This window comes from Borostomias antarcticus, assembly GCF_949987555.1.
Source record: "Borostomias antarcticus genome assembly, chromosome: 18".
NCBI classification, from domain to species: Eukaryota; Metazoa; Chordata; class Actinopteri; order Stomiiformes; family Stomiidae; genus Borostomias; species Borostomias antarcticus.
In genome coordinates this window covers 11,985,146-12,046,093 of record NC_140251.1, presented here as the reverse complement: position 1 = coordinate 12,046,093, position 60,948 = coordinate 11,985,146, and the positions used below count along the sequence as shown (strand labels likewise).

Sequence of the window (60,948 nt, the reverse complement as noted above, 5' to 3'; positions counted from 1 at the left end):
AAAACCACATCAACCCAAAGCAAGTCTCAGAGCAATTCCTGCTTAGTTTACAATGGTTAGCTGTGTTTTTTCCACAGTTGATGTCTTCATGTTGACCTGACTGAGTGAATTCGGCAGCAGATGACAGTCCATAATGGCGGCAACGCTATGCGAGCGCCCTCTTCAGTCGAGTACAAAAATTCACATAGGTGAACCCTCTTGGCATTCCATACTCTTTGATCCCAGTAGGTCGTTGCCAAAGAGGGTTGTGGATTTTGAACAGCGCCTCTTCAGACTGCGCACACACGGAAAAGGGGCGCGGTGTATGAACGTTGACAGAGCAGAGCAGAGTAAACAAAGGGACAACCGTTTAGCTGTTCCAGGTCACGCCTACAAACTATCTGGTATTGAATTTAAAAAATGAGGAGAAGGAGTACTAGTAGTATTGGCAACAGGAAAAGCTCAACAAAACGACCCACTGAGAGTTTAGGGTTTGACATATTCGGCTTTGCTTTGAGTAAGAGAAAGGAGCAAAAACTTCTACATCGATGTCACGATTACAGGTGCACGTGATGGTTGATTAACTTCACAACTCGCTCAAAATCCTTTTACTTAGCCTATTAGTACTTATTGTGTTGTGCTGCTCCAAAGTATGTGTAATCTGATTATTGTGATTGCTATGATGTGCTATTTATCCCTCAGCTTCCCCTACCTCGACGCCACCAGGGTAAAGGAGCTATGCGAACTGCTGAGCTACTGGAATGGATCCAGTTTTATATGCAGAAGCCAGGTAGCTGCACTGTCTTTAAAGTGCCAGTCACATGTGTGTGTGTGTGTGTGTGTGTGTGTGTGTGTGTGTGTGTGTGTGTGTGTGTGTGTGTGTGTGTGTGTGTGTGTGTGTGTGTGTGTGTGTGTGTGTGTGTGTGTGTGTGTTGCTCTGTTCTGTCCTATTCTTCATGCAGTGGTAGGATGAGTGACTTAAAGGAGTAGTAAAGGGAAAATGCACGTTTAGCCCTGTTTTAAGGTTACTTATGATCATATACAATGGTTCAGTTCGAAACGTTGACAAAACTAGCATTTTCGAGAAAGTTGATAATTGCTCTACCACCGTTTTGGTCATACAATGGGTGTGGATGGGCATCTTGAAAACTCATTCAAAAACATGTTAAACTCGATTTCAAAGACAAGAAACTCACCTACATGTTTAGCCTAAAACAGGGCTAAACATGCATTTTACCTTTACTACTGCTTTAATTGAATTCAGGTAGCATAGTAGGGTGTTTGCATCTCAGGGATTGTATGTAAACGGATATACTGCATGAGGGGGACTGTCTGAAAGTCTTTCCATCTGTCTCAGATTGAGCGGTACATCAGGATGGGCGTCCCTCCAGCCCTCCGAGGGAGGGTGTGGACATGTCTGCTCAACATCCACAGGCTGAGGGACTCCAGTGCCTTCAACTACCAGGTAGCCTACAGTTCCCCAACCCTGTTAGTGCTAAGACTCTGAAAGAACCGAAGCCACGCCCCTTCTTCAGGAATGTGCCTATCCGAGCAATGCTATTTTCACAGCAAGGTGTATCATGGGATTGGCCTAGGGCCCCCTCCCTCCAACACGGGATTTGAGCGACAATCAAAAGCTGTTTATTCCAGAAGGTTTAACATACAAAAGACAATGGCATCTAGTCTAATGTACAGCTGACCTGTCTGTATGCTGTCTGGACTCAAATCAAAGCATCTGAGCTCGAGCACGGTTCTTATGGTTCGGGGGCGTTCCACCCCCCTTCTTCCCCGATCAGACTGGTCTGGCCTGTCCTGCAGCTCTGGCCTTGTGGGGTCAAGATAAGCTATGCCGCCTCGGCGTCCAGCTCTAACTCGAAACCACAACAATTGCTGTTTGGAACAGAATGTACCAGCCCTAAGAATGTCATCTTTATCTCTTAAGTCTATGGAAGAGAGACACCATTTCTTACAGAAAACTCCAGCCGACAGCCATACTCAGAGGTCAATCATCATCATTTAGAAATAGCTAACAGGATCAGATTAAAAGCCATTTCTCTGAAATTCAGCCCAATTCATCACCTGTCTACTGTTGTGTGTCTGTTGGGACAGACTTGTCTGACTGAGATCCGCGGGCCGCTGGTGGACCTGGGGGTAAGTGAGTACAGCATCCTGTCAGCCATCGCTACGCTCAGCGACATAGAGTACGACCTGGGAGCCAATCAGCAGCTGCCAAAATACCCTTTGGACACCGCCTTCTCCAGCAGTGATGTCACTGTGTTCCGTCAAATCGCTCTGGATCTGAGTGAGTTATTGCATTTTTGGGTGTGCATGTTTTGTGACCTGGCGGTTGCCAGGGTGGGTTTTGATTGATTGATTGAATAATTCATTGACAGTTTAAAAATACAGCAGTACCTTAAAAGGCCAAAATGATATTTAAAAAAAGCCAGAGGCTTGTTTCCATTGTGGTCCATAAGTAAACATATAACATCTTGACAAGAAACATTATAACATACGACACAAGATACAGCAACAATACAAAATAAATACACAACAAAACAATAAAGACATCAAAAACAATCAGCTAAGAGGATGCTAAAAAAGGGATGCAGCCTAGTTGGGGAACAAATTTAGCTAAGACCATGTAGAATTTGAGTAGAGCCATGATTTTAGGGCAGATTCAAAATTGAGTGGGGCAATTAAAAGTTTTAGGGTTGGTGGTAGAGCATTCCACTGTGTAGTGGCAGCATAAAAGAATCAATGTTTCCCTGTGAGTGTTGTAAATGTAGGTGGACAAGGTCAGAGGAACTCCCTCTGGTGGAGTACCTATGAACATCACTCACCTTGGTCAAGTAGTTCAACAGGTACTTGGGGACTGTTCCTTGTCGTATTTTGGATACCAGACACATTGAAAGGTGGCGTACTTTTTCCTCCACCCCGAATCATCCCAGGCTAATAAAGTGGGCTGGGGTTAGGTGGGTCCTGGGGTGAACGTTTTGCAGCAATCTCACAAGCTTCTTTTGGGAAGTCTGTAATTTAGTCTTCTGTAGCTTGGAGATGTTAGTGTACCATGAGGTGCAAGCATAATGAAAATGACACAGGATGAGGGCTCCAACTAGGTTCCTCAGTGCACTCCTGTTGATAAACAAGGAGATCCTGGCCAAAAATTTTGTTTTTTGATGAACCTTCGTGATTACCTTTTAATGCCATTTGTTGCTTGTGACTACATTGTCACCACTCTGATCGTAAAACCTGGGGACTTACTTAGGTTAGAACTGGACCCAAATAGTATGGATTCTGTTTTTCCAAGGCGTAATGACAGTTTGTTGTCAGAAAGCCAAAGACATGTTTCTGAGCTCGGTGCTGAGGACTCTTTCAACCTGCAACTTTTCCCTGTCCGAGACCAGGAGCGCCAAATCGTCCGCAAACAGGAACAAATTGCAGTTACACGCTGATTTCATGTCGTTAACGTATATTAAAAATAGTAACGGCCCCAGGATACTTCCCTGTGGGACTCCAGAGTTCACTTGGAGGGGCGAGGACAGGTCTCCGTTCACATCAACCAGCTGCTCTCCTCCCTCCAGGTAGGATCTCACCCAGTTTGCAGATGTGCTATCAAATCCAATTGCCCTCAGCTTGTTCAACAGGATGGGATGATTCACCGTGTCGAACGCCTTTTGTAGGTCCAGCATGACCATTCCACAGTGCTTGCCCGTGTCTACCTCGCGCCTCATGTAGTCAGTCAGGTACAGTAGACAGGTGTCAGTGGAATGCGAATTTCTGAATCCTGATTGGAAATCAAATGGGAGCTTTCGATTTGACAGATAGTTATCTATTTGCTCATATATCAACCTCTCTATAACCTTGGAGATGGAACAGAGGATGGAAACAGGGGGGTAGTTCCCTGGGTCTAACTTGCTTCCTATCTTTATACAGAGGGGTTACTCTCGCAAGCTTGAATTCTTGTGGGACGTGACACTGACTGATGTACAAGCTGGTAATGTGGGCAACAATGAGAGCAATAGTGACAGCTGTGTCTCTGAGGCCCCTGGTGGGAGTATTATCATGGCCTTGGTCCACTGCAATGAGCTACGTTTTTTTTTTTTAGCACATCTTCAGTTGCTACTTCAGTTAACTTGAACTCATCCTCACGTACCTCAATGTTTTTATAGAAAGTCAGGATAGGATGTTCACCATAGAGGCATGGATGTGAGGGCAATTTGTTCACCAATGTGGTAGGAATGGTGGTAAAAAAAAAAGCTGTTTAAACAATTTGCCACATTCAGTTTATCAGTAATGATGGGCGAGGTGTTTGTTTTGATATTGAGGTCGGTGGTTCTTGTCTTGAAATTATTATGACCCAATTGTTTTAGTGACTTCCACTGTTTTTGCGTGTTGTTTTTGTTTTCTGCAATGTTCTCATTGAAGTAGTTTAATTTGGCCATTTCCTAATGTCTTAGTTTTTTAGACTTTTCAAAGAACTGTTAATTTCTGTTTTTACTGAAGTCAGTATAGCTTTTATTTCTGAGCCCAATGGAGTTTTTCCGTCCTGTGACATGACTGAGCTGTCTCCCTCCAGAGCGGTCCTTCCCCACCCACCGCTCTCTAATGGGGGAGAGCCCTGAGGCCATCGAGGGCCGGGCCAAACTCTTCAGAGTCCTCATCGCCTACGCCAAGTACAACCCCAAGATTGGCTACACCCAAGGTAAGATGTCCTATTATCAGCTAAAGTTGGAAATAGGTGCTGATATACTCTCGGATATTGATTTTCTATCCAATCCACTACATAGCCTAAACCCTAAAGAGCATTGAAGGCATGCGGTGCCCCATGCTGCAGGATTTACTTTCACCACTTGGGGGCAGCAGAGCGCAAAGTATTACAGCGCCACCGACTCAGGGCAGTACTCATTGTAGTCCTCTGTCCTGCCAAATAACACTAGCTATGTATGTGTGAGAATACATATATACATGATATGTGTGTTTTAGAAATGGAACACTTTTGGGACCATGTCTTTGGTACTATTGTACTAGACAATTTCAACACAGATAGAATGTAGGTCTATTTAGCTTCTGTTGTATTGTAAGCAGTGTTGTTTTGTGTGTGTGTGATGCTTAAAGGAGTAGTAAAGGGAAAATGCATGTTTAGCCCTGTTTTAAGGTTACTTATGATCATATACAATGGTTCAGATCAAAACGTTGACAAAACTAGCACTTTTGAGAAAGTCTGATAATTGCTCTACCACCGTTTTGAAAGATTTTTCAAGATGCCCACCCACATCCATTGTGTGACCTAAACGGTGGTAGAGCAATTATCAGACTTTCTCAAAAGTGCTAGTTTTGTCAACGTTTTGATCTGAACCATTGTATATGATCATAAGTAACCCTAAACATTCATTTTCCCTTTACTACTCCTTTAACAGTACCCTGTGTCATTGTGCGTGCGTGTGTGCCTGCGTGTGTGCCTGCGTGTGTGTGTGTGTGTTAGGGATGTCCTATATTGCTGCTGTGCTGCTGATGCACCTGAGTGAGGAAGAGGCCTTCTGGGCCCTAGTGGCCCTGCTGGAGAAGCCCCAGTACCTGATTGAGCTCTTCGACCTCTCGCTCAACAAGTAAGACCATCTCTCTACTAGGAATACCTCTCCTTCAACAAGTAAGACCAGCAGATCAGCAGCTCCCTCAACAAGTAAGACCATGTCTACTAGGAATACCTCTCCCTCAACAAGTAAGCCAACTTCTCTACTAGGAATAAATCTCCCCCAACAAGTAAGACCTACCTTTCAAGTAGTAAGAGCTCTCAATGAGTAGATGAGTAGTAAGAGATCTCTCTTCTGGAAAAACTTCTCTCTCAACAAGTAAGACCAGTCAGTGTCAGATTGACCGTAATGGATCAGCCAATAACCACACATGCATGGCTGTTGTGATAGACCACAGCTTTCATATCTTTTGTCTAACAAGTCAACATCTTTCATATCTTTTGTCTAACAAGTCAACATCTTTCATATCTTTTGTCTAACAAGTCAACATCTTTCATATCTTTTGTCTAACAAGTCAACATCTTTCATATCTTTTGTCTAAGAAGTACCCCATCTATGTTTCTGTGCTCTCTCCCTCCCTCCCCCTGACTAACAGGGTCCAGCACCACGCACAGGTGTTCCACCAGCTACTGAAACACAGGAAGCCTCAACTCGCCCAGCACTTGGTGAGCAGCAGAAACACGTGTCCAGCTGCCTCTCTCAGCACAGCTATAGCCTGGTGATGAGATGTTGATCTGTGACTGAGAGTAATATAGAGTGTCCATCACCGGCCGGGCCTCTTTCATCCCTCTCTCACTCTCTACCTCCCTCCTGTCCTCTCCTTCTGAGTCCACAGCCCCAGCCCCTGCTGCCTGGCCCCCCTTAAATGAGAATCCCCCTGCGCACCATCACTCCCCAGCTACACGCACACACACACACACACACACACACATACACACACCTCCCCTCCACCATCATATAACGGTCATTTGTGCTGCCTGGCTCTCTCTGAAGGGATTGTTGGCTGTTGACTCAGCCAGCCTGAGAGAAAAGCTGCCCATTCAGAGCACAGCAGAGCAGGGCTGACTGGCTGCACACCACGCACACACACTCTGCCTCTCTCTCTCTCCCTCTCTCTCTCTCTCTCTGCCTCTCTCTCCCTCTCTCTCTCTCTCTCTCTCTCCCTCTCCCTCCAAGGCATTAGCTTTAAGCGTTTTGATCGGTGACTCCTAATAGACCTCTTCAGCAGGATAGGTGTTGTGCTGCTGAAAAAGCGTATTTTACTTAAAGCATTTTAATACTGAGGCTGAATCAGCACTGCTTCTCTCTCTTTCTCCCTCATTGTCTCTCTATCAATCTCCCTCTCTCCTCCACTGCTCTCTCCCTAAACCTGCGCTTGTCTCTCCCTCATTTAGGAGGATTTAGGAGTCTCATCTGTCCATTTTGTGACGCCCTGGTTCCTGACCCTCTTCACCACCCTGCCTTGCTGGGACTCTGTCCTGGCTGTGTGGGACCTCATCATGCTGCATGGTAACACTCCCAAACCTCCACCTTCTCCCAAACCTCCACCCAACACCTTAAAGCTTAGATTCCTGCAGCTCTCTGGTTCTGGCCTTCTAACTGTACCAAGGCCCAGGACAAAGACATATGAGAGGCAACTTTTCACTTGTATAGCCTGCCAGAGAGTTTGAGGAGGGTTGACACTGTGGGGAGTTTTAAAAAATCTCTTAAAACACACTTTTTTTTACTGCTGGTCTCACAGATGCTCTTAATGTATTCAATCTCTTTTATACTCTTTTGTTTTTAGTATGCTCACTATTTTATTTATGTAGGATATTTTATTTCTTATGTCTTGTGGTCTTTTACTATCTGTCTTATTTATACCATTTTTATTTTAGTTGTGAAGCGTATTGTGTTGCGTATGAAATGTGCTATATAAATAAGATTTGATTGATTGATAAAGCTCTTTCAGACACACAGGTACAAACTCATAAGACCTTGCTTTGAACTCCTCCGACTCCTAAACCCCAAAACCTCCACCTCCTCTAGACACCTCCACAGTACATACACATACTGTACTAGATCATCATTACTGTACTAGATCATCATTAGTGTACTAGACCATTACTGTACTAGATCATCATTAGTGTACTAGATCATTACTGTACTAGATCATTACTGTACTAGATCATCATTAGTGTACTAGATCATCATTACTGTACTAGATCATTACTGTACTAGATCATTACTGTACTAGATCATTACTGTACTAGATCATCATTAGTGTACTAGATCATTAGTGTACTAGATCATCATTAGTGTACTAGATCATTACTGTACTAGATCATCATTAGTGTACTAGATCATTAGTGTACTAGATCATCATTAGTGTACTAGATCATCATTACTGTACTAGATCATTACTGTACTAGATCATCATTAGTGTACTAGATCATTACTGTACTAGATCATCATTAGTGTACTAGATCATTACTGTACTAGATCATCATTACTGTACTAGATCATTACTGTACTAGATCATCATTAGTGTACTAGATCATAACTGTACTAGATCATCATTAGTGTACTAGATCATTACTGTACTAGATCATCATTAGTGTACTAGATCATCATTAGTGTACTAGATCATCATTACTGTACTAGATCATTACTGTACTAGATCATCATTAGTGTACTAGATCATCATTAGTGTACTAGACCATTACTGTACTAGATCATCATTAGTGTACTAGATCATCATTAGTGTACTAGATCATTACTGTACTAGATCATCATTAGTGTACTAGATCATCATTAGTGTACTAGATCATTACTGTACTAGATCATCATTACTGTACTAGATCATTAGTGTACTAGATCATTACTGTACTAGATCATCATTAGTGTACTAGATCATTAGTGTACTAGATCATTACTGTACTAGATCATCATTAGTGTACTAGATCATCATTAGTGTACTAGATCATTACTGTACTAGATCATCATTACTGTACTAGATCATCTTTGCTGCAGCCGTTGTAACACGTGTATAATAATGAAATAATAATATAATAATTAATTTTAATTATAAAGCACTTTTCATTAAAGTATAGTTAAACAAGAAAAATGGTGTTCCTGTGGGGACATTGGAAAGACCCCACAAGTTTAGGGCTAATTTTGGGGTCAAAGGTTAGGATTTAGAATTTACAATTATGGTTAGGGGTCAAAGGTTATGTTTAGGGGGTTTTGGGGGGTTATGGTTAGGGTTAGGGTTAGGGTGAAGGAAGGGTAAATGGTTAGGGTTTAGGGCTAGGATTAAGTCTAGGTGGTCCCTAAAACATATAGTAAAGTCAATGTGTGTGTGTGTGTGTGTGTGTGTGTGTGTGTGTGTGTGCGTGCACACGTGGGCGCATGTGTGTGTCCAGGTTTATCTGCCATGTTCCGTACAGGCCTGACCATCGTCCAGATGCTGGAGTCTCGTTTGCTGGACCTGAGAGATGAGGGATCTGTGCTTCCCCTCCTGCTCAGAGTACCTGTGGATGTGTGAGTGTCATACTGCAGCTCATCACCTGTGCATGTGTGAGTCATGTACTGTTTAGACTGCCAGGGGATGTGTCCGGATGACATAACTACGGTTACTGTACTATCTGTAATGACTGTACTTAGCGGTTGTTACCTGCCCATGACCATGCGTGAGCATTTACGGTTTAGAACTTTTATTTATCCTAACTCCTACAGTAGGTGACCCTTATGAGCTGTCACAGTGCACTGGTGTTGCAGCTCTCGCTGAAGATCACAGCGCTACTGTTCTGACTGGGTCGTTGTTTTGGGGCAGAGAGTTACTTCGTCCCAATTTCCAATCCAAGCTGCCCCCAGATCCGGCTTCATCTTGAATGCAAATCAGTGGATTGAATGTCAGAAGTTGGACATGTTTTGTTGACATCAAGCCGTCGCTATGGCAATGCGGGGCCAGCGGGTTTGTGTATACACCAGTGGCTGGCTCATGTTATTGAAGCGGTTATCATATTTGTTTTAATATCTAAACCAAATCCTTTAATTGTTCTCTTCTCTGCCTCTGAAAAAATGTTTCACTTTGTACAATCAGTTTACTTTGGCCAGAGAACTGTGGACTGGCCGCTTGTTAATGTAAGGCTGATGGTCAACCTGCATCAGCATTTTGACATCTCGCTTTGAAAGCGTTATCGGCTGATGTTTGCCTGGTTCTAGAGGGCCGGGGAGAGACTGTAGCTACAGTGTAAATCTGGCATGGTCTTTGTAATCTAGGAATAAGGCAAAGGGACTCTACTTGTAATGTGTGAAACACTTGGACATCTATAATGGTATTCCCCCTACCGTGTGACTCAGTACTGAACATCTATAATGGTATTCCCCCTACAGTGTGACTCAGTACTGAACATCTTAACTCTTGGACATCTATAATGGTATTCCCCCTACCGTGTGACTCAGTACTGAACATCTTAACTCGTGGACAGTCCTTTACCATGATACTGTAACGTTATTCTGTTCTGTTCCGTTTCTCTATTATACTCCTCTCCTGATTGGTTCCTATAGACTGAAGAGAACCAAGTTCAACCCAGTTCACCCAGTAGACTGTGGGGCTTTGTGAGGGCTGTGAGTGGGCAGTGGGCCATGTGCCACAGTGAGAGGCTCTTTTCTCTGGGCTGGCATGGGTGTGCCAGTGGGGGGCTGGGGGGGGGGGGGGTTGACCACTAAGTGGTTCTTCTGTCTCCGAGGCCAGGGTCTCAGAGTCCTCTTACCCAGCTCCCCTGGGTTGTGGGGGGGGTGGAGAGGGAAGGAGGTTCATGGGGGGAGAGCAAGACCACGGTCAGGGAGCTAGCTATCTACATTACATTACATTTAGCACACGCTTTTATCCAAAGTGACTTACAATAATTGCATTTAATGTCGGTAGTCAGTGTACTACTACTTGTCAGAACTCCGTGCATCTGCTTTCTAAACAAGTGACTACGAGCATAATCTAGTGCTAAAGCCAAAGTGCAAGCGTAGCAAACTATGAATACAGTAGGTGCTTAGGAGGGAGGATCCCAGGAGTACAGTACTCACTGAAGAGGTGAGTTTTGAGGCTGTGGTGAAAGATGGGCAGCGACTCTGCTGTCCTGACCTCAGTGGGCAGTTCATTCCACCACTGCGGGGCCAGGACAGAATTGCCAGTGATCATTCATGACACCAAGATGTTCTGTTGAGGATAAGCTGTTTACATCATTTTACACTTTCTGCTCTTCCCCCCCCCCTCCCCCTTCTCTCTCTCGCTCCATCCTTCTCATCTGTGTGCATTTAACTGCATGGTAGAAGTGGACAAGTCAAATGCCAATGGACTGATTAATGATGGACTCCATGTATCATCCATCTAATCTATTGGTGTCTGCTCCCAAAGTAGCTGTCCATCAGCTGTCACCGTGGGGCTGACAACAATGACTTTGCCCTGCCACAGTGTGCCCTCTCTCTCTCTCTCTCTCTCTCTCTCTCTCCTTCCCTCTCTTTCACCTCCTCCTCCTCCATCCCCCTATCCCCCCTCTTCTCTCCATTCAGGCCCATTCACACGGCCGCCTGCCTGAGGAGATGACAGGTCATTTGTTTAGCACCTTTCACTGGCAGGCCAACCTCTCCACAGCCCTCTCTCTCTCTCTCACACACTCCTTATATAACCGCTCCCATCTACCCTAGCAGTAAAGGGACATTGCGCTCAACCATCAATCAATCGTATACCCACAAGCTTTGTGACCGCAGTCGAGTTAGTTTGGGTCCACGACGTCTCACACCACCAACTATGCCGACTCAGCTACAGCGTTCTGTATGTCTCCCTCCAGCCCCGTAGGCCACATGAAGGGGAAAGTCGCGCGGCTCGTTTGTTTGGTGTCTCTTCCCTCACAAGGCCGTGTAAATGCTTCCCCCGTCTTTCGCTGGCCTTATGGAAGAGGGACAGGCCTGCTTAAGGACAGGGACAGGCCTGCTCAAGCCATGCCGAGGTGTGTGTGAGCGTGCCGGAATTGATAATACTTCTGTAAGCCGGTATCAAAGGTTTGACTGATGCTGTTTAGTGTTTATTCAGTCTGGCATCTCTTCATACTCCCGTGGGTGGGTGGCCTAGGATGGATCTGAAGTTGGTCTGAGTTGAATGAGATTTGAGATGAAAGTGGATGTTTTTGCTTTCTGATGGAAGCTCAATAGGGAATGGGCTCAAAGTGGCTGTTTGTGTTCTAATCGGACCACGTTGAGCAAATGTTTCCGATGTTTGAAAAATGTGAAAATCCACTGGACAAACGCAGACAAGAAAGTGCAAACTCTGCATGCAAAGGATGTTAAATCAAGCGTACCATATTTCTAGACAGTTTTGTCTTCCTTTTCCACTTCTCTCCCTTTCCACCCACTTCCTGGTCTCTCCTTCTCCTCCCTCCTCTCTCCTGGTCTCTCCCTCTCCTCCCACCTCTCTCCTGGTCTCTCCCTCTCTCCTGGTCTCTCCCTCTCCTCCCTCCTCTCTCCTGGTCTCTCCCTCTCCTCCCTCCTCTCTCCTGGTCTCTCCCTCTCTCCTGGTCTCTCCCTCTCTCCTGGTCTCTCCCTCTCCTCCCTCCTCTCTCCTGGTCTCCCTCTCTCCTGGTCTCTCCCTCTCCTCCCACCTCTCTCCTGGTCTCTCCCTCTCCTCCCACCTCTCTCCTGGTCTCTCCCTCTCCTCCCACCTCTCTCCTGGTCTCTCCCTCTCCTCCCTCCTCTCTCCTGGTCTCTCCCTCTCCTCCCACCTCTCTCCTGGTCTCTCCCTCTCTCCTGGTCTCTCCCTCTCCTCCCTCCTCTCTCCTGGTCTCTCCCTCTCCTCCCACCTCTCTCCTGGTCTGTCCCTCTCCTCCCATTGTCTCTCTCCTGGTCTCTCCCTCTCCTTCCTCAGGTCCCAGTACAGTGTGTTGGTACCAGCCCTGTGTCTCTCCCTCTCCTTCCTCAGGTCCCAGTACAGTGTGTTGGTACCAGCCCTGTGTCTCTCCCTCTCCTTCCTCAGGTCCCAGTACAGTGTGTTGGTACCAGCCCTGTGGAGCACTGAGGTCCAGGACTGGGAGATCAAGTGCATGAACAGCCTGGTGCTGGAAGAGACCCACCACGGACTACACACTGGTAATACACACACACACACACACACACACACACACACACACACACACACACACGCACACGCGCGCACACACACACACACACACACACACACAGTAGGAGTCGCAGTGAGACAAAGATAACAGTTGTAACAATTATACCGTGTGTGTGTGTGTGTGTGTGTGTGTGTGTGTGTGTGTGTGTGTGTGTGTGTGTGTGTGTGTGTGTGTGTGTGTGTGTGTGTGTGTGTGTGACCAATAGCAGGCCTGTTTGGTGTAACTGGAGAGGCAGAGGGGAAGCTAGAGGTTAAATGTTGAGGTCTGACAGAGCTACCTGAGATGGTTCTACTGTCCGATGAACACACCTTATCTAGTGCTCTCTGACAGTGATGGCTTTAGTGTGTGTGTATAAGAGGCTTCTTTATCCAGTCTAAAAGGCAATCTAACTGAACCCTAGGGAGGGGTGACAGAGTGGCATCTGTAACATATACAGTCTGTCTGTCTGTCTGTCTGTCTGTCTGTGTCTGTCTGTCTGTCTGTCTGTGATGAGAAACTGACTTACAACGCGCTGCCTGTTGAGCTTTAACTTCTTCTCTCTTTCTCCTGTCTTCCCTTTCCATCCTTACGTACGTGTGTGTGTGTGTGTGTCTGTGTGTGTGTGTGTGTGTGTGTGTGTCTCTACACTTTCAGACTAAGGTAGGTCTTCTCTCCTCTAGACTTTTCAGTATCGTCCGTCAGCCCATCTGCCCTCTCTGCCGTCGTACTTTCATTCTCACACCAGACAGACGTGCTGGAACGCTTCCAGACGTGCGTGTGTGTCTCTGCGTTCTCTGAGTCACAGCCCCTCAGACAGGTGGGGGAGACCCCAGGGGCCCGGTGATGACTCATAGATTGCGTGCATGTGTGTGTGTGTGGGGGGGGGGGGGGGGGGGGGGAGGAGAGGGAGAGACCAGGAGGGGGAGAGACCAGGAGAGAGGAGGGAGGAGAGGGAGAGACCAGGAGAGGCCTCACTGTACAGGTAATTGAAAGCCAGCACAGTGTAAAACTCTCATCAACTCTCTCTCTCTCTCTCTCTCTCTCTCTGTGAGTCACACGGTGAGTAATGTACCAGGTCGTCTGGCTGCCCCCCGGGGCAGCAGGGAAAGGTGAGGTTAATCAAACGCACCCCTCAGCTTCCTCCTGTCCCCAGTTGCCAGGCCTGTCTGGGAGCCTGGCGGCGTTCCAACTTGGCTAATTGCAGTCAAGAGGCACCACGTTGGACGTAGCATGTTGTGGATGACTTGGCGAGTTATTTATAGTTTTCCAGACGATTGAGCTGATTGGGTGTTTGGTGCATTATAGCCCCACAGTAGAGTCAGGGCTGTGTTGTATTGTTTCTGTGTGGCTAGCTGGCCTCAGCTCTCTGACCAGCAGGTTTGCTGCCTCAGCAGAATACACACACACACACACACACACAGAGAGGGGGAGCAGTTGTGTGTGTGCGTGCGTGTGTGTGTGCGCGTGTGTGTGTCCTCTTCTCAGCAGGTTCCCTCTCTGCAGCTGCAGTGACTCAGCTTGTTTCTCTGGACTGATATCAGACCTACAGTACTCAGAAAGGTCGCCACACAGTAGTCGATCAGGAAATGATGGCGTCTTGGAATGTTGCTATCTATATTTGGTATTAATGATGTGTCGTCAGAGCATTGTTTATCTGGCAATCCACTGTCTAACGTATTCTCTTCAAACTGTAAACCCTTCCCCTCTCTCTCACTCTTTGTCTCTCTCTCCATTATTTATATATATATTAGTATATGGGTCAATGTCATCTAGTGTTTTTCAAGGTGACTGAGTGTAAAAAAAAACAAAAAAAAACAATAGAATGTCATTTTGGGTGGTTATATTCCTGCCAGTTTGCACGTGGATATAAAAACTTGTGATTACGAAAAAAATAACATTTTTTGATGGGGACCACAGCATTGTACTGAATGACATGGGACACCTTTACGTCATTGACCCATATATATATATATATATATATATGTGTATATATATACAGTATATATGGTTCTCACTCTCTCTTTCCCCGTCTTGCTCCCTCCCCCTCTCCCTCTGTGTTTGTCTGTCCCTCTGTCCTCTCTGTTTCACCTCTTCAGCAGTTCCTGTGTCTCCAGAGCAGAGCATGTTCACCTGCAGGCCAGAGCAGAGCCAGAGCAGAGCCAGAGCAGAGCATGTTCCCCTGCAGGCCAGAGCAGAGGCCAGAGCAGAGCCAGAGCAGAGCATGTTCCCCTGCAGGCCAGAGCAGAGCATGTTCACCTGCAGGCCAGAGCAGAGCATGTTCACCTGCAGGCCAGAGCAGAGCATGTTCACCTGCAGGCCAGAGCAGAGCCAGAGCAGAGCAGAGCATGTTCCCCTGCAGGCCAGAGCAGAGCAGAGCATGTTCACCTGCAGGCCAGAGCAGAGCATGTTCACCTGCAGGCCAGAGCAGAGCCAGAGCAGAGCATGTTCACCAGGCCAGAGCAGAGCATGGTCACCTGCAGGCCAGAGCAGCACACAGTGTTCTTAAACAAGGACAGCAGCTTATCACCTGCAGTGGTAGCGAGCACTACACTAGAGGGGCAGCGTTCTGGAAACTAACCACTACACTAGAGGGGCAGGCGTTCTGGAAACTAACCAATGCACAATGTGTTTTGAGAGCCTGCACTGGAAGTTACTTTTAGTGCTTGACCTTTGATATTTCCTCCTACTTCCAACATATCTACTTCCAACATATCTACTTCCAACATATCTACTTCCAACATATCAGCTCTACATCGTTTGGCCTCTCACGGGCCTAAAAGGAGTACACATCTCGATTGAACTACAGTAAAAACTAACTAAATCTGTCCCAGTATGTCTTCCTTGGGGATTAAACAATGCCTGCAGGGGTCTTAAGTCCCCACCTACACACACACACACACACACACACAGATGTGCACACAGAGGGAGACCCCAGGCAGGTCAGAGCAAGTGAGTCTGGGTCTTTGACCGCGTATGTAAACAGGGAGAGGTCCTCCATCCCCTCCTCCTGTCCCATGCTCCTGCAGGGGCATGCCCCAATCAAAGGGGGTCACGAACACCTCCGGGTGACCCGATGACCCAAGATAGACATCTTAGAGCTTCTTGGTGGTTAAGGCGAACATTTCACACCCCAGCCCCAACAGACACTCGTTTCATAGACTATTCTAGTCTAGCAGTGCTGAGTAGAGTTGAGCTGTACTGGGCTGACCCGGAGACATCTGGGGAGTAGAGGTCAGTACAGTTCCGTAGAGTACAGCACCATACAGCACACCGGATGACAGTAGTGCGAGTGTACCAGTCAGCTTGAATAGAATGGGAGATATGATAGATATTGAACCATGAGTCCCAAGTCACCTTGAATATGAGATATAGAGGTAACGTTATTTCAGATCTTGTCTGCGTGGCTCTGAACGTGTAAATGGAGCCGTCGAGCAGGTCAGTGTTTGCATATCGGACTGTTCTGTTCCTGAGCTCCGGTCCGGTTCTGCTGTAGGGAGGCGGAGTCCTCAGTAACCTGAGGATGTCATTGGATAGGAGTGCTGAGGTATCATAGGAGTGGTGAGGTAAGGTGAAATTCTTGTTCAGGACAGAAATTGCTCGCGTTTAGTGTTGGGTTACGTAGGGGCCCTTCAGCACACCTTCAAGTTTTATAGGACCAGGCAGGAATTGAGAGTTGACCCTGACGGACAGACTCCTAGCGAGAGGTCAGGGAGGGCCCTGTAGGGCAGTTTAGGCCCAGGCTCAGGCAGGTTAGAAGTGTTGAGATGCCGACCTTACGGACAGATGCCCAGTGAGAGCCCCGAGGGCCCGGGGGAGGGGTTCTGAGGCCCAGGGACCAGGCTCAGGCAGGTTAGAAGGGTGATGGCGTCGCAGTGTTCAGGTGCCGACCCGTACGGACAGATGCCCGGTGAGAGCCCCGAGGGCCCGGGCAGGGCAGAGAGGGGCCAGGGAGGGTTTCAGGCTCAGCAGGGGCCAGTTTGTGGCCAGGGAGGGGCTTTAGGCCCCGGGTCGGGCCTCAGGCAGGTTCCTCACAGAGGAGACTATAGAGACACAGGCCCCCTGCTGTGTCCTCTGCTGACCTGCAGGTTCAGCTAACTCAGCCCTCTCTCTCTCTCTCCCAGTGGACTCACCCTACTTGTGCGTGTGTGTCTATTGTCCCTATTCTCCGTCCGTTGTCTTGTCAAACTAAAGTAACCTTCTGTCCTCTAGGCCTACTGTACCCCTCTCTGCCATGGTGGTTTCATCCTCAGACCCCCCTCTCTGCCATGGTGGTTTCATCCTCAGACCCCCCTCTCTGCCATGGTGGTTTCATCCTCAGACCCCCCTCTCTGCCATGGTGGTTTCATCCTCAGACCCCCCTCTCTGCCATGGTGGTTTCATCCTCAGACCCCCCTCTCTGCCATGGTGGTTTCATCCTCAGACCCCCCTCTCTGCCATGGTGGTTTCATCCTCAGACCCCCCTCTCTGCCATGGTGGTTTCATCCTCAGACCCCCCTCTCTGCCATGGTGGTTTCATCCTCAGACCAGACAGACGTTTTGCATTGCTACGTGACGCCTGTCTCTCTCAGCATTCACTGCGTCTCGGCATGTGTCCTGTTGATATACCTCAATGTAAGATGTACCCTGGGGTCCACTGTGAAGCCAGGAGGTACATACGTAGTGTATGGGGTTCTTTAGAGAAGAGCAGAGGCCTGTTTGCTCCAGTTTAGGTAGCCTTGTTGCAGTGGTTCAGATCCCAGCGTGAGTTAGCGTTTCTCCCCAGTAGCTTGATTCTCCAGTTGTCCATGTTGTGCCCCTGAGGAGCACTGTCAAAGCTGGTTACCCATCTCCACTAGAACACACACGTGCGCACACACACACACACACACCTCAGTGGTCCTTAACATTCGATTGTGCGAATGTGTAATGTTTACTTATTTTGCAATCTACGGCATAACTGTTGTGTATGCATTAGAGTCTAGTTACTCTCAGAGAGAGCCATGATGAGGTTCATACGGCATACGGCAACCTTTCTTTAGTTTTCCATTTTTGTTTTGCATACACTGAATAGGCCTACTTTCTGACATGTTATTGTTCAGAATGACTTGTGTGCTTGGATATTCATGTCACCTCGCACCCCTGTTGATGGCGACATGTCCCTGCAGTGGTGAAGACTTGGAAGAGATTGTTGAGAGATGGAGAGAGTGAGAGAGAGATGGAGAAAGAAAGAGAGAGGGACATGGGAAAAGAAAGGGAAGGAGAGAGAGAGAGAGAGAGGCCCTTGTGTAAGTGTGTCATGGAGGAGCTGTTCTCCAGCCAGGCCTGGCAGGATGTGAGCCTCTTATGCTGCTGCTACTCATCTGAGACGGGATGAGGCAGCCTGATGAATCGCTCAAATCACAAACACACACACACACACGTCACAGAGGCCCATTCATTCCACAACACACTCACACGCTCTCTCGCACAAGTTCTTTCTCTCTCTCTCTCACACACACACACAGACTCGCACACATTCATAAGCACGGAGTTATGGGGTCTTACTAGAGGCTCAGAGGGGTCTGTCATTCCTACCAAATTGGGATTGGGAGGGTTTCAGACTCCGCTTATCTCAGTCCTCCGTCAATATTTTGCCATCATAAATTACAGAAATGAAGAAATGGTAAAGAGTTTAAATTACAGGCCGCGTACCCTCAGATTTCTCCTCATCATTCCTGTTTTTGACAGTTATAATTATGTGATAATTCTAGGGTACCGTACCACAGAGAATAGAGACATGGTTGTAAAGTGGACCCCCCCCCAGGATCCCCCCATCTAGACCATACTCTTCTCTTCTCAGGGCTCTTGTTTGACCTCATGCCCCCCGGGCTGACCTTTGACCTCGTAGCAGGCTTAGAGGCCAATTAAAAGTCAGGGCGTGAATGGCAGGGTTGAGGGGGGTCAAAGCTCAGGGTCGTGAAGGTCATGGAGATGGGCCCACCCCCTCCCTGCTCTATTGTCCCAGCCATGACCTCCAAACTCTGGACCTCTGGGGCTGTAGCGCTGGCCTCTTGGCCTGGAGGGTAGGGGGGGACCTGGGAGACCCATAGAGATGGGACAGGAGGCTCAATGGAGGAGGTGTAGGAGGAGACGGGAATGGGAGAGTTGGTAAAACTGGGAAAACAATGTTCTTTACACAGATAGAAAAGAGGAGAAGGGAGAGATGATTGATAGATGAGAAGACATTTACCATTTACTCAATAGTGGACTGCCTGACTGACTCGAGTGCTCAGACTCCTAAAAGATGCCTTTTAAATCTCCTTCCCGATCGCCAAACACCTGTAGACAGCAGTGAGTTCCCACTCCAGGTCCAACATCATTGGCAACTGAAGCTGTGTTTGCTTATCAAACAGTGTGAGGGCTGCCAGGAAGGTCATTAAAGAGCTGAAGTTTGATCCAGGTGAGGTGATACCCTTGGGGAATGACTTCTACTAGATAAGGAAGCTTGGTTGGTTGCTGGTGTTAAAGATGAACAACCCAGGTCATATTGTACATCCTGCCATCAGCAGAATATTTGTTGAGGCGAGAGTATTGCCAGTGACTGGCGGTGCGGGAATGGCGAGTCTTTAAGGTGCGGTTCCGGTGTCCGGTGTGTGTGTAGAGTGTGTATCTGGAGGGTGAACGTTAGAGATGAAACGGTATGAAAATTTCACATCACGATTATAGCGATCAAAATGATCATGGTTATCAGTATTATCGCGGTACTATTAAAATGTTCTGAAAATGTTCAAAAACGACTAATAGACGTACTGAAATCGTTTCACCAACTTTTTTCTTGAAAAGCACAAATACAATTAGCAGCACTGCACTTTTTGTTTGTGTAAACATTATAATAATGCGTCTGGGAGACTAGTTTTGGTTGATGCTGGACAGTATTTACAGTGAGTTTTTCAAAGCATGGTAATCAAACACGGTTTTAGTGATCATTTGATTGATAAATGTAATCACATTTTATCGCGGTTTATCACTAAACCGGTTATCGTTACATCCCTGGTGAACATGCCATTCAATTGAGAAGGAATCTACATGTCAATCGTCTCACACTGTTTGGAGGATCGTGTGTGTGTGTACAATGTGTGTGAGTGTGTGAGGGCCGGGACTAGGGAGGCGTCATCCCCAGGACTGCAATTACTAGCTAACGCCTGGATGAAGGCCAGCTGGGAGAAGCTGAGTAATTGTTGATTTGATGTGGGCTGAGATTAGCTGTTCACACCTCTTTGTGTGCGCCCAGGTGTGAACCGAGGCTCCTGGCAGGTGCCAGCCTACCGGGCCTTACTGGGGCAGGTGCTCGGGGGCCAGGAGGTTCGTGGTGAGGGTGGGGGTAGCTAAGGCTTCTCACAGACCCACTATCTGGAGTCTGTGTTTCAGCCCGGCGGAAATCCGGCATCTCGTTATTGAATGGAACACTCAATCAAATGGATATTTTGTTGAAATCTCAAGTTATAGATTGATTTCTTGTGAAGATGTCTTCTCAGGGATTCCCACGGCATGTACATTTTTGCATGCTGTATAAGTCAACACATCCCTGAGGTTTAGGGTAAAGAGAATGATTGGGATCACCATTCAGATTTGGCTAGAAGAAAATGAGTCCCAAATGAAGTCTCTTGTGATTCAGTCACAACTTTCAGACATAACTTTATGAAGGCCCCTGGCCAACAGCTTGGCCTTGGGACAACAAAATCCATTAGTTTTTCTGAATCTAGAGTTCTAGATCTAGATCTGGAAAGGCTGGTACTCTGTAAATAAGCACATAGAGAGAGTGAGAACAATTCAATCTCCTTAATTCTTGATTGAGATATTTCGGGAGGCTTGCATTACAAAGAGGAATATTAGACATGATGTAACCTGCAGTAAGACCCTGATGTAACATAATTCTTACAACGTCCAAGATAACTTGACAAAATTGAGAGCAACCAGAAGTAACAGCTTGGGACAATCATCATTAGTATCATACAGAAAAAGATATGTCATCTTGTAAGCAGCTTAAGGGAGACGGCAATAATAATAACAATAATAATAGTAATTATAATAATAATAATACTGTAATAATAATAAAAATGTGTATAGCACCTTTCATACAAATAAATGCAGCTCAAAGTGCTTTACAACAGATAATGTACATAAAAGTAGACATAAAATAAACAAAAAGGAAAATAAGATGATCAAACAATAAACGATAGAGATGAGAAATCAAGTAAAATTCAATGTAAAAATGGTGCACCTGCCTTCATAATGGAGTATCTGAGGACGATACAGAGCTACGGTTGCCGGGTGTAAACAGGGTCGGCGACCTCGCGCATGAGACCTCCCGCCGAGCCCCTGAACTCTTCAGGATCTCAGAGCCAGTTTTCCTGAATGTCATAAGACCCAGCGTGGATGAGGATCCTCGTATCTCTTGATCGTGTAGAGAGGATGAGCTCTGTTAGCTCCCTCACAGGTGTGTCAGCCATGGATAGATGTTCAGTATCTGCCATCCTTACCTGCTTGGTAATAGAGTCCCCAATTAGAATAGTGATGGTAGCAGCTCAGCTACAGACGGTTTTGTTTGGCAACGGGTTTTAAACATTTGTTTATTATTTGACCAAGTGGAGGTTTGGCTCCAATGAAAGGAAGTAGGCTTATGAAAACAACCCTGTTGCTACAGCAGCTACATTGGCGCGGTACTCCAAGTCCTTTTGTATTGCTCTGGATCTGTAGCGTGCCTGCATATTCCTTGGCTCTCTCCCTTGTTTGTGTGAGGGTGTGTGTGTGTGTGTGTGTGTGTGTGTGTGTGTGTGTGTGTGTGACCATCCTGTTTTCAGACCTTCTTCTCTCCTTTATCAGGTTTCCTGCTGCTGTTGACCCCTGACCTCTCTCACACTAGGAGCGTCTCGGAACAGACCAGGGAAATGTTGCATTCATCAACAGAGAACTCACGTTCGTCCCTTATGGGCATCCAACATTGACCATTTATTTTTTCTATGTGTATATTTCACTGTATTTTAACAAGCGGATGTCTCTGCTAGTTGGTTCAGGGTTGTGTACAGTATGTGGGCTCTGCTGTGTCCCTACAGGCCAGTAGCAGAGAGAGAGAGAGACCTCTGCTCATCTCCTCCCCTCTCTCTCTGATCTGGCTTTGAACAAGACATCTTTGATGTCAGGGAGATGTGTTGGACTGATAAGACAGCTGCAGGTCCACACACAGCTCCTCTAAATGTGTGTGTGTGTGCGCACGCTTGTGTGTACACATCCCTGACTATGACCAAGGACCATAAATACAGGCTAGCTTCCCTTGTAATTCTCCATTCTCACCCAGAACACCCACCCTTGGAGGGGCAGGCCAGCCCGTGTCTCGGTGATGTCAGTCCGGTCGGCCTGGACACTCCTCCAGGATTAGAGTTAGAAAGGCGGCTAGTCTGTTTCCTACAGATGAACATGACAGGCAAATACTAGACCCGTGGGCCCCATACAACTACACTGGATGTAGGATAGCTTTACTTACTTCACATGTATGAGTAACACTATAGCCTATTGGCCCTACGGCAGTAGGGTACACTACTTTTTTCATTTCCTTCTTTTCATTGTTAAGCAGATTTTTCCTAGGAAGCGGGCTGCTTATCGCAGGCTTGCCAGCTATGCTAATCTCTGTTCCTCCAGGAACGTTCTCTCGTTCCCTCGGCGTCCAGTGGAAAAGGCCGGCTCTCTTTCCGCTGTGTGCCGAAGGTGAGGGGGGGACGTCCGGCCTGTTAAACCAGGGCTGTGTTCAGACAGGGAGAGGCGCTGCTACTGAATAAGCTGCAGCCGAACATTAGCTGCTGCTATAGCCACTTGTGTTTTGAAGTGCTGCTTCTGCAGTATGGTATAATGACCTCTTTATGTTGTGCTTAGTCAGTCTGTAAGCATAACCAGGTCTCATCTAAAGTGCTGCTGTTTGGAGCTTGAGATTTCTGGAATGACCTCACTCAGACAGGGTTTGTCTGGGGTTGTAGGTTCACCCTGTCTGTCTGTCTGTCTAGTCCCTGGGGAGTGTCTGCCAGTAGCAGTGACGTTCTCCATGTTGACGCCTGCCCAGTGCCATCTGTGTGCTGCCCATCAACTGTAGTGTACATCAGGTAGCAACCTGGAAATGGCCCTCTGTTTGCATAATTCAAGAAGCCCTAACCCTTTTTTTAGGAGGAGGCGGGTGGGTGTGGGGGGTGCGAGTCCATCTGTCTGTCCATCCTTCACTCCTTCAATCCGTCTACCCCCCCCCCCAAAAAAAATAAAAATGCTGATGAAGGGCTTCCTAGCTCAAATCCACTCTGTCCATTAGCAGTAGCCCGTCCTGCTGTTTAATTTATCAGCAAGAAATGTCCCCGTCCAGCAGAGTGGAGGAGGAGTGCTGATATCATGCCCTGTTCCAGGGACCTGCCGTCCCCCGAGCGCAGCACTTCCGCAGCGGACGGAAACACAACCTTAGAAAAAGTGTGCGCGCCACGGCTAATTCCTGGACCGTTACCATGAGAATCGGCTCACTCCTCCAGAGAGATGTCACCCGAAACTGAAAGCAGCCTGGGTGTTCCAAAGAATACACCGTGTCATTCTGGCCTACCCATTACCCCGCCCCCCCCCCACCTCGAGTCAGAGAAAAACATCCCGTTGGCAGTGTCATCCGGGGTTGAGCTCATTGACATTGACGCACCATCATTGTGTGTGTGTGTGTGCACATCTGTATGCGGCTATGTATTTGTGCGTGTTTGGGTTTTGTACCTGTGTGTGTGTGTGTGTGTGTGTGCGTGCGTGTATAATTTCAGCCATGCGTCAGAGAAGGCCCTGAGGGCAGAGGAGGCCTGTAAATGACAGGGTAGCGGGGCCCAGGGTTAACAGCCTTACATTACCCAGACCCAGTCCCACTCTCTGGCCTGACGTCAGCCCGCTAGCCCACAGGACGGGACCAACCACACAGCTGTAGAACCCAGACCCGCTAGCCCACAGGACGGGACCAACCACACAGCTGTAGAGCGCTGGGCCTGGACCGGCCCTCCATGGGAAAACCTTTAAGATACCCTTCAGGTCAGCAGTCGGCTGGATATTATCCTGAACTTCAGAGCATGCCCCCATACTGTCAGTTATAAAACACATGCTCTCAATCTGCTTCGCTCTCTCTCCCGCGGTACATTCTCTCTGTCTCTCTCTCCCTCTCTCTCTCTCTCTCTCTCTCTCTCTCTCTCTTTCTCTCTCTCTCTCTCTCTCTCTCTCTCTCTCCCTCTCACTCTCTCCTCTCTCTCCGCCAGCGTCCACATTATTCAAACACGGCAGAGACAGGAAGCGTCCAGGGCTTAGGTGGATTTTGGGCTTACAGGAAGTGGAGGCCTTACAGGAAGTGGAGGCCTTACTGGAAGTGGAGGCCTTACAGGAAGCGGAGGCCTTGTGCAGGAGCTTCCTGGCTGATGACCCTTGGAGCCATGCTGTCTCCCGTCTTTCTCTGTGTACACTGTACATCCCCCATCTCACCATCTCCTTAGAAACACACGCCAGAGGAATTAAATGATCATAAATTTGCTCCGGGTTGCAAAATCCACAGTGACAAAGAGAGTTCAAAATCGCCGATTCTCATTTGGAATGCCGTCTTCATTTATTTATTATGACAAGATAATGCTAAGATCCCCTGTAATATGGACTCACGTGCGTGTCCTTACCTGTCTCTGTTTGAAGCTGACTTCTACTGAGAGAGCTCCTAGCCCGTCTCTGACACTGAGAGAGACGGATGAAGGGGACAGGGCCAACGGCAAGACAAGGAAGGAACGGGCGGGGTCAGGAAATAAGAGTTTTAACTTCAAAGGCGACGCAAAACACATAAAACCCTGGCTTTGTCTAGTGGGCTTATTTTCTTGTTCTGCTGCAGAGTTAACCATGACATATTCCCCCCTCATGTTTGATTCCTGTGTGTAAACGGTTCTGCAGACAAACCTGAGAGTCCTCCATCCCCACCTCCCTCGGAGAAGCAGGAGCAGAAAACGGAGGAGAAAGAGAACGTAGCCGGACCTGTGGAGGAGGAGAAGAAGCCGGGGGTGAAGGGTGAGGAGAGGGAGGAGGGAGGGAGCCTGGGAAGGAGAAGGGATGAGGTGCTGAAAGAGAGTCAATGTTTGAAGGTGTTAAGGAGGACGAGGGTTCTGGGTGTTGAGGGAATTTGGAAGTCTAGGGAGGGAGGAAGGGAAGGGGTGAGGGAGGGAGGAAGGAGACAAGTGAAGGAGGAGGGTGAAGCAGTTAGGAAGCCAAGAAAGGGGGAAGGAGTGGAAGAGAGGATGGCACCAGAGTCTGGGCCTCTCACTTCAAATTCAAAACAACTGGATTCATCCTACTAGGGGCGATTAGTTACGAGCAGCTTATACACAGAGAAACACAGTAACAACATACAACATGCATACAAACAAATACACAACAACATACATACAAACAAATACACCAAGGATCTAGAATATGGAATCAAATCTTATTAATGTTATCCTCCTCCTCTGCTCCCACAACCCTCAACTTCACCAACTACTTCAGCAAATCATTGCACTCACTACAAACTGCTTTCTGACAGGATAAAGCCTTCACAACACTTACTGAATCACTGCTGCTGTACTATGAGACAGCAAGAAAACCCTGGGACAGGCCACACACCAAACCCAGCGTCATTAAAGAGAGATAGATGGTGATCTGTCATGGCTAATGCCACCGTGCAGCCCGGGCCATATGACATCAACGAGCTGTATTGATGTTCAGGGTGGGCCCACAGACTGCAAGGCTGCTGAATGACGTTACTGCCTGAGGGAATCTGTCCAACCTCATTCCTGTTTGGCCCGATGCCAAGCCATGAAGGAGTCCCAGAGTTAAATCTGTACGATACTGTATTATAAATGGTCCTGTCAAACATTAAACCATGTTTGGCCAAAGGCAAAGCGTGCCGGGCTGAGCGTAGTTAAGTCTACAGAGTATGATACAGAATATGGCCCAACGTGTAACACTAGATGGATGAAGTTTGCTTTCCCCAATCCTCAATGAGGAAATGCTTTTCCCAGCTTACATTATACATGAAAAAGCCAAAAAAGCATAACTCCACATGCTTTTTTGCAGGTGTACATACATGTACAGTAGATAGACAAAACAATAACGAAGCAAACAGCTGCGTCCACCTGGCCAGACTGCCTTATTCAACACGGTTATGCTGTATGGCACAAAGCTGTTCTTGAAGCTCACAGTTTTAGTGTTTTAGTCTGTGTACCCTGGCCTTGCCTACCCGAGTCACACTTTTGACCAGGATATGATGATAGCCTGGCCTCAGCCCCTGAATCACAATTTTCAAAATGCGATTTAAGGTCAGGAAAGGCTCTCGCCCAGAGTGATTTCTCAGTTGGAATTCCAACCAGGCCAATCAGCATCCTTTGAATGCGAACTTGTGACGTGATTGGTTAGGGGATGAACTAATCGCTGAGGACTCCTTCGGCAACGCCCATCTCGGAAAACGTCTGTAATGGGAGCCTGTTCAGAATGAATAATGAAGTGAAACAAAATGGCAGTTCAGCCCGAGTGTCGGGCTAATATGGCGATAGACTTTAGACAATATAAGTAGTTGAGGACTTAGTTGGGACTAACAGCACAGATATATTGTCCCAGTATTATTACTGTCATGCACCAACAGACCTCGGCAAATTCTTTGCAGGTGCAAACCTACTCGGCTAACATGAAATCAGAATCCCAATGAACAATACTGTGCTGATCAGTAGAAGTGCAGTAGAGCGCAGTGGACCCCCATGCCTCTCCCAGCTGTGTCAATGGGAGTGTGATGCAGTTTGATGTGTGTAAACAGGGCACACATCCCACACCAGCTGCTCAGATGACACGGTCAGATAATACCAGACTATCTCCATCCCTATCCCTGCCAGGCGTGTACGTGTGGTTTGCGTAGGGATGGTGTGTGTGCGTGCGTGCACGTGTGCGCGTGCACGTGTGCGCGTGCTCAGTTCTGAGCAGACAGAGGGTACACTCCTGAGTCAATGTGCTGGACCGCTGATAACATTCAGATGTGAAGGACAACAGGGAACACACACACACACGCTGTTCTGTTCTGCAGCGCAGAGGTATGACTATGCAGGCATGACTGCCCGCTCTGTAATCCAGAGACTGTGTCCGCTAGACATTGCACCGCGCCAGGTGCCTGAATGAACAGATAGCGAAAGCATTCATTCTCCTTGTCTTTCTCCTGCACTCCTTCATTCCTTAGCGTCGTCGGGTCGGTTTATAGCGTGAGCTGCAACGTCCTCCATATGTCTTACGCCAACAGGTTTAACTCACTGGGGGGGGGGGCATTGAAGAGAGAAGAGAATCTGACCCCAGAATGTTGTTGTTGTTGTTGTCGTCGTCCCTGCAGAGTCCTTGGGGTCTGGTCCCAAGGCCATGTTCAGCAGGATGCTGCGTCTGGCCCAACGCTACCTCCAGGAGGCAGGCAGGCCCTCCAGGGGGCAGAGCAGGCCCTCTACCCCCAGCCCTGTAGCCCCAGGACGGCGCGCCAAGGCCAGGGTCTCCTCCTCTCTCACCCAGGCACAGGTAGGGTACGGTGGGGTCTGGCGAGGGCAGACTGAAGGGGGTTCAAATCCGCCTCCACAGTCAAATGAGCAGAGTTCACTGACAGTGATGTCGTTCTAAGATGATCCTGTAGCTCATCGGATGCTATGGAAGGCTTATTTAGGATTAACTCCTTTCGAGAGCAAGTTATCACAGGACAAAGGATGATTCCGGAGAACTCAGCCCTCTACTGTAAATTGCTGTTCTAGACTACACAAGTCAGTTTACTTTTTCGTCACCTTCTTTGTTTCTGGGTTTTGTGATAGTACGGGCTTCTCTGTACAAAACTATGCTCAACATCAGCAGATTTTCAGCTCATAACAGTTCAACAGCTGAGGGTTTGGGTTAGAGATTATAGAGAGCAGACGGGTCCACAGGGACCTGCAGTAAGACATCAACAAAGAAGCGAGTGTTTATGGCAGGCTGTATTTCCACAGCCTCAAGACTAATTTGGACTCCAATCTGTGTGTTTGCTGTCCAGAGGGTCCCACAAAGCCTCTAGCCCCCTAGGCCTAAGAGACTGGCCAAGTGCGTGTGTGTGTGTGTGTGTGTGTGTGTGTTTGTTTGTGTGTGTGTGTGTGTGTTTGTTTGTGTGCGTGTGTGTGTCACAGGCATGCACCTTTCTGTGTTTGTGTCTGTTATGTTTGGCCCTAGAGTATTATAGGATCTCAGTCTTTAGCTTGACCTTCGTATTCCATCCATGCATGCCATGATGCAGCTGCCTTTCTCCCACAGTAGAAATAGGCCACATAATACACGAGAGGGAGAAGGGATTTGGTTAATGCAGTCTGATGGTGCTTAGAAAATCAGTTTTTCCACTCAGTCATCCAGTCTTATACCAGCCTGGCAGAACCGGGCCATGTCTGCAAGGACATGATTCAGTATAATAAACTTTGTCAGCTACTTACAGTAGAGAGGCACATCAAAACTCATCTGTAGAATAGTCTGACAGTAATAGATCTTGGATTTTGAAGCCAAATCTAGTCTAGTCCCTCCAAGTCATCATTGACCTCAACCCCATCTCGACTACTGCATCTCTCAATTCAGTTATAGGATTGATTTTTAATCAATTACAAAAACTCAAAAAAGATCCCTGAGGGGGGGTAATTACTTTTCAATGAAAAAGGTATAAGGCTCGCGCATCCGCACTAAAATCCAGGTGCTGGACAGAGAAACGTCAGCAATAAAGAAGAGATTGTCCTCATCACTGGTATAGCTCCCAATAGCCTGTATTTATTGAGTTAACACCTAAGTGGGTAACGTTTCGAGCCTTCCCGGCTCTTCCTCAGACTCAGGAAGGCTCGAAACTTTACACGCTTGGGTGTTAACTCAATAAATCTAGGCTATTGGGAGCTATACCAGTGATGCGGACAATCTCTTCTTAATTACTTTTCAACACCACAACTTTACCACGATGACTAACACACACAGCGACCATCTCGTCCAGCAAGGCATTGTCTCCATGTGAAGCTTACTGATATTGTCTCTTCCCACTTCTGCAGATCATAGCCAGGAGGCGGAGCCAGAGGGGTGTGTCCCATCATGTGGGCGGGGCTTCAGGGAAGGCCCCCTCCGCCTCAGACCCCGCTGGGGAGGTGAAAGATGACAGGTAGGGTTGGTTAAAGATCACCTGTCTCAGTACACACAGGTGGTGTGTGTATGTGTGTGTGTGTGTGTGTGTGTATGTGTGTGTGTGTGTGTGTGTGGATGTGTTTGTGTGTGTGTGTACAGTGTGTGTTTGTTCTTAAATATTCTCTTTTCCTTGTGTCTTTCTGCCTAGTTGCTTCCCATACTTTTGCATCCTCTCATTCCCCCCCAGCAGCAGTGTAACGCTTCCATCACTGTAAAACTCTCATTCCCCCCCAGCAGCAGTGTAACGCTTCCATCACTGTAAAACTATGTGCAAATGATGATTACAAACTGGAACAGGATCCGTCTGAGGTTCCAGACAGCCTGCACTTCTCAAGGCCATATGGTTAATTTCAATTAACAAGAGAGCTGAGGATTGTGTGACTCCATATGCTGATCGGTTTGGTTGTCTGTAATAGACGAGAATGTGCTCCCGGCTACTAGCGACTTTCCCAGACACACACACACACACACACACACACACACACACACACACACACACACACACACACGGGAATGGGAACCTGTATTATGTGAGTGTGTTACAGAATGTTCTCATATAGGCTTAGGCATGTGTATGAACCACGACGGGAAAGTCAAGGTCATAAAAAGGTCCGCCTGCCTCCTCCTTCACATGTTGTTATGCTTCCATGCCTGGCGCTGATTAAGGGTTAGTCATGCATTGAGACACAGCCGCTGAGTGGAGGGAGGGAGTCCCAGAGAATTGATTAGCGTCCTTTTTGTTTGCCTTGCACTTCATAATAGCTGATCCTTTACATTGTTCGAAAATGTCCATGACTCATAGGTAGACACCCGCCTCTCACAGAAATCGGTGTTGTTTCAGTAGGCAACACCTAGACTCGAGAGACCATGACGATCTGGCGAGCTCGCTTTGACTTTCTCTCTGCAGGTCGGCCTGGACTTCCGGCTGTCTCGAACAATTCCTGCTGTCTCGAACGATTCCGATCACGTTTGGTCTGGGCCAATCAGGGACTGTGTTCTGACTGCTGTTCTGCCCCCCCAAGTAGAACGTATCCCCTGATTGGTTCCCGTAGTTGATGCGTGAAAATGAAATATAGGCTGCTGGTAAAACGGTCTCCCGAAGCAACGAGCGGTAACATTAACGTTAGTAGAATAAACACAGCTATAAGTGCAGTATTGCAGAAATACACTCAATAACAACACTTAAACAAGAAGAAGAGTATGCACTAGTGGACTTTTCACCAACGGGATTTGGCAAAGGTTTTGTTACGTTGATTGGCTGTCAAGACAAGTACTCCCGCCCACTGAAATGGTTCTAGGTCGGGTGAAAGTCAGACTGATCTGCGGAGAGAAACTGAAAGTGATCTTTCTGGATCAGGATGATCTCACGAGACGAGGCAACGCCCTCTGTGTCGTCTTTCCTGGCAGACATGCAGCAGCTCCTAACAGAAGCATGTCACACATCTGAGTGGAGGCTGTGTGTGTGTGTGTGTGTTTGTGTGTGTGTGTGTGTGTGTGTGTGTGTGTGTGTGTGTGTGTGTCTGTGTTTGTGTGTGTGTGTGTGTGTGTGTGTGTGTGTGTGTGTGTATGCGTGCGTGTGTGTGTGTGTGTGTGTGTGTGTGTGCGCGTGTGTGCGTTTGCATGCACATACCTGTCATTCCTCACAGCTCCCGCATTGCTGTCAAGTGGCTGAGGTCGCTCTGACAAGGGCCGGGGTCACCAGGGGTCGCTAGGGGTCAATGAAAGGATTCATGTAATTGGACAGCAGATTACACAGGCCTGGGAGGCAAGGAGAGGATTTGACCAGGTGCTGAAAGCCTCTCAGCACACAGGGGAAGACCAGGAGACGACTGCCAGGGTCCAGGGAGGATTCAGCCGGGCTAGAGACCGTACCATACAGACCACAGGACTGTAGTCAGACTACTCCTATGTTCATGTGTTGTTGTCATGTTCATGTGTTGTCGGCCATACAGTCGTCTGAAGCCCTACACCCCCACAAGGCCGGGTTGACCCTCTGCTGGGTCAGGGGTCAGGGGTGAGACCCAGTCTGGCATCCTGTAGGTCACCTCACTAAATACCATGGTCATGTGACACATTTCACCCAAACAACCCAAGAATCTGGGCCATTCAGAACACGAGACACACTGAGAGGCACCAGGAGACTGAGGGGCGATTCCCACAGCGCCTGAACTGCTCTGTGTTCCACGACGGTCTCTCCCGTCAGCTGATGAGTTTATTTAACACATTTCACACAGAAAGTACAGTAATGTGTTGTGACTTTTGGTTGCTATGCGTGTGTAATGTTTGTATACCTTTCTCACTTCACTGGTTGTTTTACAGTCTGTTGTAAATTCCACGTTGATCTACAGAGGAAGCTGGATAGTAATTGGATCCTGGTGTACTGTGTAGTTTATTTTGAAGTTGACAGCGCTACTTATGAAAAGAGGTGCACAAGCTGGCACTGTGCCACCCCCACGGGCACCACCAGGTACTGTGGTAAACAGGCTTGTACACACCCATAAATAGACACACACACACACACACCAACCCTCCCTATTGCAGGTGCTTCCTCTGGTAATGCCCTGTGATGTTTGACACTCTCAGTTCACTGAGAGAAAGGGGGGGGATAGAGTGATAGGATGTGAGTGGAGAGAGAGAGGATGTGAGTGGAGAGAGAGAGGGTGATGTTTAGTTGTCTCAGTGCTGGAGTTAAAGGTTTGTTTGTTTGTGTTTGTTTGTCGCCAGGCCGGAGCGGGCGTTCGTGAGGATCGGCACCGGACCTGTTGGAAGGAAGTCCCGTCGCCGAAGCAGCAACATCCAGCCAATCAAGATCAAGTCCCTACGCCTGCTCCAGACCACCAAGACCTCCCAGGCCACGCCTCTGCTGTCATCAACCCCTCCCTCGTCCCGGACCCCTGCGGAGCGCAACCCTGCCGAGGCCTGGCAACCCCAGAGCTCACACACAGCCCCACCCAGGTAAACATCTTCCTCCTATACCCCGGTCCACCCATCCCCCGGCCCACAATCCTCCATTCCCTGCATCCACCAGCAGTGGCGTTCCTAGCTGATATGCCACCCTGGGCGAACCCCCCGCCACAGCGCCCGGCCCCGAGGCGATGCGGTGGAATACTTTCGGTTTCGGTTTGTAAACGTGAAATGAACGGGCTTTCCGATTGTGAACGATAGACTGTCGGCAAGTTGTTGGGCGGGGGGGGGGGGGGGGGGGGGGGTGACAGGCAATTCTGATTGATGTGCGATTTGTTGGTGGGGGGGGGGGAGATTCGCTGAGTTTTTCTGCTATTCAAATCGCACATCAATCAGAATTGCCTGTCACACCCCCCCCCGAGATACTGCCCTGGGCGGCTGCCCATGTTGCCCATGCCTAGATACGCCACTGTCCACCAGTCCTGCCCTGCACCCAGAGGCCTGGAGTCGATAAGCACGGCTCTACTCTCTGAGACGACCAGGGAGTGAACAGGATGTGCAGGTACCTGTACATCTCAATCCCTCCTCTAACTCGGGGCTCTTGTCTCAGAGCTCCAGTAAGAGGAGCTTCTCTTCCTAAACCCAGCTCCTCAGAGGGGGGTGAAATCCGACACGTCAGCCTCTGTGCTCTCTTTGTTTCTGACGGACGTGGCGGGTTAGTAACCTGCAGCAGGAGGAAGAGGTAGTGGTGTAGTCATATTTTTATAATTACAGACATTCACTGGGCTGAGTAACCCCGGCGGTGACAGATGATGCCCTAACCTGGAAACTCGAGGCGGAAGAAAGTGTGGATTCAACAGCTACTAGATAGAACATGCACATCCCACATCAAACACCCTCGCTCCTCTGGATGTCGTGTAATAGAGGAGAGCAGAGCAACTGTAGAGCATTCTAGAGCTGTTGAGTTAAACAGTAATATTGAAATGAGTTGTTGTTGTTAGTAATGTATTTATGAACTCTTTCTTTGAGAGACAGACCACTCCACGGTATAGAATGTGGATGTGTGTTGATCTCAGCTGTGTTGGCAGTGTTAAAGGTGAAGGTAAGGTAACGGGTAAGGGTAACAGGCAGGGTGTGAGGGGACTACTGAACACTTTTCAGACCCTGCCCAGGACTGTCCTGAAATAATACACAGGAAATAGAGATGGATCCCATGATGCATAAGTTAGGTCCGGCCGAAGTGTGTGTGTGTGTGTGTGTGTGTGTGTGTGTGTGTAGGTGTGTGTGTGTGTGTGTGTGTGTGTAGGTGTGTGTGTGTTGTGTGTGTGTGTGCATTACAGCGCCCTGGTGTGATCTGTATAACGTCAGTGTCTGTGTGTTTCCATGTAGTGTCTGTGTGTTTCCTGCAGCCGGCAGGGTGGGGACGCGCCCCGGTACCACAATTAGACCTGCTTACTTCCTGCCTACAGACCCCTGCCCTCTCAATCTCATACCAGGGGGACACGGCTGTCACAGATCTGAGCTAACTGGACAGGTGTAAGCTGAAGCCCAACCTAGTCTCCTCCATGTTTCTGACACCCACCCGGTCACGTCAGATCTGTGCAGGGGAGCTAGCAAGCGGAGGTGGAATGGAACAACAGTTCTGGAATGAAAGGCAGCCATGTTTAGAGCCGGGTCTGCCTGGGAAAGCAGGAAGTCATGGGTGCGACTGGGGAGGTGTGGAGGAAGATCTCAGTCACTCTGCCTGGCAGGCCTCAGTGTGTCTCTGTCCCTCCCCTCCTAAACCCAGCACTTCCATGCACAGGAGACGGACTAGAGAGACTACTATTTACACTCAGGCATATCCTAGTCTGCCATCACAGCTCTGCTCTCTGACAGGACCAGGGGGGGTTCTCAATACTCTGAAGTGGTTTCCTTAGAAATATACGGTATACAGACATATCAGCCTAGTACATATGGTTTATTTTTATCAACTGGCAGTGTATGATGTGCCTTGTTATTCTTCTGTTTGCCTGGCAAGGTCTGCCTGATTGACTGACAAACATGTTTTGGAGAAGAGTCTCTCAGAGATAATAACACGATGTGACAGTCTGCAGGTTAACTAGCTCCACAAGTCTTTTTACAGCCATCTTTTACATAATGCACACAAACACAAGAATCAGGGAGGGGAAGTTAATCAATTCAAACTGTGTTTGTGTAACTTGAATGTGTCTGCACGGCTTGGCTAAACGCTTTTGGCAACATAGCATTTGAATAGTTTTCCCAATAGGAAAGTGTGTGAAGCTGAACCGTGCTGACTGTGTCTCATGACTGAACAGGTAGCTACTGTAGTATTTCTGGTTCATTTGCATTGCTTTGTGGTTCGATGTTTGCCGGTTGTGTAAATAAGCCAGAGACTGTGGGGTAATTACATAGGGACAGACAGCCCGGCTGACGTCTTTAAGAGCATCTCTGGCTCAGTGAGGAGTTAAGAGTGGGGTGTGAGTTATGATGTGCGACAGACGTGACCTTCGTCTTAACATCCACCACTAACAAAGACACAGGCTCCATGGAGACTAGAAGAAACTGTACTCGACTTACTGACTTGGAAACTGTACTAGACCTACTGACTTACTGACGCACGTGAGTGGGCGTACATGTTTGTGTTTCCGCATGTTTTTGTGTTTGGTTGTGTTGTGTGTGTGTGGGGGCAGGTGTATCATGCCACTCTTTCTGGCATGGTATTATTTTGGAACCCACAATGCCATTAAAGACAGAGAGAGATGAGGCATGGACTGAGCACCATGCTGCTACATGTGCTTTATCTGCGTGCGTGCGTGCGTGCATGCGTGCGTGCGTGCGCTGGAGACACACGCTTGTTATATGATCCTGCTGTATGTTCAGTGGTGTGGGAGCCTGTCTCGTATCCTGTACTTGCCCCCCCCCCCCACACACACACACACCACACCACCCCTACACACACACACACACATACACACTCATGCAGTGCTAAGGGGCATGGCTTTTGTTGTGAGCATGTCCACTGGGACCAGATCAGGACATAGCTGGCTGAATAATAACAGGAGCATAACAAGAGTGTGGTGATATGGACCTGGAACCTGATCAGTGTGTGTGTGTGCGTGTGCGTCTGTGTGTGTGTATGTGTGTGTGTGTGCGCGTACTGTACGTGTGTGTGTGCACGTACGTGTGTGTGTGTGTGTGTGTGTGTTTGCATGTGCAGACTCATGTAAGCTCTTCTGCCTACGTCCATGCATGTGTGCGTGTTTATGCATGGTTTCAAAAACAAGCGAACCACAGTATATATTTCCAGTCCATTACAGAGAATGTGTCGCTCTCCTGGCTCAGCTGTGTGTGGTCTGTTATGTCACAGTGAGCAGCAGTCGGGCCCCAGGGCTGCGGACCAGAGAACAGGCCCCTCCATCCAAATCATCTCTGCACTGTACTCACTGAGGCACAGGTGCTCTGGGGGAATGCACTCAGGTGATGGATGACGACGCAGTCGTCACAGCTCCCAGCAGCAGTGCACTCACTGTACAGTCACGGTCCCAAAGTGACCTCAAAAGCAACACAGAACATTTGTCCAGGAGGAGGAGGAGGTTCATAACAGAGGCTTCGGGTTTGGCTAGGAGTGAATACCGGGGGAACGAACAGGAAACGATTGAAGGGCGCGCGGTCTACGCCCCTGCTCTGTGATCCCCCGTGACATCCGACCCCACAGCCACCTGAATCATTCATCACATGACTAGTGATTTCTCAGCACTGGCCGGCTGCTAAAAGGCGGCTTCCAGGCTGGTCAGGTTGGGCCTGGAGGTCCTCCAGGGAGGTCATGAGAACCAGGCAGGCAAATCAGGCAGAACACATGTTAGGAAACATGAGTGACCCGATGCTCCTCTTCTGTTCTGTAATGGACTCGCCAGACAGACTAGAGCCGTGGAACGAGTCGAGCGGCAGGCTCCCGGACTGAGAGGAGTAGAATGAGAAACTTCATTCCCACTCAGCAGGGGCTTTTGTATGTCAATGTTCATTGTTTGCACTGGGCAGGGGTAACAGGTCTTGTTGTTGGACCCTGACCTGTCAAAAATATGTGTTCTAGTCCCACATGTGAAGATTAAAACTCAGGAGAGACACCTGGGCCAATGGGAGGACCAGTAGAGGTCCCCACCCCCCTGTTATCTATGGGCTGATGTTCAGAGTGGCTGTAGAGCCATCCAGGCCCCTCAGCTGCAGGACAGAGGTGAGCTCACAGGTAAAGATAACGCCTTCATGGTAAGAGGAGCATGTAAAGAAGGTAGGCCCCCCCTCATCTCCATGGCCCTTCTCACATGGGTGAAGGCCCCCTCCCTCTCGATGCACCTGCCCCCCCCCCCCCCCCCCCCCCCCCCTCCTTCCCAACAGGCCTCTGTAAACGTGATAAGAGGAGGGGCTGAATGTTGTTACTGTTGTTACTGTAGGGCAGGGGGGGTGGCTACACTTTTTGGCCTTGTGAGCTTATTTCAAAATGACCAGCTCAACAAGATCTACCACCCAAACCCCGCCCTCCTAGTGGGTCCCCACCTCACGCCCCTGGAACCCCCGCCCTTCTGTCACTTGTCACTGAACATTAGCTAGGTTTTAATTAATGTGTCATTAAAGTCATATCTTAAAAAGAATCCCATTTCTGAAAACCCATTAAGAAATCACAACATACAGTACAACCGAAATAACAACCTACGGCCACTGTTTCAACTTATTTCACACTGGGAGTGGAACATTAACTTTGTTGTATATTTGCCTTGCACAATCTTAACAGGTAACAATCAGCTTAGTGGTCAGAACAGTGTATTCATCCTACTTAAAGCTCAATGAGATTTTTTTTATAGTTCTATATTCACCTTTACTTGCTATTGGTTTATGAATTGGCCTTAGCAAGACCCCAAAAATCGTTTTCGTGACATGAGACTGGGCATGAGACCCTGTGAATTTATTATTTTAGAATATTAGTATACTGGCTAGTATACTGGCTAGTACACTGGCAGGAAATCTTGTGGTGGAAACGGAAGTGACTCATTTTGTGTGTCACAGTATCAGGAAGACAAACACTTCACCCCGGACACAAAATCTACATGCACATAAAAGAAAGAAGGCCGGTATTTACCTACATTGAAGCCGTCCTTCCTGAAATTCCATTGAAGTATCTACAATCTTCCAATCCAGTCTGCTCCACCCGCATTTATCATATTTTTCTCCCATCATTACAGCGAGTGAGTGGGGGATTGTGGGAAGTGTGGTTCTTAAAACGCAGTGCCAATTTTATCACGAACAGAGGGGCCGCCAAAGTGCCAAGTTATCTCATGTAGCTTTAAATGACTCATCACACAGCACAATACACTGATGACTGGATGGAACAGCCAGGGTTGCAGTTGCACTTGATTTTTTGGAGTTTCTGATAGATTTTTGGGGGGGATTTTGCTAGACTACTATCAGCTACACATACAAGCCTAAACAATGATGAAATCAGTCCACACAAGATTAAATCATTAAAACACTCAGCTAAACTGCAGGTCACACTTGTAATCAAAGTATCAGGAGGAAAAAGTTGGTCATTTGGACAAGACTGCCTCTGCACACGCAACACGTGTCATCAAGTCACCTTTTTTATGGCTTTTCTTTTGAATGGCTCGAGATCTACCAGCATAGCTTCTGCGACCTACTGGTCGATCGCGTTGGACATATTGGGCACCCCTGCTGTAGGGAGATGACCCCAGTTCCCGCCCCCTTTTCCAGAGGGACATAATCAGACACCCTCGAATCTGCTTAGCATGCAGTTAAAAAGAGAAACATCATAGCTCAGCTTGCCAATGTGTAAAAAGTAGCCACAACCAGCAATGGCTGGACAAGTATCACACAGGATCGCTATATTACAGTGACAGTCCACTATGTAAATGAAGGCCAACTAAGACGGAAACATGGACCCAGGCAGTATGAGTCCCAAAGTTGTAGAGTAGTATCGATAAGAGTATCGATGAGTATCGGTATCAATAAGCAATATCGGTATCGATACCGGTGTCGATAAAATCATAATGATACTATTGTTAACACACCAGTGCAGTGAGAGCACTGCCTGTTTGTACTGTAGGTGAAGGGCCATCTTATACAGAAGAACACCTGACCTGACCCCCCCTCTGACCTGACCCCCCCTCTGACCTGACCCCCCCTCGTCCTCTTCCCCTCCTCAGTACCTTTCCAGGACTTCCCTCTTCAGGGCCGGCCTTTCAACAGGATGTAAGCGGGGGGTCGTAGTGTCCAGTGAGCGATTACTCCTGTCTGCCTCTACACCTGGGTGCTGTGTCCTTTACTGAGAGCTGACAGACCACTTGACTCTCCCCAACACTCAACACAGCTGGGTTGACTCCACTCCAGAGTAAACCAGCCTTTCAGCGGAAGGACCGGGGTTTCTGAATAAAGGAGAAACATTCTTACCAGGCGTCCGACAAATCTTCTACCTGTCAAATGTTTATCTTTCCTTCCATCACTTTGGAGGAATTCCCGACTGTTTTTGTGCAGATGGGCGGAGCCTATGAGCACCAATACTCTGTCTAATTCTCACTCGGTAGCTCTGTGCTTGTTAACCACCCATTCACTGGCTGGCTCTGGGTATATATATATGTATATATCCTACATATGCACAAATAACCATTATGACTTTTGCAATAACAAATTGAATTGAATGTGTATTATTCTGTGCAGTTGAATACAGACTCAGATTGGTTAACAGTAACTGTGTTATTTAATTCAAAACGTTATATGTTAAATTACTAGTTACCGCCAAAAGTAGTGGAGTCCCAACACTGGACAACACTTGAAGAGTTAATTTGCAAAAACAGATATGTGCATTTTGATACATTTTGATAAATCATTTTTTCAATCAAATGTCAACATTAAATATCAATTAAATTACATTTGGGTTGTTTTGATTAAATAAAGAAGACTCTTCTTTACGTAATCAAAACCATCAAACTGTTATTTAATTGATATTTAATAATTGATATTTAATGTTGACATTTGATTGAAAAAATGATTTATCAAAATGTATCAAAATGCACATATCTGTTTTTGCAAATTAACTCTTCACTTGATGCTACCTGCTGTGTCTTACTTCACCACCTAAAGGGAAGTGAATACAGAAGGGCAGGCAATGGAATTTGACTAGAACTATCAAAAGAACAGCTGTATACACCCATCAGCGATAAGCCAGGCTGGACCTGGCCTGGTTGAGGAAGTCTTGCTGAGTAATTTTTGAGGAAATGGTTTTGACTAGTAAAAAAAATAAATCCCTTCCCTCCCTCCCTCTCTTTTTCTCTCTCTCTCTCTCCCTCCTCTCTTGTTTCCTGCTTTTCCCACCAGTGTAATGAATCTGAATTATGCATGTTGTATGTCTGCTAAGGCATAAAGGCAATAATTACTGTCTTTGTCCAGAATGGTGGACAGCATCTCACCTCCCCCTGGGACCTGCCTGAGCTACCCACCCCCATAGTCCCCTATGACACCTAGCCTAAATGTTTCATTAGAAAACTACCTTCCGTCATCAATTATGAGTGGGGCATGTCTGTCATAATTACATTCACTCAACTGTTAAAGTCACACTGAAATGAAAAAAGCATTCTGTCTCATTTTGGTTCACATAATTGGTCATAGTGTTCACCTATTCAACGATGTATGGCAAAAAAATTACAAAATTCTACTTTTGTTGTAATCTTATATCAATGTATATAATTTCTTACTTCCTGGAAAACGGTAGGTCACGTGCAATGACGACAACAGGTACCTTAGAGGCCAATAATCTCACGACATCCACCCGTCAATCAACGCTATCCTTCTATCGAATCTGTCTAAAGTTCTTAAAACCCGTCCACGTGTCAATGTTCCAATCAAATTCCTCTAAACGCATGTCCCACCCTCATAGCTTGTTTGCGTCGGAAATACGTCAAACTACGGAAGTTAGATGTCAAACGTCCGCTTCTGTGCGACTTTAAGGTCTTACTGTATCTTTGCCCTTTCAACTCCGTTACTCCGTGCAAAGATACTGTTAGCGACGTTGTTGTATTGTAATGTGTTGTTGCTATAGCCTCAGAAACCCCTTTACTGCCAAGCTAAAGCTACATGTTGCACCGAATCTCCCAACGATTGTGTACAGGAAACCAAAGACGGCGACATGTATACAGTAGTAGTAGACAAGTAGCGCAGTCATGTCAAGGACTGTACTGTACGCCCTGTATACAGATCCAGCCCTGACGGACCTTCCCAGACACACAGTAACAGGAGATGATAGGTAAGGTGAGAGGGATGGAGGGATCGAGAGAGCAATGGAGAGGGAGGGACACGCATCTCCCAGGTGTAGATTTCCACCTGTGGTGTTTCCCTGCCTCGTTCCAGTGTTTCCCTCCCCTCCAACTCTTTTTCTTTCTGTTTATCACCTCATTCTCTGGCTTTCACATCCAGGTCACACTCTGCTGGTGGAGCAGTGGAGCAGGTCTCAGTATCACTGACAATAGTGGCCTTTGTTAGCAGCTAGATGCCATATTAGCCCCTGTGTGTGAGACAGACTCTCCTGTCCCCAGGCCCCCCTCACTACACATGCCTGTGTGTTTGTGTGCATGTTCATGTCTGTCCGCATGTAACCCCTTTAAGGACTTCATTACTAGCTGGCTGGTATGAATAGTGAATAGTCCCTCATCTGTCAATAGCGGCACTTTATCGAGGAGCTTTGCTTTGTAGACCAGGCAGACTGACTTAATTATGACAGTTTCACTATGGACAGATAAGGGACTGCGTACAGTCATTTGTAGCCATACTGTACCAACCAGCTAGTAACACGGTCCTGAAAGAGTCTAGCCCGCATGCAAATCGAAAGGGACAGACTACGAGTGTGTGTGCACAAACACACACACACACACACACACACACACACAATGAACCTACAGAGGTCCACAATCGATCACCACAAGTAGCCAAGTCTACAGTTTTGAGGCAGCTGTTCCTTGCCTGAGCTTTCCCTTGTGTGCCAAGCTGCTGTACTGTACCTCCACTGAGGAACCAGATGCCACAGAGATGGTGTTCAGTGTCTGGGGCTCCATCCTGAACTGATGGATGGTGTTCAGTGTCTGGGGCACCATCCTGAACTGATGGATGGTGTTCAGTGTCTGGGGCTCCATCCTGAACTGATGGATGGTGTTCAGTGTCTGGGGCACCATCCTGAACTGATGGATGGTGTTCAGTGTCTGGGGCTCCACCCTGAACTGATGGATGGTGTTCAGTGTCTGGGGCACCATCCTGAACTGACGGATGGTGTTCAGTGTCTGGGGCTCCATCCTGAACTGATGGATGGTGTTCAGTGTCTGGGGCACCATCCTGAACTGACGGATGGTGTTCAGTGTCTGGGGCACCATCCTGAACTGATGGATGGTGTTCAGTGTCTGGGGCTCCATCCTGAACTGATGGATGGTGTTCAGTGTCTGGGGCTCCATCCTGAACTGATGGATGGTGTTCAGTGTCTGGGGCACCATCCTGAACTGATGGATGGTGTCATCGACATCGTGCCGCTGTGAGGAGCACTGCGAAGACACTTCAGTCGCTCCATGCTGTGATGAGGCTTCATGGTCCACAGTGCAAGAAGGTGTTATCAATGGAATCACCCATACGGATTCTGTTGTGGGACATACAATTTATCCACAAGGTCATAGGACAAAGAGCTAATCTTGTTCTGGGGTATCAGCTCCCTTTGACCTCTGACAGTGCTGACCTTTGACCTCTACCAATGCTCGTCAGATCAGGATAGGGACATGTTACAGTAGCTTTTCCAGCACTGTTGGATCCATGCTGTCCAGGATGGTACTGACAACATGACATTCTTTTTTTAAAGGTTGCTCGCTGCAAAAAACATTGTTTGCTTTTGATTTCTTGTTGATGCAATGCAAATGACTCTCTTTCTTTGCTTATCCCTGCAAATACTCCAGTACTCTAAACCTTTACCTCTGGGACGTCAGTGCTTCGGGAGCTTGTGCATGGCGTCTCAGAACCTCTCACACTGCATTGTAGGACAGCAGAGTCTGTAGACTGCAGACTGACAGACGACTGTGCTTCACACAGGCATCAACAAACCAGCTGAGGAGTCTGAAATGATGGAGGACTTGGAGGATGCTTCCTGGTAGAGATATCTGACTCGCTGGTTTCACTGTTGACTGACCCATAGCTGCGCCAACTCACTGATTCGGTGTGGAGATTTTTCTCCTGTTCAATTGCCTGCTTGAGGTAGATCTCACTTGACGGTTCAGAAATAACAGCATTCAAAGATGCCGAGAGTACATATGAGGAGAACGTACTTGAGGAACAGAATTCCTTCAACCTCTCCGTTATACTGGCAGCAAATTCAGACACCGCAATGGAAGTTCCTGAGGTTAAGTGTTCCTCATTTTGCACTCCTGAACTATAAACGTGCGGAATCTTTGGTAGAACCTCTTTGATGCTAACATCAAGAGAACACTGGCTTATCTAAGTTCCTCTCGAGGTTTCACTACTTTATATATATAAGCCGACGCTTTTATACTATATATAAGCGTCGGCTTACTCTGGCAGCTTTCAGGTGGCACTTGGATCAAAGCAAGTGCAAGGCTGGTCTTTCTAGACTCTTCTGAGGGTTCTTCACTCTTCAGTGCCTCACACAGAGCTTTTTAATGCCACAATTCTTGTATAAAATCCCTTCAGTCTGTTCTGTAGCTTTTTAACTAATCTAATGGCTACAGGTAAGGATTTCACCTTTGTGCTGCTACTGTAGACTAGCAGATTGTGCAATGCTCTTCGTGTCAGTTACAAAATGTATTTACCATTTCAAAGGCCTCATCTACACATTCAAAGACAGAGTTTGACATTTGTTCTATGACGGGAGATTTACTCGGCCTATCGCTCAGAGGCGAAGAATTTCCAGGTGTGGATGCTAATAAACAGCTGGCAGATCTTGCAAGCACCTCACCAACAGCTGTGGTGGCACTGGACATCATCTCCTCACTAGATACAAGCTCAGAGACCAACTTTGATCCTAATTGAACTCTTGTAGGATTTGAAGATTCACATGAAAAGCTGGAGGAGGTAAAATCCTCTAACTGGGACATAATGCTGTCCAGGTGTTGGGTAGCACTGAGCACGGTGGACAGCTCCCCGGTGACCACTGATTAGGATTCTTCCTCTCTGACCTCAGATTTATAGGCGGCCACCATCTGGCTGAGCAGCTCCTCAGTGGATGTGTCTCTTGAACATTAGACTCTGATGAGCTCTCCACACCAGCCTCTGTTACTCTAGCTCTTATTCTGAGGCCGAGCCAGGCCTCTACCGTCATACTGCCTCCAGCGTAGCCTTCTGGGAAATGGAGGCAGGGCCTCTCCTCTGCCTTTTAGGATTTCCAACCGCACTCAGAGCTAATATATTTAGAGAACTGCGGCCCTTTATGGTTGAGAACTGAAAAGTTTGACTTAAAGTATGTTTGGCCTGAGCCATAAAAAAGTGAAATATATAGCCCTTCATTTCAAGAGTGATCTAAACATGTACGGTCTATTCGGATCAGTTGTTATTGAGTTATGGTTATATGTGGTGAACCAAATGTCTGTCTCCTCTGGGGCCAGGCCTTAAAGGGGCCTCCATAGATGTCCATTGTGTGTGAGGCAGACTGTGTGAATGGCTGGACCCTGCTCCTATCACACTCTAGCGCCAGACACATGCAGCTAAATCCACCATGCCTAACCTGCTCAAGGTAATCTCACTCACTCTAAATGGATATCGTGTGTGTGTGTGTGTGTGTGTGTGTGTGTGTGTGTGTGTGTGTGTGTGCGTGCGCGCAGGCACATGAGTTTGTGTGTGTGTGTGTGTGTGTGTGTGCGCGCGCAGGCACATGAGTTTGTGTGTGCGTGCACTTGCGTTCTTGTGTGTGTGTGCGTGGGACCAGCATCTGTCACACACACTCCCCACCACAGAACCGGCCGCTCCAGCCAGACTTTTCTGATCCTGTGAAATAAAGAGGTGTTTACTACACAGAGGGCAAAGCCACACAGATCCATACCAGCCTGCTGGAGCATTACAAACACAGGCTGACGCTGAAGAGCTAATCCTAGAGTCAATTTACATAATGTGTGCGTGTGCGCGCGTGCGTGTATGCAAGACCACTCTGGGCAGGGAGCCCCTCTATGTCTGATAATCTGACATCACTGGCTCCAGGCTTGGACCATAGAATTGGAGTAAGATGTGTGAAAGGTTGCATTATATGTCGTTTAGAATACTATCCTTCTTTACTTTGGCTAGGTTGACAGGTGGGTGGCAGATTCTTTCCCTTCTCACAGCGACTGTGCCACATGTTTTCATGGTGCTGGATGTAGCTTGGAGTGGAGGAGCTGGAACATGGTCACTGCAGATTGTTGGCTCTCTGGTGTCGGCTCTAGTGTAGAGAGGATTGAGCCTGTAGGAACTCCCTCTCCTCTCTGCTTCTGGGCCAGAATATGGAGCCGGAAGAGGAGAAGTAGGAGTCAGACCTGCTGTGGGATCCAGTTCTACTATGCTCTGTTCTAATCTATTCTACTCTGTTCTACTCGACTGTGCTCTGTTCTAATCTATTCTACTCTGTTCTACTCTACTCTGTTCTAATCTATTCTACTTTGTTCTACTCTACTATGCTCTGTTCTAATCTATTCTACTCTGTTCTACTCTACTATGCTATGTTCTAATCTATTCTACTTTGTTCTACTCTACTATGCTCTGTTCTAATCTATTCTACTCTGTTCTACTCTATTCTACTTTGTTCTACTCTACTATGCTCTGTTCTACTCTACTATACTCTGTTCTACTCTATTCTACTTTGTTCTACTCTACTATGCTCTGTTCTACTCTACTATACTCTGTTCTACTCTATTCTACTTTGTTCTACTCTACTATACTCTGTTCTACTCTATTCTACTTTGTTCTACTCTACTATACTCTGTTCTACTCTATTCTACTTTGTTCTACTCTACTATACTCTGTTCTACTCTATTCTACTTTGTTCTACTCTACTATACTCTGTTCTACTCTATTCTACTTTGTTCTACTCTACTATACTCTGTTCTACTCTATTCTACTTTGTTCTACTCTACTATGCTCTGTTCTACTCTACTATACTCTGTTCTACTCTATTCTACTTTGTTCTACTCTACTATACTCTGTTCTACTCTATTCTACTTTGTTCTACTCTACTATGCTCTGTTCTAATCTATTCTACTCTGTTCTACTCTACTATGCTCTGTTCTACTCTACTATGCTCTGTTCTAATCTATTCTACTTTATTCTACTCTACTCTGTTCTAATCTATTCTACTTTATTCTACTCTACTCTGTTCTAATCTATTCTACTTTATTCTACTCTACTCTGTTCTAATCTATTCTACTCTGTTCTACTCTACTATGCTCTGTTCTACTCTACTATGCTCTGTTCTAATCTACTATGCTCTGTTCTAATCTATTCTACTCTGTTCTACTCTACTAAGCTCTGTTCTACTCTACTATGCTCTGTTCTACTCTGCTCTGTTCTAATGTCCTCTGCGCTCCTCCACTCTACTGTGCGCTGTTCTACTGTACTGGTATCTGCTCTAGCCAGCTGTACAGTCACATCCTGTCCCCTGAGACCTGTTGAGAGGAGCTCCAGGCTCAGTCAGGGAGCGGTGTGTATCCCTTTACATTCCCCCCAGCACACACACACACACACACGCACGCACGCACACACACGCACACACACACACGCACACACGCACACACACACACACACACACACACCATCCTCCAATGGATCCCCTCCAGTGTTACAGCAGGCTGCAGCATCATACTGTGATGCCTGGATGATAACTAGGTAGCGTTGTGTTGTGTTGCCCTGAAGGCAGCGGACACACAGAGCAGAGCACAGACGAGCTGCTGCGCTGGGTCTAGATATCTGCTGGATATCTCAGGGTATTTATTCAGTCTGTCTGAGGAGAGAGTTTTCGCGCGCGTGTGTGTGTGTGCGTGTGCGCGTGTGCTGGTTTGTGCGGGCGTGCGTATGTTTGTGTGTTTTCTACACCTGTGTGAGTGAGTGAGTGAGTGGGTGGGTGAGTGGGTGGGTGAGTGGGTGAGTGAGTGAGTGAGTGAGTGAGTGAGTCAGTGAGTGAGTGTGTGTGCATGCATGTGTTTTGCATTAGAAATGAAAAGTGCTCTTAGAGCCTGAGGAGAGAAAGAAAGAAAGAAAGAAAGCAGGAGGGAAGAGAGAGCGAGGGAAAGGTGGTGAGGGAGCGAGGCAGAGCGAGGCGTCTGAGGGCTTTCAGCCTTCTGTGTGTGGAGGGATTGGTAAAGCCCTCAGAAATAACCCACATTCGCACCTGAGACGAGTATTTTTCAAGTTTGTTTCATCACACAAATGGACACAACACACTGAGTGCAGCTCCTTTCTGTCTGTGTGTTCCGGGAGTGTCGGAGTGTGTGTTTCTCTCACAGCCCCCCAGACGGTCTGAATAGGGTGCTGTTACAGTTCGCTTGGCAAAACACTCCGCCGCTCCATTCAGTCGTATGGGTTCATTTACTAAGGAGCTCTGGAGAGGAGAGTTACACATCTGGCTTCAGGATGAATGTTTTAAAGAGCAGAAGAGCACTCAAAGACCCACAATGCATCCCAGTGCCATGTCCTGTCACCGAAATGCCATGAAGTTGTCTTTAGATTTTGTTTTCGTCCTAATTGCATGTTTACAGAAGCTTCTCCCTGAGGACCTGACAACTCAGTCCTCAGTGTGAGAGCAACCTACTGTAGATGTTCACTGCTGCGGTCTTTGACCACTCTCTTTTCTCCTGTGTAACAGGGAGCTGTCGACTGGACGTCGGGGGCTGAGCGAGGCCGACGACGCCCCCAGGAGCACCCGGGAGTCCCAACTCATCTGACGGAGGAGAGGAGGGGAGTAGAGGAGAGGACTTTGTCATTCCAGACCACTGCTGCGTCTTAAACGTGAATTACGGCTGCGCGAGTGTGTGCGTGCATGTGTGTGTATTTAGCACTACACAATCTCCCCCTGTATCTCTTTGAAGGTGACTCCAGCTAGCTCTACGACTTAGGGCGGCTTACTTCTGCAGACATCTGTGTTTTTATTTTCATTTTTATCTTTTTATCGCCATTTGAAGTAATAAAACATTGATAACCTTTCTAATGGATGCTCATCATTTATTCAGTGGGATGTCTGCTCAGCATCTGGGGAAAAGGGGACAGTCTCTCTGAGCCTCAGTTCTTACATTCATTATTTATTCTAACTCTGCCAACCCCATACATATATGTAAGGATATTACAAATGTAAGTCATGTATGAGAGGGAGGTTATGATTGCACAATTAAAAAAAAAAAAAACTCCATAAAATGCTTGGGAAAGAGTTGGAGGGGGTAGGAGGTTATGGAGGTGGAGATGTCCTGCAGGAGAGACAGTTGTCCCCTTGTCAGACATTCTGTTCAATCAATTAGTCACGAGGACAGAGCACATGCAGCTAGTTGTCCGTTACCCTCCAGACCTGAGGAACGGGCCGCTGTACTGTACTGGACCTATGGGAGTCCTTGAATCCTAGTCCAGGACTAAACATTACTTTCAATGGATCTTTATTGCAAGTGTTTTGGGGATTAGGCTAATCTGTGTCTGGTGAAAACCGACCTAATTGTCAAGGCTCTCATGATGTTGTTTCTCAACTTGGACACTGATGTTTTTGCTACGCACACACACACACGAGCTACGCACACACACACACGAGCTACGCACACACACACACGAGCTGTGTTAGCATAGTGTGTTTGGGAGGGCGTTTGTCATTAAGGGTTGTGAAAGAGCAATCAGCCCTTGTAATTATCTCAAGTGTGTGTGTGTGTGTGTGTGTAGGAACTACTATACAAACGCAACCACATGCACCAGCCACATCGCCGGAGCAGCTGTAGAACAGTTTGTGTGTGTGTGTGTGTGTGTGTGTGTGTGTGTGTGTGTGTGTGCGCGCGTGCGTGCGTGCGTGCGTGTGTGTGTCGGCTCTTTGTATCGTCTGTCATTCCCACGATCACTGCTCACTCGCACTTTCTGTCATTTTTCTTTTTCTGTTGTGACAGGGTTGGGGTTTGATTGAGTGCTCTCGTATGACGCCGTAGCCCACGGGCTGGCACAGTCAACTGAATGAGGGGAGTGTGCTGCAGCCAGGAACTCTGCTTTTATTTGATCAAAACCGATACACACCGATACTGGTCCAATGAGGGAGCTCCACACGTGTAGTTTGATGAGTGTTTGTGTTGTTCCACACTCTATTTTCACTAAATAAACGGAATTAAATTTGATTTGAATTTATAATGATTTTCTTTCTTTGCCCACTCTCTTTCTCACTCTATTTCACTCCCTTTACCCCCCTCCTCTCTTTCTCTCTCTCTCTCTCTCTCTCTCTCTCTCTCCCGGTAAGCTATTAAGGTAGTGACCTATTAAAAGCTCTGGAATGTTCTGAGTGGACCCTCTGACCTTGTAATGGTCTGACCCGGCAGTGTAGGATCAAAGACGGTCTTCAGAACCTGGGCAGGATAGAAAGGGGGGTCACATAGTTCTCCATACCTGAGGCTAGGGATCTGTTCTGGGGAAACTGACAGGGAAGGGATGAGTTCAAAGAGGCCAGTGGTTCTACCACCACCCACCACCCCCCTTACACTTCCCCATAGGTCGAGGATGTAAAAGAAATAAAAAGTTCACACATTTACCATTTGTATGAAACGGGAACCAAACACACGAGGAAAACATTAACATTCTGTTTTGTTATTATTTGTCTTGTTTTTCCCAGAAATCCCGTCACACAGCCTCTACGCTGTTTTGGTTTCAACCAGAGCAGACAGACCTCGTTCCCAGGCCAAAGATGACCCCTTAGATATCTGTGGAGATCTGAAAGGGCTCGATAGGTATAAGCAAGATGTGCATCATTTCACCTAGCCATAGCATAGAGCAGAGTGGAGAAATTACCACATTACTTACTGTATTGTTACTGTATTCAGATCTACATGTCTATTAACTGTACATGAAGAGCTCATTGGAGGGTCAGGAGCTGTTTCTGGACAGGTGCTCTGGCATGTCAGAGGCCTCGCCTGGACAGAGCAAATAGCCAACCCTGTAGCAACCCAGTCGGTTTTGTTTTTTTTACATTTAAAGTTACATTTCCATAACGTTCCAATCATAAAACAACATTACCTACATCACTTTTTGAAAAATGCCCAAGAGGAAGTCAAGATGAAGAGCAGCTCTCCATGTGCCTGAGCGGGAGAGAGAGAGAGAGAGAGAGAGTGTGAGTTTATTATTGACAGACTCTTGCACAACCTCCCCCTCTCGTTAAGGTAATCTACAACTGTGTTTCCCTCCATGACTCACAGGGGCTCTGAGTCACACTTGGGGAGGAATTTGATTTCAGAGTCCAGTACTCGAAAGAATACTGGACTCTGAATACAAGGAGAATACTGGAGAGATAACCTACTTTCACCAAGGTGAGCTGCAAAAAAGAGCTTGTTGAATGGTTCTCTCAAACACACAACACACACACACACACACACACACCAGACAAGCTGACGGGAACTGTTGTGCAGGAAAGGGAAAGGTGGCATCTGTTTCCTGGTATTCATCTAATGATGAAGACTATGATGATGATGATGATGATGAGACTGGAGTGAAACTGAACATCCGGTCCATGTGACTGAACAGAGGAACAAACGTCACACGGACGCACGGAGCCCGCCTCCCCCACCAATGACCAGATGTTCAGTCGTGATGTTGTCTAGTTGTAAACTCATCTGAAAAAACCGACCTCTTCTCTGTCATGTATTATTTTTAGAGGAGACAATGCTCCATGTTGTGCCGTGGTTGTGTGGACAGTTGTGTAGAAACCCTGACAGCTGCGTCACCTCTACACTCTACCAGTTCTCCTGTTGGTTGGATAATACTCTTATCATATGTTTTTTAGACAAACATAATATTTTTTGTCTTCGCTACATACAAAACACATTTTGCAGTATTTTTGCATTGAATTGTCAACCACTTGACAATACTGTAGCAACAACATACAGGTACACCAAATATTGATATTGTTGCAAAAAAACAAAACTCAACATCAGTGTTTTGGGTTAGGGTCACCAGATGTCATGAGCCCATGCTCCTCCATCTTTAAACAGAAGCTTAGTTCTGCTTCCTGATTCCCACCTGAATAATTAATGATGTCATCATGTCATTAACCGATCCAGCAGTCCATTAAAAGGTTTTGAGGAGGCCACGCCCGTCACAGGTGCGTGGGTGTGCTGTAACGTTAGCAAGGCTAATCTCAGCTGTATGACATTGTAGATGAGTGTCTGTTATGTAACGTCGGCAGAGAGAGAGGCAGAGGCTCCCTGTTCAACTTGAGTGTCGTGTCTCGCGTCTGTGGGAACTCGTTAAAGTGCCCTGAGCCTGTTCTCTTCCCCCAGACACGCACGCACCTGTGTGCCCCTCGCCTCGGGAATATTGACTTCCATGTAGAGGGATATGAAGAGCTGTAGATTCTATATCATTAGGATCACTGGATCACCTATTCATTCTCGTTCCTGTTCATTCATATACTGTATTTCATTTTGGCTTCTTTTTTAGGCTGCATACCTTTTAACTTTTAGTTTTTAAGCTGCATAACTCGTAGTACAGTGTGTATGACTTCTCATGGTTAATGCATGACACCGGCTCCTTTGCAATGTATGGGTGATATTTGTGGGAATATGTTGAAACATATTATGTTGTACCAGTTGGTGTGGAAACACTCTGTGTGTAACACACACACACACACACATTGGTATGTGGGGGACTCTGTCCTCTGCTGTGTTGCTACACACACACACACACACACACATACACACACACACACACACACCCACACACACACACACACACACACACACACACACACACACACGCACACACAGAGGTATGTTTATTAGTGTTTGACAGGAGCGCGGAGCGTGAGGTCAAGGAAACCTGACCTGGTCGTGTTTACTCTGGTAAATGTTTAATCCTGACCAGCATTGACCCTCCCTAGGCTGATTTCCCTGCCTCCATACAGTACCCTCTCCTAGTCCCAGCTACATACCTCCCTGCCTCCATACAGTACCCTCTCCTAGTCCCAGCTACATACCTCCCTGCCTCCATACAGTACCCTCTCCTAGTCCCAGCTCCATACCTCCCTGCCTCCATACAGTACCCTCTCCTAGTCCCAGCTACATACCTCCCTGTCTCCATACAGTACCCTCTCCTAGTCCCAGCTCCATACCTCCCTGCCTCCATACAGTACCCTCTCCTAGTCCCAGCTCCATACCTCCCTGCCTCCATACAGTACCCTCTCCTAGTCCCAGCTACATACCTCCCTGTCTCCATACAGTACCCTCTCCTAGTCCCAGCTACATACAGTACCCTCTCCTAGTCCCAGCTCCATACCTCCCTGCCTCCATACAGTACCCTCTCCTAGCCCCAGCTACATACAGTACCCTCTCCTAGCCCCAGCTACATACAGTACCCTCTCCTAGCCCCAGCTACATACAGTACCCTCTCCTAGTTCCAGCTCCTGCTACTGTACATGCCTCTCTGAGCTGTAGCACAGACTACTGCAAAACAGTTTTACAGCAAATACGACAACACCTGTTCAGAAACAAGCCCTACCTCACAGTCCTAAGCTCACTCATTATAGATTTACGGATGGTTTTAAGCAAGATGGTGACAATTTATCCCAGCCTTGTCAGAGGACAATGTGGGAGTTACTGCCATCTAGCTTACCACTACCCAGTCCTGTCAGATCTGAGGATAGGGGTCCAGGGGACTCTGCATGTCGATGTTTTAATAGAGCTGGTGACATATTCACAGATAAGATGGTGTTATATCTAACACTGCAGATCACAGTGATATTTTCTGTGATATATTTCTCAGAAATAATATTATTACATTACAATATGACATTGTGGTCTCCCAACTGGCCTTGTGTGTCTCTTCAGTGTCTTTACCTCTGCTGGTCAATGATCTTAAAACCATATGGAAGTAGCCAACTGATACTATGTGTTTGTTTGACTTAGACAGGACTTAATCTACTGTAATACGGTCTGTAGCCCACCTATGATTTTGCATATATCGTAGCTTTAATAAATATTGCTAATTCTTATTATTATTAGGGTTTTACATAACAAATAATTTGTTACTTGATGCATTTTACCAATTAGAGAGAGAGAGAGAGAGAGAGAGAGAGAGAGCAAAAGAGTGTGTGTGCGTGCGTGTGTGTGTGTGTGTGTGTGTGTGTGTGTGTGTGAGAGAGAGAGAGAGAGAGAGAAAGAGAGTAATTAATGTCAGATAGCACCACGGCACCTGGTTGAGTGGTTGAGTTGCTGTCATCAAACATTAATTAGGTTCTACCCTTGTCTGTGGTGTGCCATGTTCCTGATGCATGAATGAACAGAGAAGAACAGGCTTCTCAAGTTATATATATATAACACACACACACATACACAATAACACACACACATACACAATAACACACACACATACAGACTGCCCCGTATCTCTTTTTTTTTTTTATGAATACCCCACTTGCCTCCACTTCCCTTTCCCTTGTCTCAGTCCCTCCCTGTGAAATTCCCTACATTCAGGAGGTAAAGGGGTTTTAGTGTGTTTTAGGGTAAATCTTAAAGGACAGGTTCAGAATTTAGCATTATAAGCCATGTTATAAGGTTATTTACCATCATATACAACGGCCGATATAAAAGTTTCGTCAAACGGTGTACTCTCGAGATATAGCCCGTCGCCGCTAACACATTCAATAGATCCATAGGTGCATAGACAAAATCCATCAAAAACACCATAAACTCCTGTTTTCAAAGACAGGAAATTCACCGAGGGGTCACTGGTGTCCGTTGATGTTATGATAAAAAAAAATCTCCACAAAGTATGCTTCTTTTCAGGTTTTATTTATCATTTAGTATAGAACTATTTTCAATCGCAGTACATACGTTTGTAAACTTCCGCTTGAACTTCGGAAGGTCTTGACTGAGTTTGGAGGCTACCGTAGAAGAAGAAGAGACGCTTCCGGGTCACAGTCTACACAACAACAACAACAACAACAAGTCCAGAAGCCTAGGACTGCTTTGCAGCTGGTATTTCATTGATAGTGTTAGGTAGAAGTGTTTGTTGATTAAAACAAATATGGGAAGCAGATTAATCTGAATATTTCTGGCTTTGTTGTCAATACAAATCAATTTATATAATATGATCAATAATTGGAAGCATACTTTGTGGTGATTTTTTTGCCAGAACATCAACAGACACCAGTGACCACTCTGTGAGTTTCCTGTCTTTGAAAACGAGTTCATGGTGTTTTTGAGGGATTTTGTCTATGCACCTATGGATCCATTGAGTGTGTTAGCGACGATGTGCTATATCTCTAGAGTGCACCGTTTCATGAAACTTTGCTCCTCTTTAACTATTCATGTGCTGGGTGTTGCCCATAGCTGTGGTGGAGGGATGGCAGGCTGGGTTTATGAATGGGAGAAGATCTTTTTTCCATGAAGAGCTATACATTTTTGTGCGTGTGTGTGTGTGTGTGTGTGTGTGTGTGTGTGTGTGTGTTATTCCATCTCTCCAGGTCTGTTTATCACGTCTGTGTCCATTACCCAACACTTGGTGGCTGATATGATGGATGATGATCAGTGGCTTGATAGCGTCACACAGGAACCCTAGAACCTGGACAGCGTGATCACACAGGAACCCCAGAACCTGGACAGCGTTATCACACAGGAACCCCAGAACCTGGACAGCGTTATCACACAGGAACCCCAGAACCTGGACAGCGTTTTCACACAGGAACCCCAGAACCTGGACAGGATACCCTGGGTTTGCCTGGTCTCCATATAAACACACTGGTTTGTCATTAATACATGTCATTAATTCATATGGAGAGGCAGTGAGGAAAGGAAAGTGAGAGAGAGAGAGAGAGAGAGAGAGAGAGAAGAATAAAAAGAGAAAGAGAGAGGCAGGATCTCCTCAGCAGGTGGAGGTGAGGAGATTTATCCTCATCCAAGGACGAGGTGCCAAAGTTTCAACCTTATCTCAGCCCAGTGGTGCCATGTGATAGTTGCCTTATTAGCCTACACCATAAATACACCCAGAAACCACTGTGATTGATCACAAGTCTTTAAGAATGATAAAAACACACACACTAACATACACACAGTGTCGCTATGCATGACCGGCAGGTTACCTTCTCTATTGGCATTCATATCCAAACAAAGACATATACACACTCTGTCTTACGCACACACACACACACTCTCCAAGTTGGCGAAATGTTGCTACCCAGCATTCAAATGCACCCCTGCTGATCTGTCTAATGCACTGGGGAGTTTCTGGTGTTGTTTGCTTGTTGTTTAGGACAGGATTGAACGCACACACAGAGTCCCTCCACCCACAGTCCCCTGCTCTCTCATTGATTTATCTAACCTTTATTTGCAAGGTCAATCAAAGAGAGAAAATACTATTTTACAGTAAGGACTTTTATTGCAGCTGGATTAGAAGCATGTTTGCAGGCCTAATCCAACATGATACAAAAGTTATTGTAGATGTATAACAGGACTAAAGCACTTACAGATCTGGGACCATACTGGTATGTATATCCCTGTCTGCTGTGGAACATCAGCTGACTCTCAGTCACTTGAAAAGGCTGTAAAAGTGGTTACTCAAAGCTTAAGCCTCTTGATGTGGTGCATCTCTCTCTCTCTCTCTCTCTCTCTCTCTCTCTCACTCACACACACACACAGCCCTGCCACTCGTGCCAAATGCATCACCAGGGGGCAATCACACGCACGCACGCACACACACACACACACACAAACACACAAACACACACACAGTGCCCAGATACAAAAGCAGACAGTGTTGCACGACACAGAGAGAAAGCCAGCGGTTTAGTGGACAGGACAGGGCCCTCATACAGACATCCATGGCTCTGAGGAGACCAGCACCAGCACCAGGTACTCTGCTGGGACTGAACCCAATTCTACCGTTGACAAAACTGCCAAAGAACTAGAGAGAAAGTATCAGTATCGACTACACTATGATGAATTAAAGAACCACTACATCAAGTGACACAGATAGTCTGACATTACCTTAAGTATCCTGCCATTAAACTACTCTCAGGCTCTCTCTTTTCTCTCTTTTTCTCCTTCGTCTCTGTCCTCCGACCCCTGTCTCTGTCCTCTTACCCCTGTCTCTGTCCTCTGACCCCTGTCTCTATGTTTTGACCTCTCTGAGCATGTAGATGGCTCAGTAACCCATTGATGAAAACATTCTTTCCATAAATGTCCATAAACATGCATATCAAGATTTTACTCTGCTATTCCAAGAAACAATGTTAAGACAGATGTTTAGAACAACCAAATATACAGAGCCTCTATACAGTGACTCCTCTAACACCTTTATTTGGAGCAAGTGGAGCAGAGAGGAGGGTCTAGACTATGGCATCTAACCAGTGCTTAGAAAGCTATGACTCTGGCATGGAAACGCACTGAGCAAAGAGCTAATTGCCACCTTAATGGTGAAATATGTCTGGAATTCCCACAGCTGATTTGTATTGAACAGCCAACTTCTCCTTCTCCATAGACTGTAGGCTACCCGTGGAAAGGGACCGTGTAGACTCTACTGTATGCATGACTAGGCCCTTCTTGTTGAAAAGTATGCATTAGCTATAGACGACCTGAGACATGCATTTCCACTCGTCATCATTAATGCAACAGTTGACGCACCACTGATCTAGTGAATCCAACTAAACACAACCGTGCTTGACGAGCACATCGAGCAGAACAAGTATGCTATCACGGACCGCCAAAGTGTGGAGGGCCCAGCGCGATGCACGTCGATTTCCTAACTTTCTCTGCTCAGATCATCCTTCATTTATTTTTTTTTGCAGAGAGAAAAATGTTTTAACATTAGCAATACTTTCATTATCCCCGCTTTCACCCAGCGCTAAATGAAGCACAGAATGTAGTTGAAACATTTTAATTCCGCAATAACGGTCATGTTTAGGCTTTACGCACTATGGCGTACAATGCATAAGACGTGATTTCTCTGCAGTTCAGTGCCGGGATTCTCTCCCTAAGTCTAGACATGCTCATATAAATAATACCTTTGAGACCAAAATAGCAAGCTGTATCAGCTCTTCATATCATGTCTGTCACCATTTAAGCACAATTGTAACTGATCCTATAATGATTAGCTAGTCAGTCTACTATTGGTGGGAGGCCTATTTCAAGACAAAAAACTATTTCTCATAGCTAAATATTGTGAATTGGTAATGATTATTACAGACTTGCTATTATACTGTGTCCATGCTGATGTATTTCGGAGGAGACGGGAAAACGCACTCCCTCCAGTTTGAATAGGCTACATATCCCATGTTCCCTTCAGAGTTAAACCAGAGACTCGCACACAGGTGGGTTGTCTGAGTCCTGGCTGTGCATGGAACTAAGGCCGGTGTCTGAGTCCTCGTCGTTGGTGTTACACTTCTTGGACAGACCCCTGGCCTGCTCCACCCAGCCGCTGCTCTTCTCTCGGGAAGGCAGGACCAGAGCCTCGGCCACAGCCGAATGGCCTTTATCTTGCTCAGTTAGTTTTCCGTCGCTTACATCCATTGCGTCCACTTTGGCCAGCAAATCCGCTAGTTCTTTCTCTTTCGCGTCCCACAACTCCTGGCTTAAGTCCAAATCACCCTTAATAGCTTCTAAATCCGTGTTCAAACGAAGACCAATATACAAACTCGTGTCCAGTTGCGTTTTGATTCTCTCCTGCTCTAAAACCACGTCATTATCTGACAAGCTGTCCACATCTGGCTCCGAGGGGCCGGGGGCCGCGCCAGGGTGAGGGGCAGCTGCAGCAGCCTGACTCAAGTCCACAGAGTCGGCTAAACTGTCCGTGTCTTTGCCCGAGAGCTCCTCTCTCCTTCTTTTCATCCACCTTTGGTTCAGTTCTTCCTGGATCTCACCTGTGATGCTCTCCATGAGCGCCTCCCGCTCAGTCAGCTCCTCCTGAAGCCGGAGGACCTCCTCGCAGCTGCGCGCGTACTCCTCAAACTGAGCTACAGCCTCTGCCGTGCACGGGACGTCCTTCTCTGCTTTCGGGTCAGCCTCCGAGCTCGAGTCCACCATGTATGTGTCCTGCACATAGTTGATGCCATGTCTCTTGATTCGGTCAAAGTGCACTTTCGCCTCATACCTGTCGATCTCCCTGTCCAGTTCTTTGACCCTCTGGATCTGCTGCCTGATGGTGTGGTCCTGAGATATCACCATGTGCACCAGTGTCTCCATTTTCTCCACGCATGATTTATCCTTGGGCACGGTCTCCTCTTTCTTTCTGTTGATTTTGTCCAACTTTCTGAAAGCCTTTCTAACGATTCTCCGTTGCTTGTCCTGGGAGATAGCCATGGTGGCGCGCGCCGCTCCCTTGGAAACGCACGGGCTGTCTTTGCTCTGAACGACACGCGCCTCCGCGCTTCTCGGTCCGTTGTTCGGTAACGACGCCTCGTTTTTCACCAACACAAACCTCACGTTCTCCTGCTCGTCCCCCCATGCGCTCCAGAGACGGAGGATTTTCGTTTTGTTGGGTAGAATCCTCTCGAACCCTCTCCATTTCTCCACTATGCAGTAGGACTGCGGAGCGCCGGACAGCATCGCCGCTGACGCACCTTGCTGCAAGTTCTGGTCATCCAGGAGAACTTTGACAACATCGGCGCAGGTGGTGCGTTTGGACAGTCCGGAGACCAGCTTCTCCTCCCGGCATACCCACACCGAGATTTTGCTTTCCTCTGGTTCCATTCTCGATTTAGGATAGAGAGACTAATTCAATAAAACCTCGTCCTTGAAACTGTCGCTTCCCTCTCAACTCTTGCGCACACGATGAAAACAGTTGGAATTGTACTTTATCTCGTAAAGGTAAGTCATTGTTATCACTGAATCAAAACAGTATTTCCCTTCGTGTGCATTTATTCCTGGGACAGTCACTTAGGCGCGCTCCGATGTTTTACAGCTGGAGACATACTCCCGGTTTCCCCGAAGATTTCTTCTTCCAGCCCAACACCCCCATGTTCCAGCCTTGCGCGCTAGAGAGAGAGCGTCCTTCTTCGTAGCGGGCAGGCGGGGCACTGCTGGAGAGGAGATTGGAGCTGCGCTAGAAGAGAGAACGCCCTCGGCGCGTTATGGGACTCTCTCCACGTTCCCTCGGTTGATCACATGACCAAACAACTCCAAAGTAACAGGGGTTTTGAGAGTCAAGTTACCCTTTGAGCATGAACGATCACATTCTGTGTAAACCAATGTAGCCTGGTGTTTCCTTTAAAACATTATTGAATAGAATAGAAATGACTAGAATAAGCATGAGCAAGAGTTTTTTAAAAGGTCATTCATCTATTGGATTATGCATATTGATCAAATTACATTTTTTTTGGCCTCTCAACTGATATTTTGTGGACATCAGAAGTACACTGGTCAGGACCTTTCATGGCTCAGAGGTTAGTGTTATTTATAAATCAATATTCTCATTATGTCATTAACAAGGAAGTTGTACAATCAAGGTAAGGCTACTAGAGCTCAGAACGGCCTCCTTTCCCCTGTAGTCCATACCTTTAGCCTACAGTCACTCTGATCATAGGCATATAAGATACTGATGACCATTCTGCCATCTTTAACCTTCTATAACTGCCCCTGAGCTTACTACCACCTGGGTCATGGCACTCCCCTCAACAACATGTTTCAGATTAACAGTTTGAGAATATATATGTTACATAAATCTCATAAAAGGGATTTGTCTGCGATTACGACTCAGGATTCTTGCCGGGGGCATCTATGTTAATGCTCTGACCAAATCTGAGCCACCATTAATTACAGAGTTTAGCCTCCCCTGACCCGGCGACCTAACGTAATATGTTTATGTTATACACCATAAACTCCTGTCTTCGACGCCAACATGACTGAAAGAGGCTTAACATAGCCTACAGTACAGGAGGAAGAATATAACGTTTATGTGCAACCCATGTTAAGGGCTTGCCCAGGGTGGGATTCGAACCCATGCTCTCCTGCTTGTGAGACGGACACGCTAACAGTTGCACCAATAGGAAAGCAGGAGAGAGTGGGTTTGAATTCCGCCCTAGGCAAGCTCTTAACTTGGATTACATTGGTGTCGTGACCCGGATGCCCACTGGTGTGGAGTGAGTTTAGAGGGGTGAGTGTAACCGAGTGACAAAGTGTCCTCGTGAGTCCCAGATAGTGGTAGCGAGTGGTTGGTCAAACTCACTCCTCAAAGGAATGCTGACGTCTCTATTCACTCTTGGTGCGTCTGCCTCACAAGCGAGAAAGCGAGAGTTTGAATCCCGCTCTGGGTAAGCCAGTAGGTTACATATGGACTATTATATTCTGGATGTGAACACAGTGTGGGTGAATTGTGTTACTGGATGTTTGCCAGATTTTTAAAGGGAACCAGAGGGCAGAACTGAAATTTCAATCATGAGGATGCATAGGAGGCAATGCATTATTATTATGTCTATTGGACTATTCCCTAAAAATACTGCATCACAACTAATAGAAAGATCACAAAAAATTCAAGCAGTAAAATTCTGAATAGGGACCACCTCACATGATTTTATAATGCTGTTGTGAAATTAAATTGGGTCTCTTCTTCATAAACCACCAGTAGCCCTGTCTTCTTCATAAACCTACAGTACAGTAGTCCTTACTGTCTCAAGGCAGCATATGCATTTGGCTCCTACTTGTTCCTTTGGTATAACAGCTCTCCCTGCTGATTGAAATTAATATTGCATGTCTGCTGTAAAATGAGTAGTAATAAATTAATTATTATAATAATGATTTGGAATCAATTTATATTCAGATTAATTGAGCATGTGAAAAAGGATCGATCAGAACGGCCTGTTTATTTTAATTGGATATTATGTGCATACAAAGATTCTAGAAAGCTATAAAATATCTAACAGTTTAGCAATGAGGAGAAAGTTACAACGCAAGAACAGACCCTGTGCAGTAACAACACACATATCATCATTTTCTCTTCTCAAATGTCACTTTCAATCCTTAAGAGTATTAAAGATATCACACATATTATGTACCAAGCTCTGAATGCATAATACAAACCACCTTAAAAAAAAAAAAAAAAAGACTTCCAAATATTTGAGGTGCACTTAATTTGTGTTGCCTCACATGGTCAGGCATACCTCAGCCAATTCCCATATTTGGAATACATATTTGACACAGGCCTGATATAAGGTGTACACACAGAGCACAATCAAACAGAACCTGCTGTTGTTAACGTGTTCACCCTTCACACATGTGGAATAAACCCAGTAAATCTTCAGCCAGACTGGGACAGATGAGTACACTGCATTCTGCATCTCTGGACAGTAAGGAGCAGCTGTGGTGAGTTGTTGTAGCTACCAGTGATCATACAATGCATACATATGATTGTGCCATACGTTTTTTTCTTGTAAAAGTAATATTGTAGCAATTCTGGCCAATGTACAGCCTCTATCTACCCTTCCAAGTGACATATTCATACTGCAATAGCTTAATAAGGTCTCCTTAGATATGAATGATCCAGGTTCAACTCCTACATGCAAATTATCATGAATTACATAACCCAACAACCAACAACCGACACTGAACTTTTCAAAATACTTTGAACTACTAACAACTAGACTAGCATACAATTCTGTCCAAAACAACCAAATGATGTAGTAACAATGGTGATTATTGTTGTACAACAAGAAGCGTGAAACAATGTACTATGAGAACAGAGGAGAAGGCATTCTGGTGATCTCTTCCTTTATGTCTGAAACTGTATTTGGTTTTGCTTCTTTTAAACCTTCCTTTCTAAGATGGAGCACCCTCCTCACCAAAGGCACTTCCTGTTAGAGTGCAGACAAGGAACCATTGTACACCACCAACATGTCTCTATATTTTTGGTTTTCCATATAGGCAAGGCAACGGTATTACTATGTTGTTTCCTTTCATATGACGTCTGTGTTTTATGTAATAAGTTTATGTAATATTTATGAATCATCACAGCTGTCCCTTTAAGGCATG

General features: G+C 46.8%; 2 protein-coding genes across 2 annotated transcripts; one reads left to right on the top strand and one right to left on the bottom strand.

The window, feature by feature from the left end:
* Positions 1-399: 399 nt before the first annotated feature.
* LOC311320901 (uncharacterized protein) lies at positions 400-30,847 on the top strand (the record flags this gene model as incomplete). Its single annotated transcript, XM_084452768.1, has 15 exons — positions 400-542; positions 682-769; positions 1,337-1,444; positions 2,089-2,281; positions 4,556-4,681; positions 5,462-5,585; positions 6,106-6,175; positions 6,905-7,019; positions 8,915-9,032; positions 12,517-12,629; positions 14,737-15,084; positions 19,890-19,967; positions 27,033-27,208; positions 28,729-28,835; positions 30,811-30,847. The coding sequence occupies 15 exons, from the start codon at positions 400-402 to the stop codon at positions 30,845-30,847; spliced, it is 1,944 nt and encodes a 647-aa protein (XP_084308894.1).
* Positions 30,848-54,598: 23,751 nt separating this feature from the next.
* LOC311321080 (ras association domain-containing protein 10-like) lies at positions 54,599-59,545 on the bottom strand. Its single transcript, XM_084452969.1, has one exon. It carries the CDS (start codon positions 57,673-57,675, stop codon positions 56,275-56,277), a length of 1,401 nt encoding a protein of 466 aa, XP_084309095.1. The 5' UTR covers positions 57,676-59,545; the 3' UTR covers positions 54,599-56,274.
* Between the last annotated feature and the right edge of the window lie 1,403 nt (positions 59,546-60,948).

Excerpts from the sequence above, each read along its gene's own strand:
- LOC311321080 (XM_084452969.1), bottom strand. The coding sequence starts at position 57,675 with ATGGAACCAGAGGAAAGCAAAATCTCGGTGTGGGTATGCCGGGAGGAG.